The sequence below is a fragment of the Phalacrocorax carbo genome, chromosome 28, assembly GCF_963921805.1.
Source record: "Phalacrocorax carbo chromosome 28, bPhaCar2.1, whole genome shotgun sequence".
In the NCBI taxonomy this organism is placed as follows: Eukaryota; Metazoa; Chordata; class Aves; order Suliformes; family Phalacrocoracidae; genus Phalacrocorax; species Phalacrocorax carbo.
This window is the reverse complement of record NC_087540.1, coordinates 126657-194387: the sequence shown is the minus strand read 5'-3', so window position 1 is coordinate 194387 and position 67731 is coordinate 126657. Positions and strand designations below refer to the sequence as shown.

At 58.4% G+C, this 67731-nt stretch overlaps 3 protein-coding genes across 3 annotated transcripts; all 3 read right to left on the bottom strand.

Moving 5' to 3' along the window:
* Positions 1 to 9010: 9010 nt before the first annotated feature.
* LOC135317956 (maestro heat-like repeat-containing protein family member 2B) lies at positions 9011 to 20241 on the bottom strand. The gene is made up of 20 exons (XM_064474691.1): positions 20164 to 20241; positions 19478 to 19591; positions 18205 to 18327; positions 17482 to 17647; positions 16985 to 17083; positions 16277 to 16431; positions 15811 to 15954; positions 15166 to 15258; positions 14597 to 14666; positions 14372 to 14485; positions 13811 to 13884; positions 13347 to 13466; positions 12421 to 12528; positions 12048 to 12207; positions 11611 to 11651; positions 11156 to 11297; positions 10371 to 10423; positions 9823 to 9930; positions 9452 to 9571; positions 9011 to 9248 (listed from the first exon to the last, which is right to left on the bottom strand). Exons 1-20 carry the CDS (start codon positions 20239 to 20241, stop codon positions 9033 to 9035), a joined length of 2298 nt encoding a protein of 765 aa, XP_064330761.1. The 3' UTR covers positions 9011 to 9032.
* A 12501-nt stretch (positions 20242 to 32742) lies between these two features.
* Positions 32743 to 59307, bottom strand: LOC135317955 (maestro heat-like repeat-containing protein family member 2B). Its single transcript, XM_064474690.1, has 34 exons — positions 59073 to 59307; positions 51987 to 52126; positions 50714 to 50836; positions 49991 to 50156; positions 49494 to 49592; positions 48786 to 48940; positions 48320 to 48463; positions 47675 to 47767; positions 47106 to 47175; positions 46881 to 46994; positions 46320 to 46393; positions 45856 to 45975; positions 44930 to 45037; positions 44575 to 44734; positions 44138 to 44178; positions 43683 to 43824; positions 42899 to 42951; positions 42351 to 42458; positions 41980 to 42099; positions 41585 to 41776; positions 40675 to 40836; positions 40325 to 40447; positions 39943 to 40010; positions 39445 to 39580; positions 39244 to 39339; positions 38692 to 38796; positions 38335 to 38458; positions 37278 to 37387; positions 35099 to 35244; positions 34686 to 34848; positions 34211 to 34404; positions 33451 to 33588; positions 33141 to 33252; positions 32743 to 32775 (listed from the first exon to the last, which is right to left on the bottom strand). The coding sequence occupies exons 1-34, from the start codon at positions 59305 to 59307 to the stop codon at positions 32743 to 32745; spliced, it is 4167 nt and encodes a 1388-aa protein (XP_064330760.1).
* Positions 58536 to 67374, bottom strand: LOC135318032 (sperm-associated antigen 4 protein-like). The gene is made up of 10 exons (XM_064474849.1): positions 67033 to 67374; positions 66702 to 66786; positions 65752 to 65953; positions 65241 to 65302; positions 64684 to 65074; positions 64013 to 64097; positions 63329 to 63441; positions 62568 to 62735; positions 62118 to 62207; positions 58536 to 61455 (listed from the first exon to the last, which is right to left on the bottom strand). The coding sequence occupies exons 5-10, from the start codon at positions 64816 to 64818 to the stop codon at positions 61324 to 61326; spliced, it is 723 nt and encodes a 240-aa protein (XP_064330919.1). The 5' UTR covers positions 64819 to 65074; positions 65241 to 65302; positions 65752 to 65953; positions 66702 to 66786; positions 67033 to 67374; the 3' UTR covers positions 58536 to 61323.
* Between the last annotated feature and the right edge of the window lie 357 nt (positions 67375 to 67731).

Here is a 67731-nt window from a genome sequence, read left to right as displayed (position 1 = left end):
TGCTGCTCCCCCCAAGTGGGTGGCTTTCAGGACACACACCGTTCCCACCCCGCTGCCTGCTGGCCGAGATCCCCACTCGCTCCAGTAGCTGCACTGGGACCCCACGCCAGGAGCTGGCACCACAAGCCAGGGGTGCCTACACCCCCTGGCTGACTCCAGTAGCTGGCACCCAGTCCACCCACGCCAGCCCCGCAGTAGCTGGCACAGAGGCCTTTCAGTTCATGTACACGCAGGGTAGAGAGTGAGACAATGTGCTCTCTGCATAAAGAAAAGATTTAACCAGCAGATCTAAGAAGACAGGACATCATCTTCGGTTCCTTGCATACATCTGAGCCCTCTGCAAACACTCGCCTTCCTCTTCTTCCTTCCAGAGTGCTAACTTTGTCTCCTCACGTTCTTGCTCCAGCTGTTAACTTCTTTCTGCCATTTCTCTCATGGCTCTCAGATCACGCTCTGCCTCTTCCAGCTGGGTTTGAAGAGAGATGTTCGTTTGCATGGCAGAAGCTCGCTCCTCTGCCACTCACACTAGTGAGGCTAGTGAGCCGGACAACCCAAGCAGCAGTATTGCAGTAAAACCCCTCTGAACACGTCCTTCCCCACTCCCTGACTTACCTCAGCAAGGCAAGCTGTAGCTTGCATGCGCAGCTTAACTGAGTAGAAGTCCAGCCACGGCAAGAGGTTCCTCACCAGACAGGGGGAGATGAGCCCAGCGCGGAGCAGGACGCTGCACAGGGGACGCAAGCGAGGGACACACAGTTACCCAGGAAGGCCTCAGGCTGGGTCTCCAGAATTCACTTACGCTGATGCTGACACTATTCTTTAGCTCAGGACGACTTCCCAGGCATGCTGGAAGGCTCCCGGCAGCCATTTCCCTGGGCACAGCCCTGCAGGAGGTGGCCAGGTGCCTCCCTGGGGCTCCTACCTGCTCAGGAGATACACCCCCTCAGAGTGATGCAGGGGGTCTTCCAGGCAAGCCCACACTGACTTATTCACGAGCAGCTGCATCCATTTCTGCGCCATGCATTTGCCTAGCACCAACTCTGTAGCTAAAAGGAAGATCCTGGCAGAAGAAACAAAACACAAGATAAGCAAACCCAAAGAAACCACACCAAACCAAATCAAAAAAACAACACCACCACAAACCCCAAGAAATCTCAAATCACAGCAGGTTAGGGGAAGACTTATCTTTAGCAGAGCTAAACACCCCTGAAATGATGCTTCACAGCCTTCAAGACTGCAGCTAACGACACTGGCATCTTCGGAATGCCCCAAACCCACCGAAGCAGAAGAAAACCCACGCCCCTAGACTGACTCCATGCTAGATACTTCCCAAGGCAACACCTAATGCCTCTTCCCACCAGCATTTTGCAAAGAATGACACCAGTGCCCGCGAGAGTCACTGCTCCCAGCCGGGGTCCGCTGAGGGAGTGCAGTGCTAGTGTGCATGCAAGGGCATGCAGGAGGCAAGATGACAGCCGTATGAGTTGTACGAGCTGCGTAAGACCTTCCCGCCTGGGAGCCGGAGGTTTTCCGTGAAGGAACAGAAGGAAAACCAACCACGACGACTGGTTTCCACACCTAGGAAGCGGGGCAGGCGAAGCACTCCCTCAGCCCCACAAAGGCACACGCCTTGGCAAGGGGAACTGAAGCCAGCTCCTCCATCTGCCCCTTCACCTCCTTACCTGCAGGGCTTCTCCTCAAGGACCTGACCCTCAAGGAACATCCTTCTCCAGCTGCTCACAGGGCAAAGCAGCCTCTCCTTGCTCAGCATTTCACTGGCCCACCTCAGGAGGCTGGGAAGGATGTGGGGAAGCAGTTGCTTGAGCTCTTCTGTGCTCCTCAGGGCAAGCACCACCTGGGAGATGGCATGGGTGATCTGCAGAGAAATGTGACCAAGACACAGCTCTTCAGGAAAGGCCTTTAACCACCAGCCTGCCTGGGGCAGGGGGTTACTGCTTGCAGTTGTCACTTCTGCAACAGCCTCGTGGCTCACGAGCACAAAACTGTCCTGGCTCCCCACTCTCCTTGAGGCCGGCCCAGCACAGTACCCTGGGAGTCTCCACGAGCTTCCCCAAAGGGCACCTGACTTCCTTGTGCCCAAGTATGACTTTCAAAGCAGAGGCAAAGCTGCAGAAACGTGTCTGCTGTTGAACGTACCGTCAGAACCTCCAGAGCGGTCTGAGAGTTGCACCGCTCACAAGCAGAGGAGTCAGTCCCCAGGACGTTGTTTCCTGCTCTGTTTAGTTTCTCCACTAAGCACCTCAGGACCTGAATCCCAAGGGTGCTTCTCCCCAGGCTCCTCCACAGCTCCACCGTGTCCCTGCAAGGGAACAGACGTTCACCCCTGAGACCGTATCCCTGCAGGCCTGCAGTGCCCTCCAACCGCCTCATCTGCAATGGGGCTTACAACGCCCCACTCACGGCAGAGACACAAGCACACAGCCTTGCAACGCTCAAAACTGTTCAGGCAGAAAAAGAAAGGACCTGCTTCTTAACAGGATCCCCCCAGCGCAAGCAAGTGCTGGGGTCTCCGTTTGACTGCAGCGAGGGGAAGTGCATGGTGCACGTACCTGTCCATGGGCAGACCCTTCTGGAGGAGACTGCTGATCGTGGGTTCCTGGTGAAATCTGGTGAGGAGAAACACCGCGTGGAGCAGGAAGGGCCTGTGGGTGCTCTGCTGCATGTAGGTGTAAAGGGTGTTCAGGATTTTTGGCACCTGCATGAAAGAAGAGGGAAAGGAGAGCTCGGTGCATCCTTTACCCCATCCTGTGGGGGCAGACACAGTCACTCAGCAACTGAGCAATGCCTGCTCCCTTGACAGAGCCCAGATCTAGCTCAAAACGTCACCCCTCCCACCCTGCCTGACCCTGGCCCACGTCAGGAGCTGAGGATGCTCTTGGCAATTGTGCACACGCACGCACGCGCTCACGCACGCGCTCACACGCACAGCCCCAGTCACTGCGTGTGCTTGGGCCCAGCCATACGAGCAGCTGCGTGGCCTGTGCGCACACAGGAGACGGGCGCATTTCACACCCAATACTCGAATAACCCTCCCCACGTGCCTGTAGCGACGCAAGAGCAAGACCAAACACGCGCTTTGAGACCCTGAAGATGCCTTGCACGACCTCCGCCAGGCTACATGGCTCCTTCCAGAGGGACCCAGTTCTCCAGGACACCTTTCCTTGACTCCACCCTCTTCTCCCAAAGAGCCAAACCCTTCTGCACACAGAGGACCTTCCCCCGAAGGAAGGGGTGTTTGTTTGAGCCTTTCACAGCTAGAAGCCGTGGCCATGATAAGGGCAAGGAGGCAGCCAGGCCCGTGGTGCAGACACAACCTGCTCTGCGCCTGGGGAAGCAGCAAGGGGTGACCCTGCAGACCGTGGATGCGGCACTCCCGCTGCCCGAAGCGGCCACGGGCTCCACAGGGACGGCACAGGGACGCCCTGCCCTGGCCGTAAGAGCAGCCGCCTAACAGCTGGGTGAGCTTTAGCTCAGCTGGGCGCGCTCCTGTGGGCTGCCTCCCATCGTGGCTGTCACCGTGACTGACCCACTGAGTTAGCCTGGGCTGAGCGAGCTGCTGGTGACCCTAGAGCCCAAGCGGAGCGCAGCGGAGCACGAGCGGAGGAGGAGAGCGGGAGCCTTGAAAGGGCAGGCATAGCCCGAGGCCAGCGGCTCCCAGGCCACTGACGGGCAGCAACTGGTGGCTAAAGGAAGGGCACCTCACGGGCTGGGGAACACCGCAGTCGGGGAAAGCAGTGCGAGGAATGACAAGTACCCAACCTGTGGAAAACCTAGCGTGCCCAGCAAAGCTCGGAGTCGAGGGAATTGGGGTCCAGTGGAGAAACAGCAGGGTGGAGTGGATCCCAGGGCTGGCAGGACTGACAGTGACCCTGGAGGAACGGGAGGAACGGCAAGGTTGCTGCCCCCCAGTGCCTCACACATGGGAAGGACCTGGGCCAACGGGAGACTTTGGACAAGAAGTGCCCGTATCCTTGTCACGGAGCAGACGCCAGCAGCAGGTGCTAATGTGCGACTTAGACCATCGGTAGCCCCTCGGTTCGCCATAGACACGGGGGTGTTTCTTCAGCCCATGCCAACTGCACAGGGTGTAGTGCAACAGCCGACAGGAGAAGAGACAAAGTCAAGTGGGAAAAAAAGGTCTCCTTTACCTCCTGGAGTATTTCCATTCTGCATTCCACCAGGAAGACGAACACCCACTCCCACACTTCTCTTGCACATGTGGGTGGGACATGCAGCAAGCTGTCCAGGACAGCAGTCAGAAAGTCTGTAGCCTGTGCTGGGGGGATGCATCTGCAAACAGCCTGGAGAGAAGTCGGGAACAGGAGAGACTGTGTCACAGCTCTGCTCCAGCAATGCGGAGAGGAGAGGAAACTTGATGGGACTGTTAGTTTCGGCAGTCGTGGAGGGGGCAATCACTTGACTCTCCTGCTGCCCATACAGCGCCGTTTACACCTGATGTGGCTAACCGACTTGGAAGCGTCTCCCCCCACGTTGTTTGCTCATATACCAAATCTGTGTTCTGACACGAGCACTCACACACACAGACACACACGTGCGCACAAACACACACATCGTGGCATCTGCTCCAGCAGGCCTAAAGGAGAGTCTTGTCTCAAAGCCGTCCTGGACAGCTCACTCTGGCGACAGCAAGAGACTCTGGAGGGGAGCAGGGATATGTGCAGGAGCCCAGGAGCTGGGCCCCCACCCTGCTGTTTTGGAGCCAGTTACCTTTGCTATTTTGGTAGAGGCCTGCACCAGAGTGTTGGTGTCTGGGCTGTTCAGCTCCTCGCAAAGGCGCCTGATCTCATCTGCCTCAAGCACCACCTTCATGGTCTTGGCTGGAACAAACAGCAGGAGAAAAGAGGAGTCACGTCTACAGAAGCCCAACCTCTGGCCCCAGGTACCAACCAATAAAGGAGAACCCAAGTGGTGGCAGTGAAGGCCACAGGGAAAGCCGGGGCCCTCCGCAACCCCGTGCCGCAGGATTTCCCGAACCAGAAGAATGCCTGACAAATCCCGGGCTGGAAAAAGCCTCTTTCTCCTTGAACTCTTTGCTGAGGCTTCACGGTTTCAGCAGCCTCTGCTCCCAGCAGCTGCATCCCCTATTGCCACACAGGCTACCATCATCTCCGGGAGGCAGGAAACCTCCCCGTGTCTTCCTCAGCACAGGCAGACCCTGCTGCCTGAAGAGGAAAGGATTCAAACACAGTCCTTTGGAGCTCGAGGCCTGCAGCTCAGATCCCTCCTCCCTGCCCAGTGTGCTCTGGGCAGCAAATTGATTCCCTCTCTTGTGCTCGGCAAGAGATCTCCTCCCTGTCAGGGATGAGTCTGGAGACTTCCTGGCTAGCTGCCTGTCCCTCCAGGCTCAGGGCAGGGAGCGAGGGCAAAGGCACCCTCTGAAATGTCAGGGATCTCATCCGAGGGAGTTGTCTGACCACCCTCTTGTCTCTCCTGGAATGTGGAGGGGGACAGACGTGGAGGGGGACAGTCCCCAGCACTGGGGACAACGACCCGCTCTCAGGCAGCAGCGGGGGATGGCCCTGAGCACCCACCCTCACGCATGCCTGGGGGAGGTGGGACTCAGCAACCCTCTCCCAGGGGTCCTTCCTGAGATGGCCGGGGAGGCAGAGGGCTAACAGGGTGGGGGCACAAAACCAGCCGAGCATGTTGCCTCCCCCTTCCCTCCCAGCGGTGGGGCCTGGCCCCACGGGACCCTGGTGGCACCAGGCTAGGAGGGGAGGGAGGATCAGGCTGAGCAAGGCTGGGAATCGCCTGCTCTCCTCACCTTGCATTTGGAGAAGGTAGCCAAGGCAGAGCCATGCCCTCTGGTGGGACGTGGCCAGGCAGTCGCTGGTCAGAGTCCCCAGCAGTCCCACCAGGGAGCCCAGCTGCTTGCAAGGACGTCCTGCCTGCAGGGGAGATCAGCAGGAAAAGGGTCGCAGGGAGCCCCAGCATCTGCTCGCCTCTACCGCCCATCCTGCTCCCTGAGCCGCTAGTGACCAGGCAGAGGGCCAGGCAGAAGGGCTGTCCCATAATCCCAGGAGCCCCAAAACCCAGTATCTGCTTGGGCAGGGCTCCCTTCCGGGGCCAGGAATCACCGTGGGAAGGGGGCACCAGGGCACGCAGAGGGGTCCCTACTCACCATGAGCTCAAATCGCTCCTTGCAAGCTCCCAGCACGTGGGCGCAAACGTGCAGGGCTCTCTCCCGCTCCCATTCTTTGGCCGAGGTGAGCCAGCCCTTCAGGACCTGAGGCAGGGTGCGTCTCTCTCACAACAGGCATCTTTCTCTCCCTGAGATCCCTCCCCCTCTCCCTCCTTCTCTGGCCCCTTCCCGGCGTGGCCCCTGGCCCCACCAAGCACTGCCACTGCAGCCTCCACCACCTCGCTCTCTCCAGCCGCCTCCGCCCTGAGCCAGGTGTTGCTTCCTTGCCAGCATCTCCCAGCTCCAGCCTTCCCCCAGGCTGCTCTCGCCCACCTCTGGGCTGGCTCTTGGCGTTCCCTCCGGCACGGCCCACTTCTCTGCCGGTCCTGAGGCTGTCCCCCAGCTCAGACCCTGGCCCCAGCAGACGCACAGCCTCAGAGCGAGGAGCCAAAGCCCCACTTTCCCGTAGGAAAGGTATCCACCTCCTATCACCCTCTAAGGCCTCGATTCTCTGCCCCACAACACTTTCCCTGTTGCCCCATGGCTACTCACGTGGACCATGTCGTCAAAGCAGACAGAGGTCTCCTCTGCCTCCAGAAGGGTTCCCATGAGATGGCCCAGATCTTCCAAGCCTCTCCTGTGCAGAAGCTGAAAGCAGCAGAGCAGAGCTGAGGTTCTGCATCCTGGGGGCTGCCAGGGCGCACTGTGGAGGGAGCCTGGGCCAGAGGTGGGCAGGCACTGGCCGGTGGGTACCTGCATGTTCACAGCTGCCCTCACTGTCTTCCTTCCCCTGTTCATCCGCGCCTTGGAAGGACAGGACAAGACGCTCTGGCAGCACACTGACAGCAGCTTGCGACTTTCCTCCCTACTCAGAGGTGGCCGCAGCTTGCTGGACGGAGGAAAATGGAAGAGAAGACAGACAGGGGATTTACTAGCCCTCTCCAGAGAGGCTTAAACCACAACTGGGTTCTTCCTAATCAAGGGCCCCATACCCAACAGCCCCAGCCCATGGCAGCGAGCACTGCCTTCAGCTCCAGCAACTCCTGCCTCCTCCCAGGCAGCCGGCAAACCCCCGCCCCTGGTTAAGGAACCCCTGGGGCTCCCTTCCTTTGGGAGACACCTGAATGCTGAACACCCTCCCACTCCACAGCCCCCGCAGCTGCCGGCCCCATGCTCAAGGCCACTGGGGCTGCCCCAGCCAGCTGGGATGGGGCACACTGGGAGTCCCCAGAGCCTGGGAACAGGCCTCACCTCAACTCCTCCAGGGCCTGAAACACTCCATACACCAGGGAGTCGCAGGGCTCCCGCTTTATCCAGTCCTGCAAGTCCCAGGAACACAAGCACAGAGTTGGCAGAGGGCAGGGACATGGGACAGCCCTCCCACCTCCCCTGGGGACAGGCTCTGCCACCAGGCCTGGGCAGACACTGCCCCACGGACCCCCAAAGGCACCGCAGGAGGGACCCTGCTCTCCAGCCACAGCCACCCAGCACCAGCACTCAAGGGCCCCACCAGCTCGGGACACAGCTCCAGGAGCTGGCATGAAGCCGAGAGACCATCGTGCCTCTGGGGAAACCAGTCCGATGGCGCAGCCCAAAACTGCCCCGTGCGACTGCCCCAGCGATGGGCACTCACCAGCAGGGTCCGCGTCGCCTCCTGCTTTAAGGAGAGCTCAAAGCTGCCGCAGTCGCCCACAGCCTGGATGGCACAGCTGACCTCGGTGATGCTCTGCACCAGGGCGAGCTTGAGCTGCGATGCCTGAGGCCAAAGAGAGCAAAGCACCCCTTGAACTCTTTCCAGAGCTGGGAGGTGGAAGAAGAGCACGGGCAGGGGAAACCCATGGCGAGGTTGGATGTGGACGTTGAGGACAAACCCTTCCTTGGGAGATCTTTAGAAAGAGACCGTCCATCTCGGTACACCCCAGGCCCAAGGGGCTGGAGCTGGGGCTCCCACACATCCCTGCCCTGTGTGCCCCGCACTCCTACCCTCTGTTTGGCTGTGGAGAGCCGCAGGATGTTGCCCATGATTTCTTTATCCACGTGGCTGAGCAGCTGCTCCTTGGGGGCATGCCGTGCGATGCCGCTGTAGGTGCGCATGAGAACAGCGCAAGTGGCCTGAGCTCGCTCCGTAGTGTGCTGCTGCCGTACCTGTGTTGACAGAGATGCCCTGAGACATTAGCCCCAGGACTCCTGCCCCACACCTTCACCAGCTCTTTGTTTCCCTGGGCACCTCCCAGCAGCTCCCCGAGCTGCTCACTGAGCTGCGAGCTCCGGGGCCGGGAGCTGTTTCCATCCCGCAGCTTGGCTTCTTGCGTGGCGATGGGCAGGAAGTGCAGCCAGCATCCCACACACTGCTGGCTGTTTCACCACTGATTTGAGAGGTCCGGGAACTGTCTGGAACCTTTCTGTGGAAAGGTATCTGACATAGCCTGTCACGGTCCTGCTCAGAGACACCCAGCCTGTGCAGGTCAGCGGTGCAGATGAGCCCAGCCTCTTTGCCTTCCCAGGCCAGGCTACACCGCGCTCTCTGCAGGGCCCTGCCCTGCCCTGCCCTGCCCAGAAAGGCTTCCCCACAGCCCCGAGGTGGGGATCAGAGCAAGCGAGACCTCGCCAGGCTCCTGCTCCCAGCCCCCGGCTTTGAGGAAGAGGCACAGTGTCACACCGTGCGCACCCCATCTTGTCACCAGCTCCTGCTGAACTTCAGTCGGGGCAACGTGGCTGCAAGCAAGCAACCGCTGCAGCTGCCCCAGCTGGGTGGCTCTGATCCACCAGGTGCCAAACCCCATCCTTTCCAAAGACACCTCAGGGGCCGCAATGCCAGGACGGCCCCTCTGAAACACAGGTCTCGGGTACCTCTTACAAGAGGGCTAATCTAAAGGCACCTGCCACAGTTTGCCTGCTGCAGCCGTAGAAGTGGAAAGAAGGCCAAAAAAAGGAAAGGCAAACAAAATCCTGGATCCTTTACCTTCCAGCCCATGGAAGTCTGATAGAACCAGTCTCTGGTGAGAGCAGCAGAGAACATGGTCACCGTGTCTAAAACCAGGTGGAAGTGCTCCTCGGCAGCACGGGCCACAACAGAAATCATTCCCTGCAGTCACAGAGAAACAGGGAGTCAGCTCCTGCCCAGGCACTCAGCCATGGCCAGTGACAACGGCCAGGCAGGACGTTGCAGCGAGGGGGAAATGGCAGCAACAGGGAAATCACGGAAATGTGGAGCAGGGCCAGCAGCAGCCCTCCCTCTCCCCCAAGAACAGGCAGGGCATGCTCACGAGGACATGAGCATCAGCTCACCTGGACCTCAGACAACTCCACAGGGTTTGTCTCCTGGAGGAACCTCAGCACCTGCCTTTGGACGTGTCTGAGGTCCTGACAACCTGCCAGCGCCGTCCCAAGAGCCTTGTGCAGGAATAGCTGAAAGAGAAGAGGCCGAGCCTAAGATGCGGTCATGGCGTGGCCTGTCAGGAGAGGGCTGGCCCCAGACGGACCCGACGACCCCTGGGAGCGGGCAAGGCCAGCCGCGGTGCCAGGCTGTAGCCAGACACTGGGACAACCTGGGGGGGGAGCGCCTTCTGGGGGCAAGTGAAGGGGGAGCAGTGAAAAAACCGCCTGTGTGGGCAGAGCACCGGCGCCAGCCCAGCCCCAGCGCGGGGCAGGAGACACACCTTCTCCCAGGAGCTGGGGGCAGAGCTGCCCAGCTGCTGGCTCAGCTCCTGGCTCAGGCCCACGGTCCACGCCTTGTCCTCGATGGGCTCCAGTGAGGCTCGCAGGAACTGGGGTGAACAGGAGAGGAAGCGAGTCTTCCCCTGACCTTGGCCAGGGCACTTTCCACGGCGCGTATCCCGGGATGCTGCTGGGGGAGAGCTGCTGCAAACAGCAGCTTCTTCCCCCACCCCACCCAGCCCTCTTGCCACCAGCCTCCCTCTTCTCCTACCACCTCAGGGGAGACCCCCCGGCACGGCGGACATCGGGGAGGAGGCAGTGCTAAGGCACGTGCCGCAGCGTTAGAGGGCATTAGCCATCAGCCGTGGCACATGTGCAGGCAGCAGCTCCTCTGAGCGGGCAGGCACCTACTGCGGGGGGAGGCGCAGGGTGCTCAGGAGGTGTCCCCACCTCCTGCTGCCCACACAGGCAGCCCTGAGCTTCCTCGCACAACTTGGCCTGCTCCCTCTTCTCCCCCTCTACTTGTGACACCGCGCCAAGGATGCTGTACCTTAAGCACACGGTGCTCCCACTCTGCAGAGTCCAGGGAGCTCTCAGTTCTTCCTAGAAAGCAAGAAGAAGCAAAAGCTCTTGCTGCCGCTTAAGCTCACACCAACGACAAGCCCGCTGGTCTCCTCTGCGGTCAGACCTCCCAGAAGTCCCAGGCCATCAGGCTACAAAGGGCCTACAAGCACCTACATTGTGAGGCCAAAGATACAGGCGGGGTCTCCCAGGGGCCTTTGTCAAAGTCGTTTGTCAGAGCCACCGATTCAAGCTGGGGAAGGACGCACTGACCACAGCTGATCCCCACTGCTTGACTGCAGCTCCCAGAACAACTCTGACCACTGAGTCGCAGCACGCACCAGCCACACACATTCCCTTCTTAATCACCCACCGCTTCCTGCCCGTTTCAGCCCTGCTCCCAGGCTAGTGCCAAGGACAGCTGCTGCAAACCTGGCCTGGCCTGGGGACTTGGTCCTCCAAAGCCAGAGGCTGGAACCCCTTCCAGGAGCGCCAGTCCTGCCCCTCTCCCAAACACCATGTCAGGCAGGACATGGGGGTGCCACCAAGACCTGCCGTCCAAGGGGACATCGGTGGCCCCGTCCATCCCCTGGGCCCGGTTGACACCGGGGGAACAGATGCCCCCAGCCTCAGTGCTGGCTCCCTGGAAGCAGAAAGGCAGCAGAGCAAGTGCAGGGGAACTGGGGACAACTCTCCTCCGTCACACTGGGAAGCTGCATTTTCCTGCCCCCCTCTCCCTCCCCGCCAGCCTCTTCCTCCTCACCCACACTTTACCTTCCAGGTACTGCAGCAGGAGGGGGACCTCGGTTGCCCACACTGCCCCCAAGGCTCGGTGGATCCTGCCGTGGAGGGCCTGCAGCAGCTGCAAGGCAGCGACTGCGCGTTCGCCACTCCTGTAAGGAGCTGCGGCCACCACCTAGGCGAGGACAGGAGAGAAGAGTCGCTCCTGCTGCCAGAGCCACAGCTTCTCCCGGGAAGGAGGGAAGGAGGGAGCTCGGGAGCTCGGGAGCTCGGCGCTGATCGGCCAGCAGCGGGCGGCCAATGGCTTCACCCGGGGCGCTGCCAGTCCCGAGGAAGGAGCGGGATCCCTGATGGGCTCGGGCAGGCGCGGGCACGCTGCCGCCTCCTTGGGGGCTCCCAGCACTGGATTTAAGAGCATCTCTGTCCCAGGTTCTCCCACCACCCACCCCTGTCCAGGAAAGCTCTTTCTCCAGGGCCCTGCTACTCACCAGCAGTCGAGCCAAGAGGGCCTGGGGAGCCGGCAGCTGGGCTGCGGGAAGGAAGAAAGGCTGGGTGAGCTGATGAGCCCCCACAGTGCCCTGCCCCTTGTACCTCCTATGACCCACACAGGGCTGAGGGCTGAGAGCAGCAGCGCTGCCACAGCGCTGGCCTGAGGGTTATCCCCAGGACAGCCCAGCATGAGACGAAGGCAGCTCCAGCATGGCCAGGAACGAGCCCCGGCTCACCAGGAGAGTGCTGCCAGCAGGAGAGACAAGTCTCTGTGCTGGGCAAGGGGCAACGTCAGGCAGAGCCCCCCGCGCCCAGCAGCAGAGCCTGGCTCTGCCCTTTGGTTTCCTGGGCTCCTGCTCAGGGCTGGTGGGGCACAGGGAGACACGGACTGGCCCAACCCCCTGCCAAACCCAGCAGCACTCACTGGGGCTCCTACCTTGCTCCTGGGACTCTGTGGCATCTGGCTCCTCCTCTTCTTCCTTGCACCCTGCTCTCTCCCGTCTCTCAACTAGGGCTTGGAGGCAGTGGGAGAGCGGGACCAGCATGCCACTGTACTGGGCTGGCACGACATACTGCAGCAGCCTCGGCCACAGGAGCTGCAGAGAAGAATGGGGCAATTCACCACACTGGCATTTCCACTCAGCTCCAGGACAAAAAGGATGATCTGCATTTCCCCGAGCCTTGTGCACTTCAGCACGCATGAGGGGAGAGGCTCAGGGCAGGGGAGAGGCTCAGGGCATGAGAGAGCACGAGGGAAAATGTCCTGAAGGCAAGAAGTAGCCACAGCAGCAGCGCACAGGGCGGCTTACTCGTGTCATCCCTCTCAGAGAGACATCCAGCGAGCCCAGGATGTCCATGCACAGGGCTCGAAGAGCTCCATCCTCCTGGGTTTCCCAGGGAAAAAGGCCTCCTGCCACCTGCAAGACAGAGTTGGCAAAACCCCCATTACGCTCAGGCCCTGACCGACAAGGCTCAGGCACGACTCACCGGGGCTCCTGCGCCAGCCTCCTGGCAGCCCTGGCGGCAGCACGTCCAGCCCAATGGATGGGGAGGAGCATCGGAAGCCCTTTCCTTCTCCCTGCTCCCAAACCAGAGCCTCTCTGAGCCTCAGAGCAAAGCGATGCACACGGATCTCTCGGCTAGGGGATGCTCTGGCCAGAGGGCAGATCCTTGGCAAGTCAGCAGGAAGCTCGGCCCTCCCCAGCTTTCATCATGAAAATGCTCACTGAAGGGACGGCCAAATGGCCTGTCCCCTTGCCAGAAGCGGTGCGGGCCCCCAGACTGCTCTCAGATGGACAGGGTGTGCTTTGGAGGGCCAGAGCTCGACAAGACCACAGAGAGCTCTTCTAGCCAGGCCCACCCGTCTGCACTGGCTGCCTTTGGGTGATGGTCCATGAGCATTTAAGGACGGAGGATGTCCTGTCCCTGCAAGCCCTTCCCTTTGCAAGGCGGCTTTGCGGAAGGCCCCTGTGGGCACAGCTCAGCCCGTGGGGTGTGCAGGCAGCCCCGCAGTCCCAGGTGGCACGCCCGGGTGCAAACCCACGTCATCCGGTGACATCTCCACCAACATCAGCACAGACACCCACGAGGAACGGCCATTTGGAGGCCGCTCTGATGGCAGTGCCGGCAGTGATGGCCCTGCAGCGTGAGCCCTCCGTGGCCAAGGATGCCTGCAGGAGCTCTCAGCACAGCCCATGCACCGGTCAAAGGCCTGGGTGTCCTGCTCTGCACTTACCAGTCTGCCCGAGGTCCGGCTGAACTCCGTGAAGATGTGCCCCACCACATCCCATGCCCAGCAGCTCTGGCCGACAGAGCTGAGCAGCTCCCTGATGAACTCCAGAACTGCCCTCCGCACCTGCCAGGGGAGAGGGTGGTTACGACCTTCCTGTTCAAACCCCAAAGGGAAGCCACCTTTGCTTGGGGGCAGCCTTTGAAGTGGCTCGCAGAGGCATGACGAGCGCATGGCAGAAGCTTTTGCTCCTGCCGTCAGGGCTGGGCTTTAGCACGAGGCTGCACGGGCGCTTGCCCCACAGAGCACAACGACCTCCCCACTCCACTCTGTCAGCTCTTCCCAGGGAGGAGCCATCACCCACCTCCTGGGCAACGTGCTGGTGCTTCCCCAGGCACCCCAGCTCTGCCCCAAGGGTAAGGGTTTCTCTGCCTCCCCTGATGGCACCACCCCTACCCACACCAGCTCACCTGGGCACTGGGGTCATCGCACACTGACCCCACAGCCTCCACCACCTGGGGCAGCTTCTCTCTCGTCGCAGGTGCTGGAAGAGATGTGGAGAGGGGGGCGTTGAGGCACAGCCCTGATGGCAGAAGGGATCCCTCGAAGCTTCCAAGCGCACCAAGGGGACAGAAAACGGGGCCTGACTCTGACTTCACAGGAGGCAGCGGTGTAGCCAGAGCAACTCTGTTTCTAGAGGCGCAGCTATTTTATAGGGACTGAAAACTAGGCTAATATGGCAACACAGAGGATGAGAGAAACGTCGTGGGTACAAGCAGCTCCTCTGCACACCAGCCCACCCACCATCCCACCAGCCCGCCTGTGTTACCGAGCTTGGAGCACCGCCCCTGGTGTGCCACTGTTCCTAACTGCCGGGGCAGAGCTCGAGCCCTGTCATGGGGCATCAGCTCGGCTGGGGGACCTGCTCCTTGCAGCTCCTTTTGGGTGCAGGAGCACCAATTTCAGGCCATTCCTGCTCTCAGCCCAGCAGCCCCAGCCCCTGCCTTGTGTCCCTGCTCCATGGCACTGACCGTCAGAGCGGACCAGCACTGCCAGCAGGCCCACGGCTGCCACGCGACCGGCCTCACTCCCACCGCTCAGCTGGGAGCGTAGAAACGCGACAGTCTCCTCGGCGTACATTTGTGCTGCAGGGAAGAAATCGCATTCTGCATTAGCAGGCAGCTTCCCCTGACCGCCAAGGACAGGGAGAGAGCTGCCACAGCACGGCGGGGCATCGCCCAGTCTCCTCGTCTTACCCTGCAGCACGACACAGCGGGACAGCACTGCCTTATGGGCCGGGCCCGGCTCTTTGGTCACATCAGAGAGCTGTGGGAACAAGGTCCGTTTTAGAGAAAGTCACATCAGTGTTGAAAGGGGCTGAAAAGAAATTGTGCTCTCAGCTCCCCTCTCCCTGGGCACTCTGGGCACGGGACCCACAGCCGAAACCCAGCCCACTCCACAGTGGCCCCCCTGGGCATGCACAGAAGTTTGCAGCCGCCCAGGCTGCCCAGGAGCTGAGGCTGAGCAGCGTGAAAAGGTGTCGGCACTCCAGAATCCTCCTGCAACTTGGCCGAGAGGGAAATTGCTGTGGGAGCTGGGCTGTCCCTCAGGCCCATTCTAAAGAGCCAGGATCAGGCCTCCTGCAGCCTTAACGTGGCGCCTGCACCACAAATCCTGGCGTGCTCCTGGCCTGCAGGAAGGTCCTTGCGGAGGGACGCCCTGCCCTGCCCTGCCCTTCCTTGCCTGACAGCTGGCAGGTCTTTCCCCTCCATGGCAATCAGGTGTGCAGGCCCCAGGCCAGCGGCAGGGCGCAGGCTCCCCTTACCTGGCGGTGCACAGCAGTGCTGATGGCAAGAGCCGTGCCCCGTGGGACTGGGGTCTGAACTCCCTCCAGCGTCTCCAGGACATAGCTGAGGCTCTACAAGAGAATGGGGGAGGAAGAGGAGGCTAAAGGCACCTTGGGAAAGGAGAAACCCAGCACATCTGTGATAAGGGCAGTCCCTAACACCAGCTCCCAGGGGAAACACCAAACCCTCCCGCACGGGGCTTCTTGTTTGTCCTCCCCTCAGTGTGCCATCGGGAGGGTCTCTTTCCTCTGAACAGAGCTCAGTCTTGGCAACTCAGTTTCCCAGCACTTCCCACTCACCAGACCTCACCCCTCACTGGATGGGACTGGACGTGGCCCTGGGCATTAGGGCAAAGCTCTTCCCGCACGCAGAGCCCCAGGGAGGTGGCGATGCCTCCCTTCCTGAGAAGATGAGCCCTAGGGACTCTCGCCTCCCTCCTCGCCCTCTCTGGGTTGCTCTTCTCTTGCCCAAAGAGCACAGGAAGCCTCAGGCCTCCTCTGCTCTCCCTGTTCCTTCTCTAAGGGCTTCCCACCTCCCCCTGGCACCCCACAGCTCCTCAGCGCCTCGCGGCATTCGCATAGACCCAGCCCAGCAGCCACGCCAGGCCCTGCGCAGCACCTCACCTTGGTGACCCGGGAGGGGTCTCGGACCTCCCGATATTGGTGCAGGAGCCAGAGGAGCTGCTCCCAGGCATGCTCTCGGTGCTGCTCCTCATGCAGAAGGACACTCATCATGGCAGCCACCGCCCCGAGGACAGCCTGCTTGGCCTGAAGATGGAAGGCAGAGGCTCTGCTTGGAGGGCTGAAGCACTGCCTAGTGCTCAGCATCCCCTGGACACCACTCGGCCCTTCCCACAGAGAGGGGTTTCCCTTTCCTTTCTGCCCTGCAGGAGAAGGGCTCACTGCGCAGGAGAGAGGCCATTTCCCCACGCTGCCCTCCCTGCAGAAAGGCCCCAGGACCCGGCTGCTTCCCCACAGCGAATCCCCCTTCCCTCCCCACTCTGCTCGCACCCCGCTGGGCACTGACGGACCCACCGACGTGGACATCCCCCGCCACGGCCTCAGTCGTGGAAACCAGCGCTTCTCTCACCTCTTCCTCCCTGCAGTCCAGCCAATTTTCCACCACATAGCAGAAGACCGGGTAAATGGCTTCAGAGAACCGTGCCGCTGCCCCTTTGCGAGGGAAGGAGCATTGCTCCCGCTTGCCAAAGTACGTATTGACTCCTTTCGACCATTGCTCCAGAACTGCGCCAGGAGAAAGGAGAAGGGAGCATGTGAGAGTCTGCTGCAAGGACCGTACCTTGCACTCTCCTCCAAGCCTGCTTTAAGGACAGATGCAGGTTTGGCAGGGCTCAGCCCAGGCCCAGATCTCAGTCTGAGGGCAAGGTGTGCTCTTGAGGTGTCTGGACTCAAACAGCCCACTGTTTCCTCCTCTCCATTGTACCTTCTCCTCCCCAAAGGCCCCTTCCCCTCCAGCGTTTCTCACTGCAGCCCCTTCTCTTCCCTTCCCACACATACGCCCTTTCAGAGCAGGGATTTTAATCCCAGAGGAAAGCAGGGGAACAGAAACCGTCGGAAGGGACCCAGGAGTTCCACCGTGCAGCACCACTGTGTCCTACCCATAGAAAACTCCTGGCCTTCCCTTGCTCCTTCTACACACTCGCAGCAGTTTGGGATCACCAAGGCCTGACCTCGCTGTGGGCTGACACCCACGGTGTTCCCTCTGAGATCATACGGCGGCACCAAAGGCCAGCCCAGCCCCTACCCCTGGGGCCCCGGCCAAGGAGCTGACACTCACCACTGCAGACGGCGCACAGGATCCGGCCGCTCCCCACCCGGCTCAGCACGGCGCGCAGGGCGAGCAGCGTCATTCCCACAAAGGGGATGCACTGCAGGGCTGCAGAGAAGGCAGGGACAGCGGGACCGAGAGGGTCAGTGAGAGGCACAGGAGACTGGGGGGTCTGTCCCTGGCGGGGCTGGGGCTGCAGGGCCATGCAGGATGTGCCAGAGGGCACGGGGAGGGCTGCCTTCCCCAAGGGGGGCGCAGGGAAGCTCTTCGGCGTAATGGGGAGGACAGTGTGGGGCAGAGACCCCACGGGTTTGTCTCTAGCATGTTGCCACCCTTCGGGAACCGGGATCAGGCTGGTTAAGGCAAAGCTGCGAGCCGGGCCTGGCACACAGAAAGGAGGCACGACAACTCCGTAGCCCCCCAGTTCAACACAGAGCGTTTAGGGAGGGCGAGGATCCCTTCTCCGCGTATCACAGACCCAAACCAGGAGGCTGAGGGTGCCGTACCGTAGCTGTGGGCCATTTTGCCCAAGGTGAGGAGCACAATCTCATCAGGGACCTTCCCCATGGCCTTCAGGTGGCTCTGGAGCTCGGACATGACAAAGTGGAAGTGGGAGCGGGCCAGAGCCACCAGGACATCACTAGCAGCCATCTTCACGTCACCTGCCACACCCTGCAAAAGCGTCACAGGTTAGACACTACCGAGAAAAAGGCTGAGGCACTCAGACAGGCTGAACGACCCCGTCTCCTCTGGAAGACCCCTCGGGGCAGTTGTCCTCAGGGCTGGGCAGCTGCCACCTCTTGTAGCCTGGAGCAGGCGAGCAGCTCCCTGGCAAGACAAGGGCATCTCTCCCCCAGCACAACGCTGTGCTGCTGGCCCCTCTCCCTCTCCATGGAGATGCCAGGAACAAACTGTCACAGACTCACACCCCACTGGGACCTCTCTGTACGGCTAGTGGGCTCCCATGGCTCTTCCTCAAGGCAGGAGAAATAACCTTGAGCTTGAACCCAGCTCTCGCTCAGTTAGAAACGGCCCCGAGGCAGCTTCTCTGCACAGCTCCCTGCATCCCCTCTCCAAATCCCCTGTAACGACGAGTCCCCAGAGCCTCTCCCTGAGCACCTCCGCTGGGTCTGAATAACCAGGGAACACCTCTGCACCACTCTGTGCTTCCCCCAAGACCAGGGGCGGAGGCAGGCTGCTTTGGTGGCCTTGAAGGAGAACAAGCTCACCTGGGCTGCTCGCATGTCACTGGACGCCTCTGCTATCAGGCGGTTCACAACACCGCTCGTCAAACAGCCGTCGCCTCCCTGCAAGACACTCTCCAGCTCCCGGTATGTCTCCACTCGCTCACCCTGAGGACAGACCGCAAAGGGGAGTGATGCAACTTGCTTTGCCCTCCTTCTCAGGGAGCCACGAGAGAGACCTGGTGCCCCCCAAATCATCTGTGGGACACAGGCATGAGGTACGAGCTGCAGGCATCGGTCGGGACAGCCACAGGGAACAGCAAGATCTCCTGCAGCGCCTCTGACACTAGCAGAGAGCCAGGCGGGGAGATTGACTCCGGCAGGGTAAAAGGCCCTGCGGGAGCCTAGGAAGTCACTCCCGAGGGTGGGGATGGCGGAGGTCAGAGGAAAAGCACCAGGCAAGGAAGAGTGTGGCTGTTCGCTCAACTCCTGCCCAGATTTTGGCTACCTCGGCTCACATTAAGGCTGATGTATGCTGGGAGCAGTGCCATTAGGTCAAGGCGAGAGCACCACGTAGGCAGGGCAGGTGGCCGGAAAGAGCTAAAGGGCCGTGATGCAGCCCTGACCACCTGCAGATTCCTGTCTGTGGCGGCCATTATCTTTTGTCCGGCAGTTTCCTCAGAATCCACTAACTTATTGAAATGCTACAGACCAAACCTCCAAGCTGGAGGGTATAGAACATGGGCTTACTCAAAAACCTTTTGAAGGAGATCCAACAGCAGCTGAACTGCCGAGGCTTTTGTGCTTCCCGGTGTGATACAGGGGATGCCCACACCGTGACGGAGGAGGAAGGATGAGCCCTCTCACCGTCGGCAAGGTAACATTCTCTTTTTTGCTCATGGGTGCACAATATTAAGAGTTCTAGGTTGCAAGTGGTGAGACCTTATGACTTGACTGGTGAATAGGTGCATTCCGGTGATATAGACCAGTCTGGGCACCAGTCTCGCACCCGCAGGCGCCCCGGAGCTGGGACAGTTCCCCAGCCAAAGCTAAGAAGGGACCTCGGGCACTTGGGCAAAGGCGCTGGAGAGATGCTGGGATTTATGCCAGAGGCTTTGCCTTGCCCAGGAGAGCACTGCAAGCTCCTGGGGAAAGGAGCGTGAAGCGGTCGCATTAGTCCAGGTTGAGGGGGCAGGAACGGTGCTGGGGGACGACGTGCTTGCAGGAGGGCAGAGGTGCTGTTGGGTGAGATCCCCCTCTGCCACGGCACCTGGCGAAGCCAGGGGCATGGAGGGGAGCCCTCAACTCCCCGCCTCACCTCATTGTCTTGCAGCTGCTTTAGCAGAGAAGTCCCGGCAGCCGCAAAGGTGGTGACAGCCGCAGGGACGGCTCCCGTTGCACTGCCTCTGTCCTCAGAACGCTCAGGGCTGGACTGGGAAGCCACACATGGGCACAGAGCTGGAAGGAAAGACAGACATGGTTTTGCTGGTTGCAGGGCTTCGCACCGGGGAGGGGTGAGGATCTTCCCAGGCACTAACAGCCTGTGCCGACTGTACCGGCAAGAGGGCAGTCAGTGGGGTTAGGGGAGGGAGCCTTCCCCTCACTGTGGCACTGGGAAGACCACCTTGGGGGACTGGGCCCATTCTGGGCTCCCCAGGGACAGAACAGAGCAAAACGCTGGAGGCCCTGGGCTGGCCAGGGGACGGACATGGGGCTCTGCAAGGAGAGGCCAGGAGGACTGGGGCTGCGCAGCCCCGGCAAGAGCCGGCCAGGCCAGGTTGTCTCTGGTCAGTCCCCAGATGCCCCACGGAGGGCAGGGAGAGGACAGAGCCAGAGCCCTCTCGGAGGTGCCTGGCAGCACGATGAGAGGTGACGGGGACGCAACCCCCAGCACCCGGCTGGGACAGACATTGCCTCCAGCAGGCATCAGCCCCCAACCTCCCGCCAGCCCCTCACCTCTGAGCACTCTCATCCTCCCCATGGCAGCAGGATCTCTGGACTGACGCACTGCTCTCTCCGGGCAAAAGCCATGAGAAAGTGGGGCAGCACCAGCCCCAGGAGGAAGATATAGAGCCCAGCCATTGTGACCCCGCTGCGGAATGCGGCACCTCACAGAGGGCGGCTGTGACATGGGGACATGTGCTGGGGACACACCGTGGGACAAGGACCGGACACAGCAGCACCCTGGGGACCCCCACAGGCCCAGAAAGGCAGGATTTCCTCTCCATCACTTGCATTCACTTGTGCTCCTCAAGCAGTTTTAACAAAGTCTTTCTCCAGACAGCCCTTCCCAGCTCTGTCCCCAATCCACGTCCCCCCTCCAGGGATCCAGCCCTGGAAACATTCAAGGTCAGGTGTGACGGGGCTTTGAGCAACCTTGTCTAGTTGTGCCATGTCCCTTCTCATGGCAGGGGGGTTGGACTAGATGACCTTTAAAGGTCCATCCAACCCAAACTATTCCATGTTTCCACGATTCTATGACCCAAGGCAATGTGGTCTCAAGGGGACTGACCTGCCCTTTGCCCTCTGCATTTTCTGGCCCCGGTTTTCTCCAAAGAGGATGGCCCTGCCTGTGTCTGTGTGTGCCCTGCCCTATGTCTCCTCCAAGAATAGTTGCTCCCATTCTCCAGCCCACACCAAATAGGGCAGAGAATGGAGTCCTCCAACCCATCAGACCCAACTGTGTCACAGAAAGACAAAGGAGACTCGTATTCAAACGGAATATCCTTTTGCTGTTTGCTGGACTGTGGATGAGCATGGGGAGGCTGACCTTCCTAGGTGGTTTCTCAGCTCAAATCCAGATGAAAGGACGACCAGAACTGCCACCTCTACCACAGTAGGAAATGCACACCTATCCAAGCCCTTCATGCTCCTAGGCAAGCCTGTGGGCTCAGAAAGAAATGTCCATACAGTCCTCTGGTCTTTATGAAAGGCTGCGTACGTGCTCATCTCTTGGATTTTGGGGTGTGGGGCCGTGTGTGTGTGGGGGGTTACCCCTTAAGACAGGACACAGGCGAATCAAGACAACTAGCTGTTATCTGAGCGTAGTTTCCCAGGCTGGGCTGTCTGACTCTGCCTAAAGAATAAGGGAGTGGGTTAGGCTGCTGCTGCGCCCTGCAAGAGAGGTTGGTCTGCAGGTGTCAGTTTCAGAGCTTGTGAGCAACGGGAGGACAAACTGGCCGTTACTCACATTAGTCATTCCACACCGTGGCCATCACTCCTCCTGGGAACAGACGGGAAAGCTCTGGATGACAAAGGCTGTCAGGACGCGCTCCAGAAACAGAAGGTCGGTGCAAGGAGATCCCCATCACCTAATTGCATAGAAACAATTCCAGCTCAGTGAAAATGAAACACACAACAGCATCCACCATCAAAACCCTTTCAGTGGTAGGTTTAACTGCTGCAGAGCTGCAGGCTGAGGACCACCACTGCCTCAGGATCCCAGAAGAAATAATAACTGGCAAACAGTAGCTCCACCCATAGCCCATATCTGTCTAGGCTGTAAAGGTAGAAGAGCTCAGCCTACAGCTCTGGAGGTATAGACCAGCCTATACTTATATCCTGTGTCTACCTACTCGATGATCTGTCCAGAAGGTGAAATCATAATTACCTTTTGCCATGGTTTTAGCTGGGATAGAGTTAATTTTCTTCACTGCAGCTGGCACAGTGCCGTGCTTTGGGCTTAGTATGAGAACAATGTTGGTAACACACCGATGGTTTAGTTGTTGCTGGGTAGTGCCTATACTAAGTCAAGGACTCTTCTAGCTTCCCGTGCTCTGCCGGGTGCACAAGAAGCCGGGAGGGCACAGCCAAGAGAGCGGACTCAAACTGGCCAAAGGGATATTCCATATCATGTAACATCATGCCCAGAGTGTTAACTGGGAGGAGCTGGCTGGGGGAGGGAGGCAGCAACCGCGGCTCGGGGACGGGCAGCGTCGGTCGGCTGGTGGTGAGCGGTTGTGTCGTTTGTCTTTCTGGTTTTTTCCCTTTTTCCCTTTTCCTCTTTATTATATTGTCAATTAGTGTTGTTATCCTAACCAATATTATTATCATTATTATTTTATTCTAATTATTAAACTGATCTTCTCTCAACCCACAAGTTTTGGGTTTTTTTTTCTTTTGCTCTTCTGATTCTCTCCCCCGTCCCACAGGGGCGAGCGAGCAGCTGCGTGGTGTTTAGTTGCCGACTGGGGCTGAACCACGACACCTTTGAAAGAGGATGGAACTGGAGGGGGGGAAGAGAGGAGAAGGAGAGAAATTGCTGGCAAAAAGGGAAAGTGTCAGCACACAATTAAAACGAAAGGAGCTGAGTAATCCTGAAGGCCAGCTCAGCCCAACGCACGTTGGCTGGTGAAAAGCGGTGCAGCTTTGAGGAAGAAAACCCTGACTTTGGTGCTGGGATGCACACAAACATCAGAGTTCAGATCTGAAAGAGCACAAAAGCCCTGATAGGGCTCCTTTTCACTGTCCTCATACCTGTGTGCATGCTGTGACTGCCTCCTTTCCCCGAAATCCTGCCAGACTGCCAGGAAAGTGGCTTCTGCCCAGGCCATGTGCCACGAGGAGAAACACTTTTGGCCACGAAGCGGGTAGCAAATAATGCAAAGCAGAGAAGCAGAAGCAAAGGGGCAGCCGCCCCTCGGCTTTGGAGATGCCCGAAGCTGCCCTGAGCCCCAGGAGCTGCCGGTGCCCCAGCATTTGCTTGGCCCTGAAGCCCTGCAGGGCCTGCCAGCACTGGGGAGCCCCGGGGACAGGCATCAAGGCCGGCGGCCAGCCCCCGTGGGGAGAGCGACGCGGGCCCCGTCCTTCCTTCTGGCCACAGGAGGATGCCCTGGGCCGTGCCAGGACAGGGCGTCTCTCCTCCCCACCCTCAGGGGCAGGCGAGGCCTGAGGAAGGCCCTGGGCGCTGGGCTCAGCACGGGCGGTGGGAACGGGGGCAGAGCCGTCTCTCCGGCCAGGTGCCGGCCTGGCTGATGCCAGCGGCCTCCTCACGCAGCTCCTCCCGCCCAGGGGCTGTGGCTGGAGCACAGACCGACCCGCACTCGGGGAAGGACTTGCTGACCCAGCGCACACCCAGGGCAGCCCCCCGCCGCTCCTGCCCCCCGCCCCCCCGCCCCAGGCAGGCCCCGCCCCCGCGAGCGGCCCGAGGGACGCAGAGCTGCCCACCCCGCGCGCGCTGCCACGGCCCTTCCCGAAGGCCGGCTCTGCGCAGGCCCAGTGTCCCGGGGGGCTGCGGAACGAGCGGCGGGGGGCGGGGGGCGCAGGGCAGCGCTGCGAGGAGAGGCCCGCGCTGCCTGTGCCCGCCCGGCAACGGCCGCGCCATTGGCCGCGTCCGAGCCAATCAGCGGGGCCGGAGGCGGCCTGTCAGTGCCAGCCGGGCTGGGGCGGGGCCGGAGGGGGCAGAGGCCGAGGGGCCTGAGGAGGAGAAGTGATGGGGGCGGGGGGGGCCGGGGGCGGCCGCTTTTCTTTCTTCGGTGTATTTTCTTCCAAGGCAACTTCACCAGTGAAAGTGCAGCGTCGAGCTCTGATTGCTCCTTGTGCGGATGGTGTCTGTCCTCGGCCGTGCGCACAGCAGCTTTCAGGCGAGGAATGGGACTATTCCAGGGTGAGGTGAGCAACCGGGATCCCGACGCTGTTTTGTTTCGGGCAGCCAGGTGAAAGTGTGCGGTTAGAGCTGTCTGCGTTGCCTCCCTGTTTGACTGCAGCGCTGCCCTCTAGTTCTGTGTAACTCTCACTCCTACTACTTGGCTTCATCAGGTGAAAATTCCTGTAAATTGATGCTGCCCTTTGCAACTGTTTCTGCTGGATTCTTCACAAATGTGAAAATCCCCTGTTCAGCTGTCTCTGCCTCCTTCTGCCCGCTGTCCTGGAGCAGCGTTCCCTGTGCAGCCCACCTCCGGGGCAGAGGGAAGGCAGCGGGGAGGGCCGGCGCCGCGCTCCCGGCCTGGCTCCAGCCTGGCTCCGGCCGGCTCTGAGCTAACGTCGGGCTTGGAAACGAGGGCTGGAGGCTTCAGGTGCCCCGTCCCCTCTTGCAGCGCCCCTTTTGCCCTCTTTCTTTCTGGCCATGGGGAATATGGACATCCCCCCCCGCCAAGGGCTAATCCAGCCCCGGCTCACCTGCTGGAGGCTCGGCTGGGCTTGCACAGGCAGCCGGGCTTCCACCAAGGCCATGGTGGCCAGTGGCTTCTTCACCCGCTCCTGAGAAAGCGTGGGAAGGGCATGCTATAAAGTCATACATAGTCGTAGGGTTCCCGAGGATTCATTAACATACGTAAAAGTTCAATCTGCGTGCATAGTTGTCTTCTTTAGTGGTCTTTGGGGGTCCTCCAGTGGTCTCCGATGGTCTTCCTCACCTGTCCGCTGGTTGAACTTTGGGTTTCCTTTGCCCATATATAGTCATTGAATTAGCTCACCAGTCCTTTGGACGTGGACCGTCACAAGGGGCTGATTTAGACTAGTTCCTGGAGTGCTTATCTCGGCACTGATGTCCCGAGTCTATGTTATCAATGAATTTATGAGCTTATTCAAGATCTTTTTAATCCTATCAGGCACTAAGTTGCATTCTTCAAATACCTAAAACTACCTTTGCAGGAGAGGAAACCACAAGCGAACAAGGGTGCTTACAATAAGGTCTGAGTCAGGGATGGTCAGGGTTTCAGTCCTTTCAGGCAGAGCATCCTTAGAGCAGCGAGCAGCAGGACGGGTGCCCTGGGGGCGCCGGGAGCAGGGCGTGCAGTGCCGAGCTGTGAATTGGGTCTGGGTGCCAGAGGGCAGGGAAAGAGGGACCTGCCCCGAGCCAAGAAAGCCCCTGGCAGGGAGCAGGCGTGATGAAACGCTGTGGGATGGTTCTGCCAGGGATGCTGAGAGGCTGGGACGCAAAGTATAGCATTACTACCCAGATGACGCGAGCATCCCAGCCTGTCTGACGCCTCTGTGAAACCCTCCCCTCACCTGCCATCAGAGGTAAGGAACTGCAGCAAGCCTGACTCTGGTGACGTCTAGATCAAGAAAGAAGCAGACGGATGACGACACCACAGAATTAGAGTTGCTCTGAGAAAGAGCAGCGCGCGTGCGTGTTAAGTAGCGACTGGTCAAATCGCATTGGACCTGAACGCTTGAACGGTCTAAGAACCACGTGCAAGACCACATTCGGGGTCCCCCAGTGTGAATGTTGTCATGAGGTCGATTTTAATGGATCTGCCCCCAAGTAGACGGGCATTTTTAGCCCTGCTGGGACATGGGGTTCAAACTCCGACAATGGTAATTTCTAAGATGTTTCTGTAGGGTTTGTTCTTGGGGTTGATTGTTCTGAGAGCCGAGTTGTACATCCTGTTTCCTGCACATGGAGAGATTCCTTATTATATGTGTTTGCTTTTAGACTAAAGGCAGATACGCACTGTAGTGTAAACTTATAATTTGTTCCCACCCCAGAAGAGTGTGATTGTCAGTGTTTGACTATTTCTTGCCTTTGGGGGAGAGGGGGCAGGAAACAGCAGGTGTTCTTCCACCCCAGATCTGGGGTTTTTGCATACTAGCTATAGAGGAAAGACCAAGGGTTGCCAGCTGGTGAGCCATGCACACAAGAAGTTTCATTCACAAGAGACTCCAACAAGTTTCCTAAAGACAAAGTCCGTTTCAGGCGAGAGCAAACGAACAATATCCTCAGGTGTATTGCCTTCTGTGTGAGTACGATGAAGGAATAGTTAATCATTTCAAACCTGAAACTCAGTAAGCACCTTAGCACGTTAGCAAATGCTACCAGTTCTCTTTCTAAGATATCATTTCTACCCTAAGCTGGTATCTGTGCTCCGGGTTTTTATGCTGTATTCTGTGTTCCTTGTTTTGGGGGTTAATTGAGCTACGTATGCCTAGTGCTGTCTGGGCGATGCACCCTCCGTTTCTGGTTGGGCGGCACCCTCTCCTGGTGTTGTAAAGCTGCCCTGAAATGAGAGGAGAGAGGCTGCTGTCATCAGAGATCAAACTAGTACCTGTATGCAGGGACACGGAAAGAATGGCGCTGCTGTTCTAACATGGAAAATGAACGAGACAGATGAGCTTTCTAATCCTTCAGCTGGAAACATTGCAGAAACTGCTGTCAGGGTGGTTCAGGTGTGGGAGTGAGGAATGGAGGCTGTAGTGGTGGAGAGACCTTCACAAATGTGTTACTGCCCTTGTGGTGTGTTCTTCAAGGTAACTGGTTGAAGAAACCCTTGCGTGGTGATCTAAAGTACGTCCTTGTCCTTCCTCACCTTCAGGAGGTGCGTGGCTGTCATTGCGAGCCTGCTGGTGTTCCAGCAGTGGCAGGCAGCACGAGCCCTTCTCTTTGCACATAAATTCCACAGCAGCCTTTGAATTGCCCTCTGCTCATGGGGCACTTTGGATGAGGTATGAATTGTTTGTTAACGCTATCAGTGGTTGCACGTCTGATTTGTGATGAGTAGCATGCAGCTACAGATCAATGAGTGTGTGAAATCTCAGCAAGATTTCAAATGTAATAACCATTTCCTACCGCACTGTAGCATTTTCCAGGTTATCTTAAAGCAAAATCTGGCAATTAAGACCTTTCTGGGTTTTGTCACAGGGCTCCCGAATCGCACCAAATCCTAGGAACTCCTTTCAGGTGACATTTCCACTCCTATTTTCAGGCAATATAGCATATGTAACAGATTTAGTGTTTTGGCACTTTGATGGCTAAGTATGGTAGCTTTCTGAACACAGGGCTTGGGCTTCCACAAAGAAACACTGTTCTAAAGACGATGCTGCTGACATTGTTGTTATTTCTTTGTCAGATCACTGATTTTTATTTTTTTTTTTCACTTAAATAGACTTTGAAGTGTCTAGACTATCACCGTTCTTCCTTAGAAATTGAAGTACCGTATCTGGTACTGATCTGTAATACTGGGGATATACAGTCTGGCTAAAGGTGCCTTCGTGTTTTGGTGGTTGATTATTTAAGAACACAAAACTGTAGTGCAGGCTTCATAGTTTTGATCCTTCTGCAGCAGAGACAAAACACCTGAGGGTTTCCTCTTGCACTGTTGTGTTCTGGGTCCTGTATGTGGGAGGGTAACTTGTGACAAAGTAGAAAAGGGATTTTGGGGGGCTTTTTTAGTTGCACTGACTCTACCAAGAGAGAAGAGTTTATGTGTACGAATGAATTTCCACGTTCCCTAGACTATCAGAACATCATGTTTTGATGTTCAGGCTTTATAACTTGTTTGCACTGCTTGATGTTGGGTACAAGTGCTCTGCTTGATCACCTTTCTTTATTCTTCTAGAAGTCAAACCGAGCCAGTGAGTGGAACATCAAAAGCAGTACGTAAAAACACAGTCTCACAGGTTTTTCTGCACACTGCACTTAATTCTGAACAATGGAGCCTTGTGACAATTTTCCAAACATTAACTTAATATATTTTCAAGAAAACCATAGACTGTGTTGTAAAGACAATATGTTTGATTTGGCATAGTAAAAACTAGTAATGCCATCATTTGCACAGTTCTAATGTGACTATTGGTATTGGTGCCCAGTCATGCGTTGCATTTCATCCTGAATATGCAAGGATATTTCCTGAAAGGCTGTGTGTTGTACAGATCGCTTTTAGATGGTGTAGGTTCAGGGTTTGCACAACCGAACATGGTGCCATGCTCTAGATCTGCCTGTCTACAGCTAGTAATGTGCATGTTTGTGTAGCTTGTTGTGTGCTTCTGTTCTTTGCAATAAGAATGGTTTGGAGTGTGCTTTTTACCATTTTCACCTTGTATCACTTAGCTTCTGTTTTTAAATACTTTTGCTTTGCCTAATGGTTTTTGAAATTGTTACCAAAACCCACTGAGAAATCATTGTTACTGAACTCGGTACAGTTTCTTCCTTTTGATGCGCGGGTTCGAACAAATACCAAAGCCAGCAGACGCCCTATGTTTTGAGGACAGTTCTGTGCAGCTCAATGACTCCTTTTCATGTCCTTAAATACTTGAGTATTTGTTCCTGAAACCATATAATGGAAGTGATGTTGTTTGGGCCCCTCTCAGTACAGAAATGTCTTCAGTGGACTGCCGTGAAGGTAAATATTATCGTTGCTACACAAATGGTGTTCTGAATGTCTGCATTTGCTCTTTCCACTTTCTCTGATGAAGCAGTTGGCTAGTTTGCCTGCAAATGAAAATCCCTATAACCCAGTGTACAAATTTTGGCACAGGGTTAGAGCCCAGTGCCTTTGTGGGTCAAATCCCCCATTTTTGGATCTGGGTGACCTCAGGGTTGGATGCTGCTTTAGTTTCCCAAAGGTGAAGCCTTTCTTTAGTATAGCACAACTTTGAATTTACATTTGGAAAAGGGGCAGCATGTTTCGTCAGGTTTGAAAACACTGTCGTTCTGCTACTAAAATATAAATAACAGAAGGAAATACTGGACTGGTAATGGCCTAGATCGTGATTTGCCACTTGGGTCGAACACTGCGTGTAACTACACATTTTAAAACGGCCCTTGCAGTATCAAAATTACTATGTGGTGTGTTTACTTTTCGTCTTGATGTTTGGTATAGCTGCTTTTCCTTCACTCGAATGGTGTGAGGCATTACTCTAACCCTGGCTCATTGGAGCTGATCACTTGATAAGCTGTTAGGATAACTTAACCTAGAGATTCATGAGCTCAGGGTCTGTGTCTGTGAAGAATACAGCTGCTGATTCCCATGGAATGGGCTACAATCAACGTAAAATTGAAAGCCTTTTGTATGTAGGTCTAAATCGGACATCCGTAGTTCTGTCCCTGATTGGTTCAGATTCCTTTTTGGACATGAATGCCTCTCCTTGTGAGCTTGAGCGCGCTGAGAGGAGAAAAGGAGAGTTAGTTGAAAAGGAGAAGATGACAGGCTTTTTCTGCTTAAAGAAATCATGGAAATGTCATTTTAAGTGTGGGTCTGAAGATGAGATGGATGTGCGTTTCTTTTCTTAACAGGACAAAAATTTTGAGCCTGTTCCCAGAACGGAAAGAGCACAGGAATTCCGTGGAGTTTCATGGTGGGGGTGAAAGGTCCCAACACAAGGGTGCTGTGCTGACAAGCAGTGGAAAATATGCAATGCCAGCTCTTAATGCGTAAGTATGGAATCAATGGGACTGACCAAAAAGTGAACGAGAGGAACCTTGGGGAAATGTCTGAGTGGCAACGCAACCGACCTGGCCAGCACCTGCAGTTACGGGGGAGGAAGCATTGCCATTGTACCTTCACCTTAAAATGTGGGATACTTTCTTATATTACAGTAGGGGGGTCCTCCTGTTCATGCCCCTGGGAGCTGGTTAGTCGTGTGGTGTGCTAAGAACCTGTATTTCTACAAAACATTTCAGCGGTGGTTACAGCGGAGTCATTCCCTTTGAAAGCGGGTTTTGGTTCTGTTTGATATTGCAAAGGCTCCTTGCAACATTTTAACAGCTGGCTGTTGGACTGAGATTTCCTCCCCCTCTGACTTTTATCAGATGCCATGTGTGGAACAGCCTGAACACAACATGGCCGCCCGGCAGCCCCTGCCCCAGGGCTCCAGCTCCCAGCATGCCCCGGGGCGCGCCTTCCCGCCGCCCGACCCTGCGCGGGCACCGCGCCCCCAGCCCGAGCCAGCCGCCCCCCGCAGGCCCCACGGCCGCCCCCCCGGGGCTGCCCAGGGCCGGTCCTGGTGGGGAGGGAGGGAGAGGGGCGCAGGAGGGTGAGCACGGGGAGCGGGGCTGGGGCCAGAGAGGAGAAAGTCCCCGGTGCGGAGCAGGCCCAGGGACAGCAAGAGAGGGCTGGAGGCCCGGCCGGCTGAGGAGGGGAGACGGGCAGGAGAGGGGGACAGGCGGCGGGACAGGCAGGGGAAATAAGGCCAGGGCGCAGCAGAGGGTGACAGGAAAAAGAGAGGCCAGGGAGCGGGGGAAAGAGGCGTGGAGAGGGAGAGAAATAGCCAGGGGCTCTAGGGCAGGCAGGGAGGGGTTAGGAAACGCTGACAAGGGTGTGGAGAAGACAAAACCAGCAACAGGTACAGGGCTGAGAGGGAGGGACTAAACAATAAGGTCGGGGAGCTGGACAGAGAAAGAAAGAAAGAAAAGAAAAGAAAGAAAGAAAAGAAAAGAAAGAAAGAAAGAGAGGGAGGGATTGAAAAAGGGGGTCAGGGAGCTCGACAGAGAGCGACTGGGAGAGACCAAAAATAGCTGTTACTATCAGTTGTCCCCATTTCTTGAGCACTCCCCAGAAAGTGCGTTACCGGGAGCCTCAAGAAATGTGCTGCCTACAAAAGCCCTGCCCTGGGCCTAATCCTGCAGCCTAATATTGCCGATTGATTGTGGTGTTAAAAAAAAATACTATCTGAGCTCTAAATCGAACCTGCAAGGAAAAAGGAGCCAGGCATACCAGGTTGGACACGTTTAAAGGCCAGACCCATTCAACAGCCGCACGAACCATCGCTCGCTCGCTCCTGCTGCGCACAGTCCACCACCTGCCTGCAGGTACAGGCAGCCGCCCTTTTCTTGAGCACTCCCCAGGAGCAGCACCACCAGGCTGCTCAAAAAGCCATACTGGCTGCAAAGCCTTGAGCACAGCTTAATTCTGGACAGTTTTCCCTCTTTTTAGGCCTGCTGGTTAAAGACTCAGCTATTGAGAGGTGGCTCAGGACTACACCAGGGCTGGCAGGGCTGCTTTCTGGATCCCGTGGCACCAATGGGCAGAAGGAGAAGCTGTCAGATCGATCCAAGGGCTGGGAACACGTGCAGGGTGTCAGGGTCACCCCTGGCTGGTTTTTCCCAGCGAAGCCCCAGCTCTGCCTTCTGCTAGTGCCGGGGGCACCGCAGAATGTCTTGCCCGCTCCCCACAGCCATCCTGACCCACACCTACAGCTTGTACGTGGGGTCCACATCACACAGCTGACTTGGGGGTGGTGGGTCTCTCTGGCGGCGCCCTGGGCATGGGGGCAAAGCAAACCCCATCCCTCCCTTTTGATCTTTGTCCATAAGGTGACCAAGTGGAGGGAGTCCTACCGTGTGCAGGAGAGCGCCGTGGAGGGAGGTGACAGCTGATTGCAGAGCGGCACCGAGACCCGCCTGACAGCAAAGGCGCCCGATGGCCGCAAACAGCCCAGGTGAGCTGGTTGGCTTGGAAGCCACCTGAGCAGCAGGGGTTGCAGAGCACATGGCAGCAGAGGGCTGACAGATTGAAGCAATGTCCCTCCTCAGTTGGGTTTTTGCCGTTGTACTTCACAGGAGTCATTTCGCTGCACATTCTTGGCATGTAGTGTGTCCTGCTGCACCATCAGGCAGAGTCATGGCTTCTAAAGCCCAGCTGACCCCCAACACGTGTCATTCCTTATGCCTTTGCTTTCCAGAGCTGTGCTCAGATGTGCCTGGGGCCCGCGGAATAAAGGTGGCGATGGTGGGTCAGGCAGGTGTGCCTCTTGAGCAACCACCCTCTTTGCTCTCCAGCCTGGCAGAAGGAGGGGGAACCACGGCCAGGGAAGCCGAAGAAGGGGAGGGACGAGGCAAAGCTGGGCTCATGAACCCTGTAGCAAAACAACCCGTATCTGCAGCCGGTTTCTGAGCCAAAACCAAGGAAGACGACTGCTTGCTTGGAAGCAGTCATGCTCCGGTGCCACCAATTCCAGCCGCTCCAGACCAGGACCCCTCCTGCCATGCTGCTGGAGCCCAGTACAGACCAGTGCCACCCACTACGGTCCTGCCTGGCTGCTGGAGCCCAGCCTGGTGCCTGGGGATCTGGAGTCTGCCCAGGCTGAGGAATGCAGCTGCCACTTTTACACTTGCAGGTGTAACTAGTAGCGAAGCTGAGCACGCGTCCCCGAGGTGCACACAGACAGACACACACGCGGAGGACACCGGCACTGCCAGTCGCGCAGGCTGCCGCAGATGAGGTGCTGCATCAACAGCACCCATGTGCAGGACTCGGATGAAGCACAGAGACAGCCACGTCCACTCCTCCTCTTGGGCTGGCAGAGACAGGAGGTCACCGGTGCAGGCACACCCACGGCTCTTTCTACGTTCACAAGCACACGCGTGTTCATGGATCCCCTGAGCCCCCTCCGTCCCCCCACGCACCCCTGCCCGGATCCCGGCCCTCTGACCCACCCCACGGGTCCCCCACTCGCTGACTGGTCCATCTCGGTGCTCCCTGCAAACAGGCAGCACTCGCACGTTTGTTCCACAGGCGCCCCACACTTGCGTGTCTCCCCAGGTGCCAGCACGGACCCTGCGCCCGCCTGAGACCCCAGCCCAGACCCGAGGCCCCTCTGGTCACCAGCTGGTCCAGCCTGAAGTTTGCTGGTGAGTGCATGCGCACATCTCGTGCACACCAGGTTTGGGGAAGATGCAGACTCACAGAGCCTCTCACTCGCCTCACTCGTGCTGCTCCCCCCAAGTGGGTGGCTTTCAGGACACACACCGTTCCCACCCCGCTGCCTGCTGGCCGAGATCCCCACTCGCTCCAGTAGCTGCACTGGGACCCCACGCCAGGAGCTGGCACCACAAGCCAGGGGTGCCTACACCCCCTGGCTGACTCCAGTAGCTGGCACCCAGTCCACCCACGCCAGCCCCGCAGTAGCTGGCACAGAGGCCTTTCAGTTCATGTACACGCAGGGTAGAGAGTGAGACTATGCAGAGAGCACATTAAGAAAAGATTTAACCAGCAGATCTAAGAAGACAGGACATCATCTTCGGTTCCTTGCATACATCTGAGCCCTCTGCAAACACTCGCCTTCCTCTTCTTCCTTCCAGAGCGCTAACTTTGTCGCCTCACGTTCTTGCTCCAGCTGTTAACTTCTTTCTGCCATTTCTCTCATGGCTCTCAGATCACGCTCTGCCTCTTCCAGCTGGGTTTGAAGAGAGATGTTCGTTTGCATGGCAGAAGCTCGCTCCTCTGCCACTCACACTAGTGAGGCTAGTGAGCCGGACAACCCAAGCAGCAGTATTGCAGTAAAACCCCTCTGAACACGTCCTTCCCCACTCCCTGACTTACCTCAGCAAGGCAAGCTGTAGCTTGCATGCGCAGCTTAACTGAGTAGAAGTCCAGCCACGGCAAGAGGTTCCTCACCAGACAGGGGGAGATGAGCCCAGCGCGGAGCAGGACGCTGCACAGGGGATGCAAGCGAGGGACACACAGTTACCCAGGAAGGCCTCAGGCTGGGTCTCCAGAATTCACTTACGCTGATGCTGACACTATTCTTTAGCTCAGGACGACTTCCCAGGCATGCTGGAAGGCTCCCGGCAGCCATTTCCCTGGGCACAGCCCTGCAGGAGGTGGCCAGGTGCCTCCCTGGGGCTCCTACCTGCTCAGGAGATACACCCCCTCAGAGTGATGCAGGGGGTCTTCCAGGCAAGCCCACACTGACTTATTCACGAGCAGCTGCATCCATTTCTGCGCCATGCATTTGCCTAGCACCAACTCTGTAGCTAAAAGGAAGATCCTGGCAGAAGAAACAAAACACAAGATAAGCAAACCCAAAGAAACCACACCAAACCAAATCAAAAAAACAACACCACCACAAACCCCAAGAAATCTCAAATCACAGCAGGTTAGGGGAAGACTTATCTTTAGCAGAGCTAAACACCCCTGAAATGATGCTTCACAGCCTTCAAGACTGCAGCTAACGACACTGGCATCTTCGTCATGCCCCAAACCCACCGAAGCAGAAGAAAACCCACGCCCCTAGACTGACTCCATGCTAGATACTTCCCAAGGCAACACCTAATGCCTCTTCCCACCAGCATTTTGCAAAGAATGACACCAGTGCCCGCGAGAGTCACTGCTCCCAGCCGGGGTCCGCTGAGGGAGTGCAGTGCTAGTGTGCATGCAAGGGCATGCAGGAGGCAAGATGACAGCCGTATGAGTTGTACGAGCTGCGTAAGACCTTCCCGCCTGGGAGCCGGAGGTTTTCCGTGAAGGAACAGAAGGAAAACCAACCACGACGGCTGGTTTCCACACCTAGGAAGCGGGGCAGGCGAAGCACTCCCTCAGCCCCACAAAGGCACACGCCTTGGCAAGGGGAACTGAAGCCAGCTCCTCCATCTGCCCCTTCACCTCCTTACCTGCAGGGCTTCTCCTCAAGGACCTGACCCTCAAGGAACATCTTTCTCCAGCTGCTCACAGGGCAAAGCAGCCTCTCCTTGCTCAGCATTTCACTGGCCCACCTCAGGAGGCTGGGAAGGATGTGGGGAAGCAGTTGCTTGAGCTCTTCTGTGCTCCTCAGGGCAAGCACCACCTGGGAGATGGCATGGGTGATCTGCAGAGAAATGTGACCAAGACACAGCTCTTCAGGAAAGGCCTTTAACCACCAGCCTGCCTGGGGCAGGGGGTTACTGCTTGCAGTTGTCACTTCTGCAACAGCCTCGTGGCTCACGAGCACAAAACTGTCCTGGCTCCCCACTCTCCTTGAGGCCGGCCCAGCACAGTACCCTGGGAGTCTCCACGAGCTTCCCCAAAGGGCACCTGACTTCCTTGTGCCCAAGTATGACTTTCAAAGCAGAGGCAAAGCTGCAGAAACGTGTCTGCTGTTGAACGTACCGTCAGAACCTCCAGAGCGGTCTGAGAGTTGCACCGCTCACAAGCAGAGGAGTCAGTCCCCAGGACGTTGTTTCCTGCTCTGTTTAGTTTCTCCACTAAGCACCTCAGGACCTGAATCCCAAGGGTACTTCTCCCCAGGCTCCTCCACAGCTCCACCGTGTCCCTGCAAGGGAACAGACGTTCACCCCTGAGACCGTATCCCTGCAGGCCTGCAGTGCCCTCCAACCGCCTCATCTGCAATGGGGCTTACAATGCCCCACTCACGGCAGAGACACAAGCACACAGCCTTGCAACGCTCAAAACTGTTCAGGCAGAAAAAGAAAGGACCTGCTTCTTAACAGGATCCCCCCAGCGCAAGCAAGTGCTGGGGTCTCCGTTTGACTGCAGCGAGGGGAAGTGCATGGTGCACGTACCTGTCCATGGGCAGACCCTTCTGGAGGAGACTGCTGATCGTGGGTTCCTGGTGAAATCTGGTGAGGAGAAACACCGCGTGGAGCAGGAAGGGCCTGTGGGTGCTCTGCTGCATGTAGGTGTAAAGGGTGTTCAGGATTTTTGGCACCTGCATGAAAGAAGAGGGAAAGGAGAGCTCGGTGCATCCTTTACCCCATCCTGTGGGGGCAGACACAGTCACTCAGCAACTGAGCAATGCCTGCTCCCTTGACAGAGCCCAGATCTAGCTCAAAACGTCACCCCTCCCACCCTGCCTGACCCTGGCCCACGTCAGGAGCTGAGGATGCTCTTGGCAATTGTGCACACGCACGCACGCGCTCACGCACGCGCTCACACGCACAGCCCCAGTCACTGCGTGTGCTTGGGCCCAGCCATACGAGCAGCTGCGTGGCCTGTGCGCACACAGGAGACGGGCGCATTTCACACCCAATACTCGAATAACCCTCCCCACGTGCCTGTAGCGACGCAAGAGCAAGACCAAACACGCTCTTTGAGACCCTGAAGATGCCTTGCACGACCTCCGCCAGGCTACATGGCTCCTTCCAGAGGGACCCAGTTCTCCAGGACACCTTTCCTTGACTCCACCCTCTTCTCCCAAAGAGCCAAACCCTTCTGCACACAGAGGACCTTCCCCCGAAGGAAGGGGTGTTTGTTTGAGCCTTTCACAGCTAGAAGCCGTGGCCATGATAAGGACAAGGAGGCAGCCAGGCCCGTGGTGCAGACACAACCTGCTCTGCGCCTGGGGAAGCAGCAAGGGGTGACCCTGCAGACCGTGGATGCGGCACTCCCGCTGCCCGAAGCGGCCACGGGCTCCACAGGGACGGCACAGGGACGCCCTGCCCTGGCCGTAAGAGCAGCCGCCTAACAGCTGGGTGAGCTTTAGCTCAGCTGGGCGCGCTCCTGTGGGCTGCCTCCCATCGTGGCTGTCACCGTGACTGACCCACTGAGTTAGCCTGGGCTGAGCGAGCTGCTGGTGACCCTAGAGCCCAAGCGCAGCGCAGCGGAGCACGAGCGGAGGAGGAGAGCGGGAGCCCTGAAAGGGCAGGCACAGCCCGAGGCCAGCGGCTCCCAGGCCACTGACGGGCAGCAACTGGTGGCTAAAGGAAGGGCACCTCACGGGCTGGGGAACACCGCAGTCGGGGAAAGCAGTGCGAGGAATGACAAGTACCCAACCTGTGGAAAACCTAGCGTGCCCAGCAAAGCTCGGAGTCGAGGGAATTGGGGTCCAGTGGAGAAACAGCAGGGTGGAGTGGATCCCAGGGCTGGCAGGACTGACAGTGACCCTGGAGGAACGGGAGGAACGGCAAGGTTGCTGCCCCCCAGTGCCTCACACATGGGAAGGACCTGGGCCAACGGGAGACTTTGGACAAGAAGTGCCCGTATCCTTGTCACGGAGCAGACGCCAGCAGCAGGTGCTAATGTGCGACTTAGACCATCGGTAGCCCCTCGGTTCGCCATAGACACGGGGGTGTTTCTTCAGCCCATGCCAACTGCACAGGGTGTAGTGCAACAGCCGACAGGAGAAGAGACAAAGTCAAGTGGGAAAAAAAGGTCTCCTTTACCTCCTGGAGTATTTCCATTCTGCATTCCACCAGGAAGATGAACACCCACTCCCACACTTCTCTTGCACATGTGGGTGGGACATGCAGCAAGCTGTCCAGGACAGCAGTCAGAAAGTCTGTAGCCTGTGCTGGGGGGATGCATCTGCAAACAGCCTGGAGAGAAGTCGGGAACGGGAGAGACTGTGTCACAGCTCTGCTCCAGCAATGCGGAGAGGAGAGGAAACTTGATGGGACTGTTAGTTTCGGCAGTCGTGGAGGGGGCAATCACTTGACTCTCCTGCTGCCCATACAGCGCCGTTTACACCTGATGTGGCTAACCGACTTGGAAGCGTCTCCCCCCACGTTGTTTGCTCATATACCAAATCTGTGTTCTGACACGAGCACTCACACACACAGACACACACGTGCGCACAAACACACACATCGTGGCATCTGCTCCAGCAGGCCTAAAGGAGAGTCTTGTCTCAAAGCCGTCCTGGACAGCTCACTCTGGCGACAGCAAGAGACTCTGGAGGGGAGCAGGGATATGTGCAGGAGCCCAGGAGCTGGGCCCCCACCCTGCTGTTTTGGAGCCAGTTACCTTTGCTATTTTGGTAGAGGCCTGCACCAGAGTGTTGGTGTCTGGGCTGTTCAGCTCCTCGCAAAGGCGCCTGATCTCATCTGCCTCAAGCACCACCTTCATGGTCTTGGCTGGAACAAACAGCAGGAGAAAAGAGGAGTCACGTCTACAGAAGCCCAACCTCTGGCCCCAGGTACGAACCAATAAAGGAGAACCCAAGTGGTGGCAGTGAAGGCCACAGGGAAAGCCGGGGCCCTCCGCAACCCCGTGCCGCAGGATTTCCCGAACCAGAAGAATGCCTGACAAATCCCGGGCTGGAAAAAGCCTCTTTCTCCTTGAACTCTTTGCTGAGGCTTCACGGTTTCAGCAGCCTCTGCTCCCAGCAGCTGCATCCCCTATTGCCACACAGGCTACCATCATCTCCGGGAGGCAGGAAACCTCCCCGTGTCTTCCTCAGCACAGGCAGACCCTGCTGCCTGAAGAGGAAAGGATTCAAACACAGTCCTTTGGAGCTCGAGGCCTGCAGCTCAGATCCCTCCTCCCTGCCCAGTGTGCTCTGGGCAGCAAATTGATTCCCTCTCTTGTGCTCGGCAAGAGATCTCCTCCCTGTCAGGGATGAGTCTGGAGACTTCCTGGCTAGCTGCCTGTCCCTCCAGGCTCAGGGCAGGGAGCGAGGGCAAAGGCACCCTCTGAAATGTCAGGGATCTCATCCGAGGGAGTTGTCTGACCACCCTCTTGTCTCTCCTGGAATGTGGAGGGGGACAGACGTGGAGGGGGACAGTCCCCAGCATTGGGGACAACGACCCGCTCTCAGGCAGCAGCGGGGGATGGCCCTGAGCACCCACCCTCACGCATGCCTGGGGGAGGTGGGACTCAGCAACCCTCTCCCAGGGGTCCTTCCTGAGATGGCCGGGGAGGCAGAGGGCTAACAGGGTGGGGGCACAAAACCAGCCGAGCATGTTGCCTCCCCCTTCCCTCCCAGCGGTGGGGCCTGGCCCCACGGGACCCTGGTGGCACCAGGCTAGGAGGGGAGGGAGGATCAGGCTGAGCAAGGCTGGGAATCGCCTGCTCTCCTCACCTTGCATTTGGAGAAGGTAGCCAAGGCAGAGCCATGCCCTCTGGTGGGACGTGGCCAGGCAGTCGCTGGTCAGAGTCCCCAGCAGTCCCACCAGGGAGCCCAGCTGCTTGCAAGGACGTCCTGCCTGCAGGGGAGATCAGCAGGAAAAGGGTCGCAGGGAGCCCCAGCATCTGCTCGCCTCTACCGCCCATCCTGCTCCCTGAGCCGCTAGTGACCAGGCAGAGGGCCAGGCAGAAGGGCTGTCCCATAATCCCAGGAGCCCCAAAACCCAGTATCTGCTTGGGCAGGGCTCCCTTCCGGGGCCAGGAATCACCGTGGGAAGGGGGCACCAGGGCACGCAGAGGGGTCCCTACTCACCATGAGCTCAAATCGCTCCTTGCAAGCTCCCAGCACGTGGGCGCAAACGTGCAGGGCTCTCTCCCGCTCCCATTCTTTGGCTGAGGTGAGCCAGCCCTTCAGGACCTGAGGCAGGGTGCGTCTCTCTCACAACAGGCATCTTTCTCTCCCTGAGATCCCTCCCCCTCTCCCTCCTTCTCTGGCCCCTTCCCGGCGTGGCCCCTGGCCCCACCAAGCACTGCCACTGCAGCCTCCACCACCTCGCTCTCTCCAGCCGCCTCCGCCCTGAGCCAGGTGTTGCTTCCTTGCCACCATCTCCCAGCTCCAGCCTTCCCCCAGGCTGCTCTCGCCCACCTCTGGGCTGGCTCTTGGCGTTCCCTCCGGCACGGCCCACTTCTCTGCCGGTCCTGAGGCTGTCCCCCAGCTCAGACCCTGGCCCCAGCAGACGCACAGCCTCAGAGCGAGGAGCCAAAGCCCCACTTTCCCGTAGGAAAGGTATCCACCTCCTATCACCCTCTAAGGCCTCGATTCTCTGCCCCACAACACTTTCCCTGTTGCCCCATGGCTACTCACGTGGACCATGTCGTCAAAGCAGACAGAGGTCTCCTCTGCCTCCAGAAGGGTTCCCATGAGATGGCCCAGATCTTCCAAGCCTCTCCTGTGCAGAAGCTGAAAGCAGCAGAGCAGAGCTGAGGTTCTGCATCCTGGGGGCTGCCAGGGCGCACTGTGGAGGGAGCCTGGGCCAGAGGTGGGCAGGCACTGGCCGGTGGGTACCTGCATGTTCACAGCTGCCCTCACTGTCTTCCTTCCCCTGTTCATCCGCGCCTTGGAAGGACAGGACAAGACGCTCTGGCAGCACACTGACAGCAGCTTGCGACTTTCCTCCCTACTCAGAGGTGGCCGCAGCTTGCTGGACGGAGGAAAATGGAAGAGAAGACAGACAGGGGATTTACTAGCCCTCTCCAGAGAGGCTTAAACCACAACTGGGTTCTTCCTAATCAAGGGCCCCATACCCAACAGCCCCAGCCCATGGCAGCGAGCACTGCCTTCAGCTCCAGCAACTCCTGCCTCCTCCCAGGCAGCCGGCAAACCCCCGCCCCTGGTTAAGGAACCCCTGGGGCTCCCTTCCTTTGGGAGACACCTGAATGCTGAACACCCTCCCACTCCACAGCCCCCGCAGCTGCCGGCCCCATGCTCAAGGCCACTGGGGCTGCCCCAGCCAGCTGGGATGGGGCACACTGGGAGTCCCCAGAGCCTGGGAACAGGCCTCACCTCAACTCCTCCAGGGCCTGAAACACTCCATAGACCAGGGAGTCGCAGGGCTCCCGCTTTATCCAGTCCTGCAAGTCCCAGGGACACAAGCACAGAGTTGGCAGAGGGCAGGGACATGGGACAGCCCTCCCACCTCCCCTGGGGACAGGCTCTGCCACCTGGCCTGGGCAGACACTGCCCCACGGACCCCCAAAGGCACCGCAGGCGGGACCCTGCTCTCCAGCCACAGCCAGCCAGCACCAGCACTCAAGGGCCCCACCAGCTCGGGACACAGCTCCAGGAGCTGGCATGAAGCCGAGAGACCATCGTGCCTCTGGGGAAACCAGTCCGATGGCGCAGCCCAGAACTGCCCCGTGCGACTGCCCCAGCGATGGGCACTCACCAGCAGGGTCCGCGTCGCCTCCTGCTTTAAGGAGAGCTCAAAGCTGCCGCAGTCGCCCACAGCCTGGATGGCACAGCTGACCTCGGTGATGCTCTGCACCAGGGCGAGCTTGAGCTGCGATGCCTGAGGCCAAAGAGAGCAAAGCACCCCTTGAACTCTTTCCAGAGCTGGGAGGTGGAAGAAGAGCACGGGCAGGGGAAACCCATGGCGAGGTTGGATGTGGACGTTGAGGACAAACCCTTCCTTGGGAGATCTTTAGAAAGAGACCGTCCGTCTCGGTACACCCCAGGCCCAAGGGGCTGGAGCTGGGGCTCCCACACATCCCTGCCCTGTGTGCCCCGCACTCCTACCCTCTGTTTGGCTGTGGAGAGCCGCAGGATGTTGCCCATGATTTCTTTATCCACGTGGCTGAGCAGCTGCTCCTTGGGGGCATGCCGTGCGATGCCGCTGTAGGTGCGCATGAGAACAGCGCAAGTGGCCTGAGCTCGCTCCGTAGTGTGCTGCTGCCGTACCTGTGTTGACAGAGATGCCCTGAGACATTAGCCCCAGGACTCCTGCCCCACACCTTCACCAGCTCTTTGTTTCCCTGGGCACCTCCCAGCAGCTCCCCGAGCTGCTCACTGAGCTGCGAGCTCCGGGGCCGGGAGCTGTTTCCATCCCGCAGCTTGGCTTCTTGCGTGGCGATGGGCAGGAAGTGCAGCCAGCATCCCACACACTGCTGGCTGTTTCACCACTGATTTGAGAGGTCCGGGAACTGTCTGGAACCTTTCTGTGGAAAGGTATCTGACACAGGCTGTCACGGTCCTGCTCAGAGACACCCAGCCTGTGCAGGTCAGCGGTGCAGATGAGCCCAGCCTCTTTGCCTTCCCAGGCCAGGCTACACCGCGCTCTCTGCAGGGCCCTGCCCTGCCCTGCCCTGCCCAGAAAGGCTTCCCCACAGCCCCGAGGTGGGGATCAGAGCAAGCGAGACCTCGCCAGGCTCCTGCTCCCAGCCCCCGGCTTTGAGGAAGAGGCACAGTGTCACACCGTGCGCACCCCATCTTGTCACCAGCTCCTGCTGAACTTCAGTCGGGGCAACGTGGCTGCAAGCAAGCAACCGCTGCAGCTGCCCCAGCTGGGTGGCTCTGATCCACCAGGTGCCAAACCCCATCCTTTCCAAAGACACCTCAGGGGCCGCAATGCCAGGACGGCCCCTCTGAAACACAGGTCTCGGGTACCTCTTACAAGAGGGCTAATCTAAAGGCACCTGCCACAGTTTGCCTGCTGCAGCCGTAGAAGTGGAAAGAAGGCCAAAAAAAGGAAAGGCAAACAAAATCCTGGATCCTTTACCTTCCAGCCCATGGAAGTCTGATAGAACCAGTCTCTGGTGAGAGCAGCAGAGAACATGGTCACCGTGTCTAAAACCAGGTGGAAGTGCTCCTCGGCAGCACGGGCCACAACAGAAATCATTCCCTGCAGTCACAGAGAAACAGGGAGTCAGCTCCTGCCCAGGCACTCAGCCATGGCCAGTGACAACGGCCAGGCAGGACGTTGCAGCGAGGGGGAAATGGCAGCAACAGGGAAATCACGGAAATCTGGAGCAGGGCCAGCAGCAGCCCTCCCTCTCCCCCAAGAACAGGCAGGGCATGCTCACGAGGACATGAGCATCAGCTCACCTGGACCTCAGACAACTCCACAGGGTTTGTCTCCTGGAGGAACCTCAGCACCTGCCTTTGGACGTGTCTGAGGTCCTGACAACCTGCCAGCGCCGTCCCAAGAGCCTTGTGCAGGAATAGCTGAAAGAGAAGAGGCCGAGCCTAAGATGCGGTCATGGCGTGGCCTGTCAGGAGAGGGCTGGCCCCAGACGGACCCGACGACCCCTGGGAGCGGGCAAGGCCAGCCGCGGTGCCAGGCTGTAGCCAGACACTGGGACAACCTGGGGGGGGAGCGCCTTCTGGGGGCAAGTGAAGGGGGAGCAGTGAAAAAACCGCCTGTGTGGGCAGAGCACCGGCGCCAGCCCAGCCCCAGCGCGGGGCAGGAGACACACCTTCTCCCAGGAGCTGGGGGCAGAGCTGCCCAGCTGCTGGCTCAGCTCCTGGCTCAGGCCCACGGTCCACGCCTTGTCCTCGATGGGCTCCAGTGAGGCTCGCAGGAACTGGGGTGAACAGGAGAGGAAGCGAGTCTTCCCCTGACCTTGGCCAGGGCACTTTCCACGGCGCGTATCCCGGGATGCTGCTGGGGGAGAGCTGCTGCAAACAGCAGCTTCTTCCCCCACCCCACCCAGCCCTCTTGCCACCAGCCTCCCTCTTCTCCTACCACCTCAGGGGAGACCCCCCGGCACGGCGGACATCGGGGAGGAGGCAGTGCTAAGGCACGTGCCGCAGCGTTAGAGGGCATTAGCCATCAGCCGTGGCACATGTGCAGGCAGCAGCTCCTCTGAGCGGGCAGGCACCTACTGCGGGGGGAGGCGCAGGGTGCTCAGGAGGTGTCCCCACCTCCTGCTGCCCACACAGGCAGCCCTGAGCTTCCTCGCACAGCTTGGCCTGCTCCCTCTTCTCCCCCTCTACTTGTGACACCGCGCCAAGGATGCTGTACCTTAAGCACACGGTGCTCCCACTCTGCAGAGTCCAGGGAGCTCTCAGTTCTTCCTAGAAAGCAAGAAGAAGCAAAAGCTCTTGCTGCCGCTTAAGCTCACACCAACGACAAGCCCGCTGGTCTCCTCTGCGGTCAGACCTCCCAGAAGTCCCAGGCCATCAGGCTACAAAGGGCCTACAAGCACCTACATTGTGAGGCCAAAGATACAGGCGGGGTCTCCCAGGGGCCTTTGTCAAAGTCGTTTGTCAGAGCCACCGATTCAAGCTGGGGAAGGACGCACTGACCACAGCTGATCCCCACTGCTTGACTGCAGCTCCCAGAACAACTCTGACCACTGAGTCGCAGCACGCACCAGCCACACACATTCCCTTCTTAATCACCCACCGCTTCCTGCCCGTTTCAGCCCTGCTCCCAGGCTAGTGCCAAGGACAGCTGCTGCAAACCTGGCCTGGCCTGGGGACTTGGTCCTCCAAAGCCAGAGGCTGGAACCCCTTCCAGGAGCGCCAGTCCTGCCCCTCTCCCAAACACCATGTCAGGCAGGACATGGGGGTGCCACCAAGACCTGCCGTCCAAGGGGACATCGGTGGCCCCGTCCATCCCCGGGCCCGGTTGACACCGGGGGAACAGATGCCCCCAGCCTCAGTGCTGGCTCCCTGGAAGCAGAAAGGCAGCAGAGCAAGTGCAGGGGAACTGGGGACAACTCTCCTCCGTCACACTGGGAAGCTGCATTTTCCTGCCCCTCTCTCCCTCCCCGCCAGCCTCTTCCTCCTCACCCACACTTTACCTTCCAGGTACTGCAGCAGGAGGGGGACCTCGGTTGCCCACACCGCCCCCAAGGCTCGGTGGATCCTGCCGTGGAGGGCCTGCAGCAGCTGCAAGGCAGCGACTGCGTGTTCGCCACTCCTGTAAGGAGCTGCGGCCACCACCTAGGCGAGGACAGGAGAGAAGAGTCGCTCCTGCTGCCAGAGCCACAGCTTCTCCCGGGAAGGAGGGAAGGAGGGAGCTCGGGAGCTCGGGAGCTCGGCGCTGATCGGCCAGCAGCGGGCGGCCAATGGCTTCACCCGGGGCGCTGCCAGTCCCGAGGAAGGAGCGGGATCCCTGATGGGCTCGGGCAGGCGCGGGCACGCTGCCGCCTCCTTGGGGGCTCCCAGCACTGGATTTAAGAGCATCTCTGTCCCAGGTTCTCCCACCACCCACCCCTGTCCAGAAAAGCTCTTTCTCCAGGGCCCTGCTACTCACCAGCAGTCGAGCCAAGAGGGCCTGGGGAGCCGGCAGCTGGGCTGCGGGAAGGAAGAAAGGCTGGGTGAGCTGATGAGCCCCCACAGTGCCCTGCCCCTTGTACCTCCTATGACCCACACAGGGCTGAGGGCTGAGAGCAGCAGCGCTGCCACAGCGCTGGCCTGAGGGTTATCCCCAGGACAGCCCAGCATGAGACGAAGGCAGCTCCAGCATGGCCAGGAACGAGCCCCGGCTCACCAGGAGAGTGCTGCCAGCAGGAGAGACAAGTCTCTGTGCTGGGCAAGGGGCAACGTCAGGCAGAGCCCCCCGCGCCCAGCAGCAGAGCCTGGCTCTGCCCTTTGGTTTCCTGGGCTCCTGCTCAGGGCTGGTGGGGCACAGGGAGACACGGACTGGCCCAACCCCCTGCCAAACCCAGCAGCACTCACTGGGGCTCCTACCTTGCTCCTGGGACTCTGTGGCATCTGGCTCCTCCTCTTCTTCCTTGCACCCTGCTCTCTCCCGTCTCTCAACTAGGGCTTGGAGGCAGTGGGAGAGCGGGACCAGCATGCCACTGTACTGGGCTGGCACGACATACTGCAGCAGCCTCGGCCACAGGAGCTGCAGAGAAGAATGGGGCAATTCACCACACTGGCATTTCCACTCAGCTCCAGGACAAAAAGGATGGTCTGCATTTCCCCAAGCCTTGTGCACTTCAGCACGCATGAGGGGAGAGGCTCAGGGCAGGGGAGAGCACGAGGGAAAATGTCCTGAAGGCAAGAAGTAGCCACAGCAGCAGCGCACAGGGCGGCTTACTCGTGTCATCCCTCTCAGAGAGACATCCAGCGAGCCCAGGATGTCCATGCACAGGGCTCGAAGAGCTCCATCCTCCTGGGTTTCCCAGGGAAAAAGGCCTCCTGCCACCTGCAAGACAGAGTTGGCAAAACCCCCATTACGCTCAGGCCCTGACCGACAAGGCTCAGGCACGACTCACCGGGGCTCCTGCGCCAGCCTCCTGGCAGCCCTGGCGGCAGCACGTCCAGCCCAATGGATGGGGAGGAGCATCGGAAGCCCTTTCCTTCTCCCTGCTCCCAAACCAGAGCCTCTCTGAGCCTCAGAGCAAAGCGATGCACACGGATCTCTCGGCTAGGGGATGCTCTGGCCAGAGGGCAGATCCTTGGCAAGTCAGCAGGAAGCTCGGCCCTCCCCAGCTTTCATCATGAAAATGCTCACTGAAGGGACGGCCAAATGGCCTGTCCCCTTGCCAGAAGCGGTGCGGGCCCCCGGACTGCTCTCAGATGGACAGGGTGTGCTTTGGAGGGCCAGAGCTCGACAAGACCACAGAGAGCTCTTCTAGCCAGGCCCACCCGTCTGCACTGGCTGCCTTTGGGTGATGGTCCATGAGCATTTAAGGACGGAGGATGTCCTGTCCCTGCAAGCCCTTCCCTTTGCAAGGCGGCTTTGTGGAAGGCCCCTGTGGGCACAGCTCAGCCCGTGGGGTGTGCAGGCAGCCCCGCAGTCCCAGGTGGCACGCCCGGGTGCAAACCCACGTCATCCGGTGACATCTCCACCAACATCAGCACAGACACCCACGAGGAACGGCCATTTGGAGGCCGCTCTGATGGCAGTGCCGGCAGTGATGGCCCTGCAGCGTGAGCCCTCCGTGGCCAAGGATGCCTGCAGGAGCTCTCAGCACAGCCCATGCACCGGTCAAAGGCCTGGGTGTCCTGCTCTGCACTTACCAGTCTGCCCGAGGTCCGGCTGAACTCCGTGAAGATGTGCCCCACCACATCCCATGCCCAGCAGCTCTGGCCGACAGAGCTGAGCAGCTCCCTGATGAACTCCAGAACTGCCCTCCGCACCTGCCAGGGGAGAGGGTGGTTACGACCTTCCTGTTCAAACCCCAAAGGGAAGCCACCTTTGCTTGGGGGCAGCCTTTGAAGTGGCTCGCAGAGGCATGACGAGCGCATGGCAGAAGCTTTTGCTCCTGCCGTCAGGGCTGGGCTTTAGCACGAGGCTGCACGGGCGCTTGCCCCACAGAGCACAATGACCTCCCCACTCCACTCTGTCAGCTCTTCCCAGGGAGGAGCCATCACCCACCTCCTGGGCAACGTGCTGGTGCTTCCCCAGGCACCCCAGCTCTGCCCCAAGGGTAAGGGTTTCTCTGCCTCCCCTGATGGCACCACCCCTACCCACACCAGCTCACCTGGGCACTGGGGTCATCGCACACTGACCCCACAGCCTCCACCACCTGGGGCAGCTTCTCTCTCGTCGCAGGTGCTGGAAGAGATGTAGAGAGGGGGGCGTTGAGGCACAGCCCTGATGGCAGAAGGGATCCCTTGAAGCTTCCAAGCACACCAAGGGGACAGAAAACGGGGCCTGACTCTGACTTCACAGGAGGCAGCGGTGTAGCCAGAGCAACTCTGTTTCTAGAGGCGCAGCTATTTTATAGGGACTGAAAACTAGGCTAATATGGCAACACAGAGGATGAGAGAAACGTCGTGGGTACAAGCAGCTCCTCTGCACACCAGCCCACCCACCATCCCACCAGCCCGCCCGTGTTACCGAGCTTGGAGCACCGCCCCTGGTGTGCCACTGTTCCTAACTGCCGGGGCAGAGCTCGAGCCCTGTCACGGGGCATCAGCTCGGCTGGGGGACCTGCTCCTTGCAGCTCCTTTTGGGTGAAGGAGCACCAATTTCAGGCCATTCCTGCTCTCAGCCCAGCAGCCCCAGCCCCTGCCTTGTGTCCCTGCTCCATGGCACTGACCGTCAGAGCGGACCAGCACTGCCAGCAGGCCCACGGCTGCCACGCGACCGGCCTCACTCCCACCGCTCAGCTGGGAGCGTAGAAACGCGACAGTCTCCTCGGCGTACATTTGTGCTGCAGGGAAGAAATCGCATTCTGCATTAGCAGGCAGCTTCCCCTGACCGCCAAGGACAGGGAGAGAGCTGCCACAGCACGGCGGGGCATCGCCCAGTCTCCTCGTCTTACCCTGCAGCACGACACAGCGGGACAGCACTGCCTTATGGGCCGGGCCCGGCTCTTTGGTCACATCAGAGAGCTGTGGGAACAAGGTCCGTTTTAGAGAAAGTCACATCAGTGTTGAAAGGGGCTGAAAAGAAATTGTGCTCTCAGCTCCCCTCTCCCTGGGCACTCTGGGCACGGGACCCACAGCCGAAACCCAGCCCACTCCACAGTGGCCCCCCTGGGCATGCACAGAAGTTTGCAGCCGCCCAGGCTGCCCAGGAGCTGAGGCTGAGCAGCGTGAAAAGGTGTCGGCACTCCAGAGTCCTCCTGCAACTTGGCCGAGAGGGAAATTGCTGTGGGAGCTGGGCTGTCCCTCAGGCCCATTCTAAAGAGCCAGGATCAGGCCTCCTGCAGCCTTAACGTGGCGCCTGCACCACAAATCCTGGCGTGCTCCTGGCCTGCAGGAAGGTCCTTGCGGAGGGACGCCCTGCCCTGCCCTGCCCTTCCTTGCCTGACAGCTGGCAGGTCTTTCCCCTCCATGGCAATCAGGTGTGCAGGCCCCAGGCCAGCGGCAGGGCGCAGGCTCCCCTTACCTGGCGGTGCACAGCAGTGCTGATGGCAAGAGCCGTGCCCCGTGGGACTGGGGTCTGAACTCCCTCCAGCGTCTCCAGGACATAGCTGAGGCTCTACAAGAGAATGGGGGAGGAAGAGGAGGCTAAAGGCACCTTGGGAAAGGAGAAACCCAGCACATCTGTGATAAGGGCAGTCCCTAACACCAGCTCCCAGGGAAAACACCAAACCCTCCCGCACGGGGCTTCTTGTTTGTCCTCCCCTCAGTGTGCCATCGGGAGGGTCTCTTTCCTCTGAACAGAGCTCAGTCTTGGCAACTCAGTTTCCCAGCACTTCCCACTCACCAGACCTCACCCCTCACTGGATGGGACTGGACGTGGCCCTGGGCATTAGGGCAAAGCTCTTCCCGCACGCAGAGCCCCAGGGAGGTGGCGATGCCTCCCTTCCTGAGAAGATGAGCCCTAGGGACTCTTGCCTCCCTCCTCGCCCTCTCTGGGTTGCTCTTCTCTTGCCCAAAGAGCACAGGAAGCCTCAGGCCTCCTCTGCTCTCCCTGTTCCTTCTCTAAGGGCTTCCCACCTCCCCCTGGCACCCCACAGCTCCTCAGCGCCTCGCGGCATTCGCATAGACCCAGCCCAGCAGCCACGCCAGGCCCTGCACAGCACCTCACCTTGGTGACCCGGGAGGGGTCTCGGACCTCCCGATATTGGTGCAGGAGCCAGAGGAGCTGCTCCCAGGCATGCTCTCGGTGCTGCTCCTCATGCAGAAGGACACTCATCATGGCAGCCACCGCCCCGAGGACAGCCTGCTTGGCCTGAAGATGGAAGGCAGAGGCTCTGCTTGGAGGGCTGAAGCACTGCCTAGTGCTCAGCATCCCCTGGACACCACTCGGCCCTTCCCACAGAGAGGGGTTTCCCTTTCCTTTCTGCCCTGCAGGAGAAGGGCTCACTGCGCAGGAGAGAGGCCATTTCCCCACGCTGCCCTCCCTGCAGAAAGGCCCCAGGACCCGGCTGCTTCCCCACAGCGAATCCCCCTTCCCTCCCCACTCTGCTCGCACCCCGCTGGGCACTGACGGACCCACCGACGTGGACATCCCCCGCCACGGCCTCAGTCGTGGAAACCAGCGCTTCTCTCACCTCTTCCTCCCTGCAGTCCAGCCAATTTTCCACCACATAGCAGAAGACCGGGTAAATGGCTTCAGAGAACCGTGCCGCTGCCCCTTTGCGAGGGAAGGAGCATTGCTCCCGCTTGCCAAAGTACGTATTGACTCCTTTCGACCATTGCTCCAGAACTGCGCCAGGAGAAAGGAGAAGGGAGCATGTGAGAGTCTGCTGCAAGGACCGTACCTTGCACTCTCCTCCAAGCCTGCTTTAAGGACAGATGCAGGTTTGGCAGGGCTCAGCCCAGGCCCAGATCTCAGTCTGAGGGCAAGGTGTGCTCTTGAGGTGTCTGGACTCAAACAGCCCACTGTTTCCTCCTCTCCATTGTACCTTCTCCTCCCCAAAGGCCCCTTCCCCTCCAGCGTTTCTCACTGCAGCCCCTTCTCTTCCCTTCCCACACATACGCCCTTTCAGAGCAGGGATTTTAATCCCAGAGGAAAGCAGGGGAACAGAAACCGTCGGAAGGGACCCAGGAGTTCCACCGTGCAGCACCACTGTGTCCTACCCATAGAAAACTCCTGGCCTTCCCTTGCTCCTTCTACACACTCGCAGCAGTTTGGGATCACCAAGGCCTGACCTCGCTGTGGGCTGACACCCACGGTGTTCCCTCTGAGATCATACGGCGGCACCAAAGGCCAGCCCAGCCCCTACCCCTGGGGCCCCGGCCAAGGAGCTGACACTCACCACTGCAGACGGCGCACAGGATCCGGCCGCTCCCCACCCGGCTCAGCACGGCGCGCAGGGCGAGCAGCGTCATTCCCACAAAGGGGATGCACTGCAGGGCTGCAGAGAAGGCAGGGACAGCGGGACCGAGAGGGTCAGTGAGAGGCACAGGAGACTGGGGGGTCTGTCCCTGGCGGGGCTGGGGCTGCAGGGCCATGCAGGATGTGCCAGAGGGCACGGGGAGGGCTGCCTTCCCCAAGGGGGACGCAGGGAAGCTCTTCGGCGTAATGGGGAGGACAGTGTGGGGCAGAGACCCCACGGGTTTGTCTCTAGCATGTTGCCACCCTTCGGGAACCGGGATCAGGCTGGTTAAGGCAAAGCTGCGAGCCGGGCCTGGCACACAGAAAGGAGGCACGACAACTCCGTAGCCCCCCAGTTCAACACAGAGCGTTTAGGGAGGGCGAGGATCCCTTCTCCGCGTATCACAGACCCAAACCAGGAGGCTGAGGGTGCCGTACCGTAGCTGTGGGCCATTTTGCCCAAGGTGAGGAGCACAATCTCATCAGGGACCTTCCCCATGGCCTTCAGGTGGCTCTGGAGCTCGGACATGACAAAGTGGAAGTGGGAGCGGGCCAGAGCCACCAGGACATCACTAGCAGCCATCTTCACGTCACCTGCCACACCCTGCAAAAGCGTCACAGGTTAGACACTACCGAGAAAAAGGCTGAGGCACTCAGACAGGCTGAACGACCCCGTCTCCTCTGGAAGACCCCTCGGGGCAGTTGTCCTCAGGGCTGGGCAGCTGCCACCTCTTGTAGCCTGGAGCAGGCGAGCAGCTCCCTGGCAAGACAAGGGCATCTCTCCCCCAGCACAACGCTGTGCTGCTGGCCCCTCTCCCTCTCCATGGAGATGCCAGGAACAAACTGTCACAGACTCACACCCCACCGGGACCTCTCTGTGCGGCTGGTGGGCTCCCATGGCTCTTCCTCAAGGCAGGAGAAATAACCTTGAGCTTGAACCCAGCTCTCGCTCAGTTAGAAACGGCCCCGAGGCAGCTTCTCTGCACAGCTCCCTGCATCCCCTCTCCAAATCCCCTGTAACGACGAGTCCCCAGAGCCTCTCCCTGAGCACCTCCGCTGGGTCTGAATAACCAGGGAACACCTCTGCACCACTCTGTGCTTCCCCCAAGACCAGGGGCGGAGGCAGGCTGCTTTGGTGGCCTTGAAGGAGAACAAGCTCACCTGGGCTGCTCGCATGTCACTGGACGCCTCTGCTATCAGGCGGTTCACAACACCGCTCGTCAAACAGCCGTCGCCTCCCTGCAAGACACTCTCCAGCTCCCGGTATGTCTCCACTCGCTCACCCTGAGGACAGACCGCAAAGGGGAGTGATGCAACTTGCTTTGCCCTCCTTCTCAGGGAGCCACGAGAGAGACCTGGTGCCCCCCAAATCATCTGTGGGACACAGGCATGAGGTACGAGCTGCAGGCATCGGTCGGGACAGCCACAGGGAACAGCAAGATCTCCTGCAGCGCCTCTGACACTAGCAGAGAGCCAGGCGGGGAGATTGACTCCGGCAGGGTAAAAGGCCCTGCGGGAGCCTAGGAAGTCACTCCCGAGGGTGGGGATGGCGGAGGTCAGAGGAAAAGCACCAGGCAAGGAAGAGTGTGGCTGTTCGCTCAACTCCTGCCCAGATTTTGGCTACCTCGGCTCACATTAAGGCTGATGTATGCTGGGAGCAGTGCCATTAGGTCAAGGCGAGAGCACCACGTAGGCAGGGCAGGTGGCCGGAAAGAGCTAAAGGGCCGTGATGCAGCCCTGACCACCTGCAGATTCCTGTCTGTGGCGGCCATTATCTTTTGTCCGGCAGTTTCCTCAGAATCCACTAACTTATTGAAATGCTACAGACCAAACCTCCAAGCTGGAGGGTATAGAACATGGGCTTACTCAAAAACCTTTTGAAGGAGATCCAACAGCAGCTGAACTGCCGAGGCTTTTGTGCTTCCCGGTGTGATACAGGGGATGCCCACACCGTGACGGAGGAGGAAGGATGAGCCCTCTCACCGTCGGCAAGGTAACATTCTCTTTTTTGCTCATGGGTGCACAATATTAAGAGTTCTAGGTTGCAAGTGGTGAGACCTTATGACTTGACTGGTGAATAGGTGCATTCCGTTGATATAGACCAGTCTGGGCACCAGTCTCGCACCCGCAGGCGCCCCAGAGCTGGGACAGTTCCCCAGCCAAAGCTAAGAAGGGACCTCGGGCACTTGGGCAAAGGCGCTGGAGAGATGCTGGGATTTATGCCAGAGGCTTTGCCTTGCCCAGGAGAGCACTGCAAGCTCCTGGGGAAAGGAGCGTGAAGCGGTCGCATTAGTCCAGGTTGAGGGGGCAGGAACGGTGCTGGGGGACGACGTGCTTGCAGGAGGGCAGAGGTGCTGTTGGGTGAGATCCCCCTCTGCCGCGGCACCTGGCGAAGCCAGGGGCATGGAGGGGAGCCCTCAACTCCCCGCCTCACCTCATTGTCTTGCAGCTGCTTTAGCAGAGAAGTCCCGGCAGCCGCAAAGGTGGTGACAGCCGCAGGGACGGCTCCCGTTGCACTGCCTCTGTCCTCAGAACGCTCAGGGCTGGACTGGGAAGCCACACATGGGCACAGAGCTGGAAGGAAAGACAGACATGGTTTTGCTGGTTGCAGGGCTTCGCACCGGGGAGGGGTGAGGATCTCCCCAGGCACTAACAGCCTGTGCCGACTGTACCGGCAAGAGGGCAGTCAGTGGGGTTAGGGGAGGGAGCCTTCCCCTCACTGTGGCACTGGGAAGACCACCTTGGGGGACTGGGCCCATTCTGGGCTCCCCAGGGACAGAACAGAGCAAAACGCTGGAGGCCCTGGGCTGGCCAGGGGACGGACATGGGGCTCTGCAAGGAGAGGCCAGGAGGACTGGGGCTGCGCAGCCCCGGCAAGAGCCGGCCAGGCCAGGTTGTCTCTGGTCAGTCCCCAGATGCCCCACGGAGGGCAGGGAGAGGACAGAGCCAGAGCCCTCTCGGAGGTGCCTGGCAGCACGATGAGAGGTGACGGGGACGCAACCCCCAGCACCCGGCTGGGACAGACATTGCCTCCAGCAGGCATCAGCCCCCAACCTCCCGCCAGCCCCTCACCTCTGAGCACTCTCATCCTCCCCATGGCAGCAGGATCTCTGGACTGACGCACTGCTCTCTCCGGGCAAAAGCCATGAGAAAGTGGGGCAGCACCAGCCCCAGGAGGAAGATATAGAGCCCAGCCATTGTGACCCCGCTGCGGAATGCGGCACCTCACAGAGGGCGGCTGTGACATGGGGACATGTGCTGGGGACACACCGTGGGACAAGGACCGGACACAGCAGCACCCTGGGGACCCCCACAGGCCCAGAAAGGCAGGATTTCCTCTCCATCACTTGCATTCACTTGTGCTCCTCAAGCAGTTTTAACAAAGTCTTTCTCCAGACAGCCCTTCCCAGCTCTGTCCCCAATCCACGTCCCCCCTCCAGGGATCCAGCCCTGGAAACATTCAAGGTCAGGTGTGACGGGGCTTTGAGCAACCTTGTCTAGTTGTGCCATGTCCCTTCTCATGGCAGGGGGGTTGGACTAGATGACCTTTAAAGGTCCATCCAACCCAAACTATTCCATGTTTCCACGATTCTATGACCCAAGGCAATGTGGTCTCAAGGGGACTGACCCGCCCTTTGCCCTCTGCATTTTCTGGCCCCGGTTTTCTCCAAAGAGGATGGCCCTGCCTGTGTCTGTGTGTGCCCTGCCCTATGACTCCTCCAAGAATAGTTGCTCCCATTCTCCAGCCCACACCAAATAGGGCAGAGAATGGAGTCCTCCAACCCATCAGACCCAACTGTGTCACAGAAAGACAAAGGAGACTCGTATTCAAACGGAATATCCTTTTGCTGTTTGCTGGACTGTGGATGAGCACGGGGAGGCTGACCTTCCTAGGTGGTTTCTCAGCTCAAATCCAGATGAAAGGACGACCAGAACTGCCACCTCTACCACAGTAGGAAATGCACACCTATCCAAGCCCTTCATGCTCCTAGGCAAGCCTGTGGGCTCAGAAAGAAATGTCCATACAGTCCTCTGGTCTTTATGAAAGGCTGCGTACGTGCTCATCTCTTGGATTTTGGGGTGTGGGGCCGTGTGTGTGGGGGGGGTTACCCCTTAAGACAGGACACAGGCGAATCAAGACAACTAGCTGTTATCTGAGCGTAGTTTCCCAGGCTGGGCTGTCTGACTCTGCCTAAAGAATAAGGGAGTGGGTTAGGCTGCTGCTGCGCCCTGCAAGAGAGGTTGGTCTGCAGGTGTCAGTTTCAGAGCTTGTGAGCAACGGGAGGACAAACTGGCCGTTACTCACATTAGTCATTCCACACCGTGGCCATCACTCCTCCTGGGAACAGACGGGAAAGCTCTGGATGACAAAGGCTGTCAGGACGCGCTCCAGAAACAGAAGGTCGGTGCAAGGAGATCCCCATCACCTAATTGCATAGCAACAATTCCAGCTCAGTGAAAATGAAACACACAACAGCATCCACCATCAAAACCCTTTCAGTGGTAGGTTTAACTGCTGCAGAGCTGCAGGCTGAGGACCACCACTGCCTCAGGATCCCAGAAGAAATAATAACTGGCAAACAGTAGCTCCACCCATAGCCCATATCTGTCTAGGCTGTAAAGGTAGAAGAGCTCAGCCTACAGCTCTGGAGGTATAGACCAGCCTATACTTATATCCTGTGTCTACCTACTCGATGATCTGTCCAGAAGGTGAAATCATAATTACCTTTTGCCATGGTTTTAGCTGGGATAGAGTTAATTTTCTTCACTGCAGCTGGCACAGTGCCGTGCTTTGGGCTTAGTATGAGAACAATGTTGGTAACACACCGATGGTTTAGTTGTTGCTGGGTAGTGCCTGTACTAAGTCAAGGACTCTTCTAGCTTCCCGTGCTCTGCCGGGTGCACAAGAAGCCGGGAGGGCACAGCCAAGAGAGCGGACTCAAACTGGCCAAAGGGATATTCCATATCATGTACCGTCATGCCCAGAGTGTTAACTGGGAGGAGCTGGCTGGGGGAGGGAGGCAGCAACCGCGGCTCGGGGACGGGCAGCGTCAGTCGGCTGGTGGTGAGCGGTTGTGTCGTTTGTCTTTCTGGTTTTTTCCCTTTTTCCCTTTTCCTCTTTATTATATTGTCAATTAGTGTTGTTATCCTAACCAATATTATTATCATTATTATTTTATTCTAATTATTAAACTGATCTTCTCTCAACCCACAAGTTTTGGGTTTTTTTTTCTTTTGCTCTTCTGATTCTCTCCCCCGTCCCACAGGGGCGAGCGAGCAGCTCTGCAGCCTGTGGTGAAGACCATGGTGAGGCCGGCTGTCCCGCCGCCGTGGAGGTAACGGTGGCGCAGGTATACACCTGCAGCCCCTGGAGGACCCCATGCTGGAGCAGGTGGATGCACCCAAAAGGGGCTGTGATCCCATGGAAAGCCCACGCTGGAGCAGGCTCTGGCAGCACCTGTGGACCCATGGAGAGCAGCCCACACTGAAGTAACTTTTCTGGAAGGACTTGTGACCCCGTCGAGGACCCACGCTGGAGCAGTCTGTTCCTGAAGGCCTGCACCCCGTGGAAGGGACCCATGCTAGAGCAGTACGTGAGGAACGGCAGTCTGTGGGAAGGGCCCAAGTTGGAGAAGTTCATGGAGGACTGTCGCCCGTGGGAGAGACCCTGTGCTGGAGCGGGGGAAGAGAGTGAGGAGGAAGGAGCGGCAGAGAGGCCATGTGATGAATTGGCTGCAACCCCCATTCCCTGTACCCCTGCGCTGCTCAGGGGTAGGAGGTGGGGAAATTGTGAGTGAAGTTGAGTTTGGGTAGAAGGGAAGGTTGGGGCTAAGATGTTTTTATGTTTCTTCTTATGTCTCAGCCTTCTCTTCTCCAGGCTGAACAAACCCCGGTCTCTCAGCCTTTCCTCATAAGGGAGATGCTCCAGCCCCTGATCATCTTGGTAGTTCTCCTTTCAGCTCTAGGACTGTGCTAAACTTTGCCAAATACAGTTCCTTACCCATTGTTCCCCACCTCTGTCAATAAGGACGTGGGCCAAAAGGCAAAGAGAGTTCCTAGAGGATGCCAGTACCTATTTCACCAGCCCTGCAAGGCTGGGGCACGTGCATACCACAGACAATCCGGCAAACCCCAGCTCAATAGTCCAAAGGTCAGAAGTCAGGGACAGAGTTGCTGCAGGACAGAAATTTAGCAATAGCATGGAGATTGTGGTTATGGTGGCCATAGGACTTGAGCTGGGATTTGCGTATGAGTAAAGGCTGTAAAAACCCCAAGAGCCACATTTACGGTAACATAAAAGACTGCGTTTATAATTAAAAGAGAGTTCCCTATGGGCGTTGTGAATGGAGTTTTTTAGATGGCTTAAAGAATCACCGTCAAAGGTATTAGCAAAATTGGTTTGAAGAAGATGTTGTAAAAGTGCGACTTCTCAAAGTTCGATGGCAAGTTCACTCTATTAATTACTGCATGGAAGAAACATATAAAGGAAACCTGAGTTACGCTGGAGTTAAAATGATTCACAGAGAGACCATGGCTGCAAAAGGGCAAGGAAGACCCTCCCATTGAGTCACGAGGTTCAGAGCAGAACCCCTTGCTGTCTAAACTCCTGATGGAGCTTAGGTGTGGCCTAGGTCCAATCTTAGTCTCAGACTTGGACAACGTTTTATGTCTAAGGGATTGTACATGCAAAGTTTACGTAACGTTTCATTAGCATCAATTCAACACACAGTCAAAGTTACCAGGACAAAATCAAAGTCATCATACTACAAGGTTTTGTGCGATATCAGCTGCTTTCCAAATCTCTGCCCTTGGTGAAAGGTCTCTCTGCCTTGAGGGGCAACCCTGAGAGGTGTCCCAGCTCACGGGGAGATCACCACCACACAGCCACGCTGCCTAACCAGGAGAGCTCAAAGGCGGCTCACTCAGGCTGTCATATTCATGGGATAAAGTGGTTGGCTCGTAGCCAAATCGCGTGCGATGGACAAGGTATGCGTGAGGCTCCTTGTACCCACAGCTTTCTTCCTGATAAATGATAAATGATCCTTAGGCAAGGCACCTGCTCTTGATGTGTCAATGACGTGATGGCTGTTCCAAGCTCATTTGCACTGATGCCCTACGGTGGCAGTCTGCTGCTTCGTGGGTTTTTAGAGAACAGATTGAAACTAGAGGGGTTGGTGGGCCCGGCTACGGCTCAGGCCTTTACCTTCTCCGCAGCCTGCATCAAACCACCACTGTTGCATTAACAGTAGGAGCCTGAGGAGTGGCAGGGTTCAGACAGGGCCCCCTTGCGTTCTAAACTCCTCCTGCGAGAGGAGTCTAGGTGCGGCTAGGTCCAGTCTTAGTCTCAGACGGTTTATTTTCTAAGGGTTGTAGAAGCAACCACTCATCAGAGTATTTGTTGTCAGTAACTAATCTGGCAGATGCCCGGCCTGCTCACGTTCAGTGAGAACCATCACGGCTAGATCAATGAATAGTGCGATTTATTAAAGCGGCAGATACACAGGTTCTTTGGGTCACCGGTGATAAGATTGCTGGTTACAAGACGCACATAAATGCCGAGGATATGAGTACACTGCTGGGCTACAAGTATGCTAAACAAATATGAAGCAACTCTACTATGAAGCAAAGCAACTCTAATACGTTAGAGATTTAAAGTGACTCTGCAGAGGTTTCCAATCTTACCCAAAGGCATCCCACCGCGGGCTAAGAGAGGCTCAGCCCATCGACTGGTCCCAGAAGTCAGAGTGGTACGCGATGGTATCTTCCCTGACACCCTCTTTCTCTTCACAAATTTCATACTATTCTTTATCTTTCAGGTGGAGCTTGAGTGACTCTAGTCATACATCCCTTTATTATGGCTGGCGTAAAATTTCCTCGCTTTGCTTTTAAAGATGTAGGCTAGAAAAATTCAAAGCGCGTGCCCAGTGAGGGGTGGCCGCACCTTAGAGGCGGGTAACTTTTGGGATGGAGGTGTGCTTTGGTATTAGAATGATATTATAGTGAGCAAAGTTCACCAAAAGGACAGCATTTAGTCAAAAGCGTGACGGACCGTTGGCCCAGGGTCGCAAATGTGCGGCGTACCAGCTCCATGGTACCTGGAGTTCCCGTTTATCACAGAGCCCGGCCGCGATGCCCCCACACCGCTCCGCCCTCCGGACAACTCCTCTCAGAGTCAGTACGCCAAGTTCTCCTGGCATTGCTGACATCTAAGCTTACCAGGGAACTTTCACGGAACGGCTTCCTCGCACGTCAGCTGCATTTCACCCTGAAAGCTTCTTCAGCGCTGTGCCTTCTCTAAAAACATAAGCTCAGTGTCTAAGTCACCTCCAGCCATTATTCCACACACCACCAGTCTGGTCAAGGGGTCGAGCACATCCGTCACAATGGGTTAGGACCAGCCTTAGGTTGATTCTGTTGATGCAGTTCAGAATCTTCCTCTGATTTGAGGGTAGGTTTGCTATAGGGGCCATTTCTGGGTAATCACAAGAAATGAGGCCACCCCAGGCTGCTCTAAATGAGGCTTTGGCTACACATGCATCGATTTTAGGATACCATAGTTACCAAATCTTGAGCCGATCACCAGCTCGGTGTTTGAGGTTAGGGATACTTCATGGATCAAAGGCTGTAGTTACCTTGTATGGATGTTGTGGTTTAACACCAGTAGGCTGCTAAGTTGCTCGACCTCTCTGCCCTGGAGGGATGGGGAAGAGGCTTGGAAGAGTAAGAGTGAGAAAACTTGTGCGTTGAGATCAAGACAGCATAACAGGTAAGGCCAAAGCTGTGCTCACAGGCAAAGCAAAACAAGGAATTAATACACTACTTCCCCTTAGCCACTTCCAGGAAAGCAGGGCTCCCAAGGCCTGGCCCTGGGAGCCCCGAAGAGCTGGCCCAGGGCTTATTGCTCGCCCCACAGCCCGCCCTGCAGTCTGCCCGGCTGCCGTGGTGTGACCGAAATCGGGAATAAAACTCCGTAACACCAGTGTAGTATTACGAAGCGGGCATTCTTTATTACGGTGCCAGACGCACAGGGGATAATTCCTCCTAGCGTGCATACCGCAAGGCGGGATAGACAAAGCTTAGCTTGCTCGGTTATATACATATGCATTAGCTTTCCTGGAACTAATTCTAACACTTGCTTCCTAATTACCCGTGCGTTTTAAGCCCCTCAGAAGCCCCCCAAGAGGTATCGGGTGGTCCCTAGTGCTTTGCTGAAGGGGTGTTTTTTCTGTCCTTTCCATGAACTCTGAGTCCTTCTTCCACATATGGTCATGAGGTGGCCCATCAAGTAATCTTGTCACAGCGTGGGGCAAGGTGTGTCGGTTTCACCGGGTGTTGTGACTCTTATCTAGATGGAGGTGTCCATAGTTCCTTCTGCCTTGGTTTCGACTGGCGCCAGCTGCTAGGTCGTTTGCATCCCCGTCACGCTCGCAGAGATTACGTCCTTGAGTGCATTCTTGCCTAGAGGCCCCTCACAATATCAACCTCTGCTATTCAGTTCACAATAACCTTTGTGCCTGACTGCTCAGGTGCCGATTCAGATCGGTGGTGGCAAGAATGACCCTCCAGCCTTCCTGCCTGTGCATCCTGAGCGTGAACCCTTTCTGCTTCTTCCCCAGCCTCAACCGCAACAGCCTCTGCTCCTCATCTCTCAACAACATATTCAAGACCACCTGTATCTCCTTCCACTCCGGGTCCTGATTCTCCACAACAGTTTCCAATACCTTCGCCACCTTTGCCGCGTCTTCCCCATACATTCGAGCCATCTCCTTCCAAGCCCATAAGCCTGCTACTGAGAAGGGTACTTGAACCCGCACCCACCCTCCTGGCGGACCCACGGCCTGCCTTAAGGGTGCTTGTAGCACTGCCCCCCGTCTCCTAGTTCTTCCTGCTACAGCACTGACGTTCCGGCCCCCCTTCACTTTCTATTGCTAGCGATAGAACGAGGGGAGATGGCTTCACGCTGCATCAGGGGAGGTTTAGATCGGAGATTAGGAACTACTTCTTTACTGCAAGAGCGGCCAGGCATTGGAACAGGCTGCTCAGAGAGGTGGTGGAGTCACCATCCCTGGAGGTATTTAAAAGACGTGCAGATGTGGCCCTTCAGGGCATGGTTTAGGAGACATGGTGGTGTTGGGTCAGGGCTTGGACTTGATGATCCTAGAGGTCTTTTCCAACCTTAGTGATTCTGTGATTCAGCACCACCATTTACACCCCCATATCCACTTGTCCAACTTCCCTGTTTCCACACTGATCGTTACCTCCCTGTAGACTTCCCTGTGCCGGAGCCACTAGTCATCCTACATCATCTTCCTCTTCCACCAGCTCCTTGTATTTTACACCTCCTTTTACCAATACTACATGCAGAACAACATCATGCGGGTGGGTGGTTTGTCCCAACATTGTTCTAAGGCCAAAACATTTGCATCCTTAGTAATCGATCCGCGATCTTTTCCCCTTTTCCAACCGCTGCTCTGCAACGTGAAAAACCAACCCACGTATGGGATCTCATCCCATTTTCCTTCTCTTTTGCAAAACATCATCAACCGCACTATGGTATTATTGCATTATAATACATATTATTTTAATATAGTAGTATTATAGTATTATTTTTCAAAGTATAGATCGGCGACCAATGATTACAATGCTCAGTTAACTGCTTCCTTGTGAGGGGATCGAACCCACCCCCAGCCCCCTTCCAATGCCTCAGTCAACGCCCTAGAGGTGACTTCTTTAAGACGGTGCCTTTAGACGATTCCCCACCCATATTAAATGTGACTTCCAAAACAACTATCTGATCCGAACATGCAAAAATAAATCCATATTCTGACAACCACGCCAAAATTCAGAGACCAGTCAAGACAAGTGGCCAAACTGGGGACTCAAACCCCATTCAGTGGGACTCTAACCCGCTTAGTCAACTTCGGGGACTCGAAGCCCTTTCCAAACCGGGCAGGGGACTCGGACCCCCCAACAAGAAAACATCCTTGGCAAAATTCTTTTTCTCTTAGTAACTGACCAAAACAGCTATTCCAAGCACCCGTACTTCAAACCCAATTATCACTACAATTTCCCATTAAACCACCTTTCCCCTCCTGCGCGGGCAGCCCTGTGGCTGGTACGTGAGGCATTCACGCCAGCAAGCGCCTCATTCCTTGACCTCGCCGGGCCTCGAAGCCAGCGGCGGGACTCGAACCCGCGGCCCTGGCTGGCGCTCCGGGCGCGCCCGTAGCAACGTGCTCGTCCGCTGGCACGCGGCCGCAGCGGGGCGGGGCCAGAGAAGGGGCGCTGCGGTGGTTGGCGGGGGGCCCTGCCTGTCCCCGCCTGGCGGGCGCCATTGGCTGAGAAGCTGGGAAGAGGGTGGGCGGGAGCCTGGGGGAGCTCCTGCAGAGCCCGCGCGGGCCGGCGGGCGGGGCCAGCCTCCCTCTTGTGAACTGAAGCCGGGCCCTTCGGCCTGCCCTGGGCTGGGGCCGCTTGCGGAGCCTCCGGGGGCGGCGGGAGGAGCGCTGACAGGCTGGGCCTCCCCTCTCTAGGTTCAGTCTTGGCAATGCTTCCCATCTTCCTCGTTTTTAAGAAAAAAATTGCATACAAGCTCTAACATTTTCCACACGCTCCCGAATTCCCCTCCCGCAGTGTGGAACGTCTTGAGCACCCCGCTTTGGAGACAAATCTTCTACAGTTCTACAGCCATCTCAATTGCCACATCTTTTAGATTTATTTGTTCTTCCTCCCCTTCTTCTTCTTTCTCACGTTTGACATTTTCCTCTCTGGTTTCACCTGGGGCTCTCTGGTTGCGCCATCTTCCCATGAACCTGCACTCGATAAATGCAGGTGTACGCTGGGTTTCCCCAGTTGCTCTCCACAAGAAGTTTGACAGACGGAAAGGCTCTGGGAAGCGGCGCGTTCTGTGAAGAAGAGTGGGAAAAGGAAACGGGGGTGTTAAGAGCGGCAGTGCCATCACCCCGTCTTTGCACGCCGGCCCGGCTGGGGCTCGGTCTCCCTTCCCTCTGCCCCTTCCCGCTGCCCCTTGCTCTGTGCTGACAGTGAGGCCGGGGAGGCGCCCCTGCGCGTGGGGCACCTGGTGTGCAACCCCGCCGAGCTGCCGCTGCCTGCTGTGCCTGCTCTCCCCCTGGCAGGCGTGAGAGCGCCGCGGGAGAAGGGCCGTGCTGTGGTGGGAGGAGAGGACACTGTCCAGCCTGCCAGCAGGCCGCAGCATGGAGCGACGCTGCTGCCCGACGCCTCTCGCCACCAGGCCGCCCTGTTTCTCCACGGCACAAAGACGCTGCTTGCGTGGAGTGGGCGCGTGTGCAGCTGCCTCTGCTGAAGGCACCGGGCGCAGCCAGGGATCTCTCGGGACTCGTGCTCCTACGGGCCTGACCCTGCCCTTGCTACCCTCTTGCTACCACCACCGCGTGCTCCTCAGCCCTCCCAAGCCCGCAGGTCTCTCTCTCATGACGGTGGCCCGGGCCCCTCTGCCCAGGGAGAAAGCATGCGCGCCCTTCCTCCATGGACTTGCAGGGAAACCTGCTGTGCTCCCCGGCATCTCGTCCCCGTGCGTGGAGCGTACCTTCAGAGGGAAGGTCTGAATAGACTCTTTTGCCACGTCGTACGTGAACGTCCCAAGGAGAGTTTCCTCTTCTCCGTCCGCATCCACTCCCTCAGGGGCAAAGCACAAGGAGAGCCGCTCAGAGTCATCCCGACAGAGAGGCAAGGTACGCGCTGGCTCAGCCCTGTTATCCACCCACCCTCTCCTGGGGCTCGAGCAGCAGCCTAGCACCGGCTATGGCGGAGCTCAGTCTCCGCTTTGAGATTTGGTCAAGAACCCAGAGGTGCTTGGCCAGAACAAACCTTAAGAGGGATGAAACCTCTCGAGCCCCTGAAGCGTCCCGCGAGGGCACTGCAGTGCTCGCGAGAGATCAGGACACAAGCCCCAGAAGATGCACAAAAGCAAGCAGGGCCCTGTCCTGGCTTTGCCCCAGGGCCAGATGCCCGCCAGAAGCGCCCAGCAGAGACTTACAAAGACAGCGACGTCTCTGGGGGCGCTGAGGACGGTCCCAGATGGAGACACGTCTTTGGAGATGTGCTGCACAGTGATGGCAGTCAGATGGACTCGTGCTGGCAACCTGATGACCACCTGGCCCTGATGCCCTTGGAAAGGCCAGCAGTTTCCTGGGGAAACATCCGCCTGCAACCAGAACGCGACAGCAATGAAGTGTGAGAGAGCACTGGGGCCAACACCACTGCCCGCGTAGCTCGAAGCATAGGCGCCGGCGTGTCTGTGGGGCCTATTTCAGCTTGAAAATGAGGCGCCTGTGAGGAAGTGCACAGAAGCAGGAGGCCCCCTGCCCTGCCTGACAAAGGGGGTCTCGGTATTAGGGAGCAGAGGAGAAGAGCGGTTACGAAAGCATCCTAGTCAGGCCCTCGCAGAAACACGTCCCTGCCCAGCGGCTCTGCAGGGCACCCGCCACCTCCCGCCTCCCGCCCGCAAAAAGGCACCGTTAGGGGTGAGTGTGGAACCAGGGTCGCCAGGGAGGAAGGCTTTCACCCAGCTGTGGCAGAGGACTGTGGGCAAGATGCAGCAGTTCACCGCTGTTCACCTCCCCAGGGCACCCACGGATCTCTAGCAAGCCCAGCCCTGTGTGAGAGCTTTGGTTTCCAGAACCTGAGCAGCACCGTGGGCTTGACCAGTACCACTGGCCTGAGGGGAGAGCCCCTGAGGTCAGTCCCCAACTTCTCGGGAAGGAAGGACACCTTCCCTGAAGATTTCTGCTACGATACCTGCAAAATAGTCTCAGGAGGCTTGGCAGCGCGGAAGAACCGTAAAGCCCAGCAGCTCCAATTCTCTTGGCAGTCGTAGGTCTCGGAAGTTCTCTGCGTGTCAATGGTGGCACCTGTAAGGAAGGGAGAGCAGATGACTGCTAGAGGCGCAGACTAGGAGGGAGCTGGTGCTCAGGCAGTATTTGTGACGCCGCCGTCCAGCTCCACGTCTGTCAGTCCTGTCCTCATCACCACGCTGGGGGCGGGGGGGTGCCCGGCTGCACAGAGCAATGACGGCAGCCCCATCCCTGGTGAGTGCTTCTCCCACAGCACCACGAGGAGAAGGTGGGAGGGCTCTGGGAGCCTGCAGGCGCCCACGAGCACGACAGCAGACCAAAGCTGAGGGCTCGGAGCACGAGCAGCAAAGGACGGCCCGGCCATTCCCTTTGCAAATGCAGCGCAGAGGAGCAGAGCCCCTCCATCAGCACAGGAAGACGTGCGGGGGCAGCGCCAGGGGCACCTGTGTGGAGGCCGAGGGCTTGACTGGGAGGGAGCCTGAGCGACCCACTCTGCCACAGCCTTGCTCTTGGACCCCGTGAAGGATTTAAGCTGCCCCATTTTGGAGAGCAGCGCCTGGAGCACGGGCTCCTTTGGGGAGTGCTAGGGGCAAGCGCAGGGCAAGGACTGGGCGGCTTGTGTCCATACCAGAGCTTTCCAGGGCCCAGTCAGACATCTCGACGTAGGCACCCAAAGCCTTCTTGGACGCTGCCTGGTTCACTTCCTGAGCTTCCTGGGAACGCCAGAAATCAACACAGAAAAGGACCACGTCAGCAGGCAGTGCAGCGTGGCTCCTAGCGCCCGCAGAGGCAAAGGGTCAGTGTCAGGAAGGCAAGGCAAGGCAAGCCTTGTCCACAGAGCTGCAAGATTCTCCTGCCGGCATGAGCCGTGAGGACTAGGAAGTTTATCTGTGGCCACGGCCATGGCCATGACCCCAAGGCGTGTTGATGTGGGTCCCCACACCACCGTCCACACCCGCTGTGCTCTCCATGTCAGCTGGGAGAGAGGCTCAGGCCCTGTAAGCCATGGCTGGCGCTGTACGTGTGCCTGGGTCCCACCACCGCCTCAGGAGCCTGCTCAGAGGAGCCAGAGGCACCGGCGCGCCTAGGAAAGGCTCTCAGGAGTCCTCTGCTGCCTGAAGCGGCCTTGTTACACTGGGGCTGGAGAGGGGCCTGTGCAGTGCAGAAGCTCACCCAGCAAGCCCCTGGGGCAAAGGCTGGGTTGCTGCAGTCAGCAGTCTGACCCCACCAAGAATCCTGAAGAAAATGTTCTCAGGGGTTCTGCCCAGCCAAGCCTCCTTCCCCAAAATGCAGGATCACCTTCAAACTGCGGATCTGTGCCCTCAGCTGAGCCACCTCCTCCAGCAGAAAGCGTGTCTTTTGGGTCTCCTCCACCACCAAAACGGGCAAGTTCCTGCACGACAGGAAAGCCGATCCGGTCAGAGAGCGGCCCATCGCCTCTGGGGAGCGTCTGAGCTCAGCAAGAGGAGAGAGAGACACGTGTGCTTCCCCTGCTTTGCCAGTGCTTCCCTTCCGCACCAGGCTGAGCAAAAGGCAAAGGCAGGAGGGAAGTACGGGAGCCCTGGCTGTTAGGAAAGTGAGCGCAGGTAGCACGAGGTCGGCTGATGCTTCTGCACAGAACCAGTTCCAGCTCAGGAAACCTCTCTTACCAAAGCATCTTCAGGTTTGCCGACGACACGCGTGTCAGCTCCTGGGAGGGAAAAATGCTCCGTTACGGCATTCACTACCAGAGTTGCCGGGGCTTCCCAGGAGAGGCTTCCCCAGGAAGGCACAAGCTGCCGCTTCTTTGGGTCAGCCTGCGTGGCAGCAGCACAGCCTGTGATTCCTCCAGCCACTGCCAGCAACGCGTCACTGACCTCTATCAGTCCCTTTGCCTGCGTTGTCCACACCGGCAGCGAGGTCGCGCAGTAAGCACCAGCTGCAATTCACATCACCGAGAGACAGCTATTTTAGCGGAGTTGCTAGCCATCCCCCTGCAGCTGCGTTGTCGCCTGCCTGGTGCCCTGGGGCTGGGCAGCAGGTGAGCCGAGGAGGTGGGGAACGTGGGGTGCAGAGAGAGGACGCGCCTCTGACCGGGAGCCATCAGCCCAGGCTGGAGGGGGCTGCGTAGCCGTGGCCTTCAGGTGTGCTCGGTGCCCCAGAGCTACTCCCCATTTCCCCTCACTGCTTCGGTGAGCACCGAGGCTGGGCTGCATGGGCTAGGAGAGGTACCTCTCCATGGGTCCCCCTGCACGGCCCCTCCCGTCTGGGAATCCCCAGCTCAGGCTTGGAAAGAGCTACGCCCTTCTCTCGCAGACTTGCAGACTAAGCAAGCCATTTGGCCCAGTGGCCAGAGCAGCAGCACGGCTGGGAGGCTACCAGTCTTACCGGTAGTCCAAACGCCAGTGCCAGTCAAGGACCTCCTCAGGACGCACCCGCACCACGGGCGTTTCACACATACTGGCCCAAAAGGAAAGCTGGCATCCAGCACAGCCAGGCTGTGTTTGCTCATGAAAACTCACCCAGAGCCACTGGGAGGCACAGGAAGAAGACTTTCAGCAACCTCTTGCTCCGCGGGGCCATCTTTTGCCTGGAAAAGAGGGAGTCCTGTGGCTGTCAGTGCTGCAAGTCTTGGGCAAACCCCCTCACCCGTGGATTTCCCTCTTCAGGCCCTAAAGCCATTGCTTCGCAAGCCTGCTGCTGACAGAGAGCTGACAGATTGGCGCCCAGCACGAACACGATTTCTGTCCACGCCGTTCAGCGCTGCCGGCAGATCTTCCCCAAACGAAGGGCTCCAGGAGCACCTTCCGAAAGGGAATGAAAATCATGCAGGGAAGTAGAGAGGTTGAGCAAATGAGGACTGCTTTTCAGTAGTCCTTCTGGGGTGGACCTTGCTCCCTCTCTTTGGCTGAGAGAGCAGGCCTGTTCTCACTTGCAGGCACACAGATTGCTCTTAGGGGTGTTTCTCCGCGCAGCTGGGAAGCGCAGGGGCCTGGTCTGGCTTTCCTTCCAGACCTGTGTGGTCTCTTGCCAGAGCTGGGGAAGACCCTTGCCCTGCGGAGGCTCGGCTCTGCTCCTGAGCTTCTGGCTACACGGCCGTTTGTCCTACTACATCTCCGGGAGGGTTTTGGGGCGCCGCCAAATGCGTGGGAGTGGGGCTGCCGAGGGGCTTTGCTCTTGGCTCTCCCCGAGAACGGGCACCGCACAAGCTTTGGCGCACGAGCGGGAGCCCCGGGCTGCTGGCTGGGGAACACCCTCTGCTCTCCCCCTTGCTTGGGGGAAGGGACATCCCCCTTCTCCCCCCGCCCCCCACCACGGCAGAAACAGGTAGTACGTACCTGGCAAAGATGCGTGTGCTCAGCAGATGTCTCCACAGGGAGACAAGGGCACCTGCCAGATGCCAAGCCAGGCTGAGGACCGCCCCTGGGCAAAAAAGCCAGGGAAAAGTTAGGCCTGTCTCTTGAGGTCTCTTCTCTAGGATGCCCAGCCACACGTGTTTGAGCTCCCTGCGGGAAGGGGGGCACCCAGTCCTACGCACTCCCTCCCTCCCTCCCTGGGGCAGCCTGCACTTCTCCTGCCCCTCGTGACATTTGGCCAGAGCTCTGGCACAGCGCAGCTCTCCAAGTTCACCCCAGGGGACTTCACAGCAAGCAGCAGTGCTGAGCTTACTTGCAATTCCTGTGGCCTTGCTGCGCCACTTGGCAGGCCCTTGCGTGGCAGAGCAGGGAGCCGAGGTGGAAGGGACCGTCACCAGCTCCACCTCCACGCATAGGTTCCTGTGGGAGGAAAAAGACAAATGCCGGTTGCCCACCATCCCCACGCCACGGGAGCCGAGGCGGGCAGGAGCAGCCTGAGCAGAGGCCCTTGACAGAGGACAGGCTGTCCCAGCCCACCCGGCAGCACAGCCCTATTCTGAGCCCGTCACTCCCTGCTCCCTGCCACCACCTGCCCCTTCGCAGACACCTCTCGGTGGCCGTTTGGGGAGAGGGCACAGGCTGCTGCCCCCCACTGTGGACCCCCACCTCCTCCCTGGTCACTGGCGTTCTCCCGACCCCTCTCCTCCCCACACAGCTGCCCCACCTCAGCCACGCAGGACCCCGCCTCAGCATCCCCAGGGGGAGCAGCGTCAGGTCCCAGGGCCTTGGCCTCCCTGCGCAGCAACATCTGCCTGCGCAGCAACATCTGCCTGCGCAGCAGGGCTGGGCTCTGGACCCTGCAGCATGAGGCTACCCCCTCCCCAAAGGCCCCTGCTGCACACTGGATTTTGGCCGGGAGGGAGAGCCAGCCTTTCAGCCAAGACCCATCCCCGCAGGAGGGGGGCTTTGCAAGCCACAGGGCTCCTCTTCAGAAAACCTCTGTCGGCGTCCC

What these genes read in the sequence shown, in the direction of transcription:
- LOC135317955 (XM_064474690.1), bottom strand. Translation starts at nt 59,307, where the DNA reads ATGTATGGGGAAGACGCGGCAAAGGTGGCGAAGGTATTGGAAACTGTT. An exon ending in TCTGAATCGGCACCTGAGCA is followed by an intron (nt 52,127 to 59,072) that starts GTCAGGCACAAA and finishes CTTTCCTTCCAG; the next exon opens with CTCTGTGCCCATGTGTGGCT. An exon ending in GGGCAGCTGTGAACATGCAG is followed by an intron (nt 39,340 to 39,444) that starts GTACCCACCGGC and finishes TGCTGCTTTCAG; the next exon opens with CTTCTGCACAGGAGAGGCTT.
- LOC135317956 (XM_064474691.1), bottom strand. Translation starts at nt 20,241, where the DNA reads ATGGCTGGGCTCTATATCTTCCTCCTGGGGCTGGTGCTGCCCCACTTT. An exon ending in CAAAATGGCCCACAGCTACG is followed by an intron (nt 17,084 to 17,481) that starts GTACGGCACCCT and finishes CCTTCTCTGCAG; the next exon opens with CCCTGCAGTGCATCCCCTTT. An exon ending in CCCCCAGCTCCTGGGAGAAG is followed by an intron (nt 9,572 to 9,822) that starts GTGTGTCTCCTG and finishes CTTCTCTTTCAG; the next exon opens with CTATTCCTGCACAAGGCTCT.
- LOC135318032 (XM_064474849.1), bottom strand. Translation starts at nt 64,818, where the DNA reads ATGGGCCGCTCTCTGACCGGATCGGCTTTCCTGTCGTGCAGGAACTTG. An exon ending in CTCCTGAGACTATTTTGCAG is followed by an intron (nt 62,736 to 63,328) that starts GTATCGTAGCAG and finishes TTCTGGTTGCAG; the next exon opens with GCGGATGTTTCCCCAGGAAA. An exon ending in CCAGAGACGTCGCTGTCTTT is followed by an intron (nt 62,208 to 62,567) that starts GTAAGTCTCTGC and finishes TTTGCCCCTGAG; the next exon opens with GGAGTGGATGCGGACGGAGA.